Here is a 71,744-nt window from a genome sequence, read left to right as displayed (position 1 = left end):
CCCAGCCTGCCCATCCGGTTATACCGCCGGATATTCGGTCGCACCATGATGTGGCAAACTTTGTGAAAAACAGGGGGGACCAGCGAGAAGGTGTTGCCACGGATGCAGTAATGTAGGAGAGGGCATTGCAGTAACCATCTGCCAGGCATAGCCAGACAGTGACCACACGGCGTTCACTACACCGGGAAAGGAGAGGCGATGTATTGCGCATACACTTTCCCTGGGGGGGGCAGGACACCCGAAGGGAGCCCACCCCTCCCACCCACAAATACTGCCACAAAAAAGGAGGAGTGGGCTGAGCCCTAAAACTGCTTGCAAGTACAAACAATGAGGATGACCCCACACACGCATGAAAATAGTCATTGTAATATCACTTTGAAAGCCCCTGAAAACAGAGAATCGTAGAGTTGGAAGTGACCTCCAGGGTCATATAGTACAATCCCGTGCACAATGCAAGGAACTCACAAACACCTCCCCCTCAATCCACAGGATCCTCATTGCTGTCAGAGGCCCATGCAGCCTCTGTTGAAGAACCTCCCAGGAAGGAGAGCCCAGTTAAAGCATAGATCCTAGAGTTGGAAGGGACTTCCAGGGTCATCTAGTCCAACCCTCTGCACAAGGCAGGGAACTCAGAAACCCCGCCCGTTCAATCCATAGGATCCTAATTGCTGTTAGAGGGCCACCCAGCCTCTGTTGAAAAATCTCCCAGGAAGGAGAGCCCAGTTAAAGCATAGAAGCCTAGAGTTTGAAGGGACTTCCAGGGTCATCTAGTCCAACCCCCTGCACAATGCAGGGAACTCACAAGCCCTTCCCCCTCAATCCACAGGACCCTCATTGCTGTCAGTGGGCCACCCAGCCTCTGTTGAAAAACCTCCCAGGAAGGAGAGCCCAGTTAAAGCATAGAATCCTAGAGTTGGAAGGGACATCCAGGGTCATCTAGTCCACCCCTGCACAATGCAGGGAACTCACAAACCCCTCCCCCTCATATGAACATATGAAGCTGCCTTATATTGAATCAGACCTTTGGTCCATCAAAGTCAGTATTGTCTTCTCAGACTGGCAGCGGCTCTCCAGGGTCTCAAGCTGAGGCTTTTCACACCTATTTGCCTGGACCCTTTTTTGGAGATGCCAGGGATTGAACCTGGGACCTTCTGCTTCCCAAGCAGATGCTCTACCACTGAGCCACTGTCCCTCCAATCCACAGGATCCTCATTGCTGTCAGAGGGCCATCCAGCCTCTGTTTAGAAACCTCCAAGGAAGGAGTGCCCAGTTAAAGAATAGAATCCTAGAGTTCGAAGGAACCTCCAGGGTCATCTAGTCCAACCCTCATACAATGCAGGGAACTCACAAGCCCCTCCCCATCAATGCACAGGACCATCATTGCTGTCAGAGGGCCATGCAGGCTCTGTTGAAAAACCTCCCAGGAAGGAGAGCCCAGTTAAAGCATAGAATCCTAGAGTTGGAAGGGACCTCCAGGGTCCTCTAGTCCAAACCCCTGCACAATGAAGGAAACTCAGAAATACGTCCCCCTAAATTCACAGGATTTTCATTGCTGTCAGATGGCCATCAAGCCATCTGCCTTATTTTCTTTCATTTTAATGGTTTTAACTGTTTAATTTTAAGTCTTATTGTGTGATTTAATTATTTTATGATGTTGTAATCCGCCCTGAATCCGACTTGGGAAAGGGCGGACTAGAAAAACGCAAAATAACTAAATAAAATAAATAAACCTCCAAGGAAGGAGAGCCCACCACCTCCCAAGGAAGCCTGTTCCATACCGCACAGACATCGCACACTGGAAGGGAGGAATCTGGGGCGGAACAGGATATACGGCTTGGCATGGGGAAAGGGAGCTGCATTTAGATCCTCTCTCATCCGGACCATTGTAGAAACCGGGAGCAAAAGCCCCCGCTCCCCGAGAAAGGGGGACCCAGGCTGTCTCCCGCTCATCTTCCCTACCTGGACTGGAGGTAAAGCAGCCGTTTCCACACCTGCAGAAAGACAGCAGCTCAACAGCATCTCTCCACTGCCTGTTAGTGAGAGAAACGAGGAAGGGTGTTTGACTTCTTATTCCGTTTGCTTTGTTGCACCCTGCTTCACACCCCCTTCCCAGGTGTCCGAGACGTTGCCCTGCGTACACTCAATACATTCTTTCACACTTTTTACTAAATCCTGGGAGAAGCAGAAGAGAAGTACCCATGAGCCTCGAGGTCAAAATCTCTGCCAACATATTTCAGGCTACAAACGTGCCCTGGGAACTCTGGAACTCCTGGGCATTCAATGAAATTGATGAGCAGTCGGGTTAAAATGGATAAAAGGAAGTACTTCTTCACCCAAAGGGTGATTAACATGTGGAACTCACTGCCACAGGAGGTGGTGATGGCTAAAGCATAGCCAACTTCAAGAGGGAGTTAGATAAAAATATGGAGCAGAGGTCCATCAGTGGCTATTAGCCACTGTGTGTGTGTGTGTGTGTGTGTGTGGCCACTGTGTGACACAGAGTGTTGGACTGGATGGGCCATTGGCCTGATCCAACATGGCTTCTCTTATGCTCTTAGGTAAGGAAGGTGAAATATGAATAATGAGTGAGAGGACTTGCCCTCCACGAATCGGTCTGATCCCCTTGGACTGACGGTTAGTGGATATTGAGTGCTGTGTGTTCTGTGGAGACGTATTTAATTCTTTTCCTGGCCTTAATGCTCTCCCCATCACATTCACGGGGTGCCCCAATCGCCTCCAGGCACAAAGAGTCCTTACCAGAGGAGAGGGCATCTTGGGCACCCTCCTGGGCCTGTGCCCTCTGCCCTTGCTCCAAGGAAGCTCCGTCTGCCCCAGAGAATGCAGCTTCTGCCTTCACCGATGGTCCCCACATCTGAAAGGGATAAGAGATGGGATGGAAGAGACCAGGCACTGGATCCTGCCCCACTCCCAGACTCTGCACCCTTCCATCAGCAGACCTGGTCAGTTATCTGGAGGGAGCAGAAATTATCTACTAGAAGAGGCTGCTGAAGGAGGGATTTAAATCTCCCATTTGGAGGATTAACACTTGGACAAATTTCCCTCAGGGAAACCTTAGATAATGTCAGATATGGAATTGGATGTAGCTGGAGGAAACCCCCTCACCTGCTGCTCTGGCTGCTTCTTCTCCTCTGCCTGACTCAGGAGGAAACCTTCAGCCAAGGCCACCGCCTGGGAACTGGCCTCCGGCCCACATCCTCTGACCCAGCACTGCATTTCCTGGGGCAGGAGGGCCAAGAACCGCTCCAGAACCACCACATCCAGGACCTGCTTCTTGGTGAGCCTCTCCGGCTTCAGCCAGTGGTTGCAAAGGCGATGGAGCTGGTTGCAAACCTCTCGGGGCCCATCAGCCTCATGATAGCAGAACTGTGCGAAGCGTTGGAAACGTGCGTCTGAGGTCACGATGTCCTTAGGCAGGATCTCTGGCACAGGGCTTTCCCAGAATTCAACGTTGCTCCCAGCAAGGGTCGGACGGGGGCCTCTGCTTGCCATCTTCGAAGCTCCAGGTCCTTCTGGGTCCTGCTCTTCTATCTCCTTCACTTTCTCTTGGGCCACCTCCGACTGTGTCAATGTCCCTTTAGTGACTTGGCTATGAAGAGAGGCTTCTTTCTGGGGAGGGGGAGGGAGAGACAGAGAGAATTACATGTCACAAGGAAAGCAAATGAGAACCGCCCCGGTGGATCAGAAGAAAAGTGCTTCTTGTGGTTTGTAGATCAGGTTTTGTTTCATTTTGCTATGTAATTAAATCCAAGCAGTCAGCCATGTTGGACTGAAGTAGCAGAACAAAATAGGAGTCAAGTGGCACCTTTAAGACCAACTTAGTTTTATTCGGAATGTAAGCTTTCGTGTGCTCTCTAAGCACAGTTCATCAGACAAGGAATCCGGTACAGGGAGCAAAGCCACACATAGCTGGTAGTCACTGGCTCAGAATGAAAACTGGTACAAATTTAAGATCCAATCACAGTATAGTAAAATTGTCTGGTAGGGAGTGGTTTAGAATGGAAATTTAAGATTCAATGACAGAATACTAAGATTAACAGATGGAGCAAACCTTTGATCTGAGAAGCATGAGTATGCAAAAGCAATAAAATAGCAATATGTCAAAATATGAGAATGTCTGTTAATGACTATATTGTATTAATCTGAGATATAAATACCTTCCTTTTGACCCAGGCTTAATACCACATAGTCGTTGACATCCTCACATTTTGTCATATTACTGTTTTATTGCTTTTGCGTGCTCATGCTACTCTGATCAAATGTTTGCTCAATTTGTTAATTTTATTATCACTCAAAAGTCTTTATCGGCATATATCAGATTATAAACAAACAGAGCACCTCTTCCAAGCACCAACGAGGGCCCCCCCCTTTGATCTGTGGGGCTCACTTGGTCAGCTCCTGGTCAGGTCTCCAGCAAAGAGGAGATCTTTGGGGGAGGCTGAAAACCAGCTCCTCCTGGCTCTCCTCTCAACTAGAAGGAAACTCTCAGTGCAGTTGCAGGGCTAAAGAGCATGAAAACAGTTAATGACTCTCAGCATTCCACAAGTAAAAAGGGTACATTTGCACATCAGTCTCCAATTTCCATTTACTGATTTGATTCCCTATGTTTCCCCCCAGAATTAGATCCAAACACATGCAGTCTCTACAATGGCCTGGGTGAGAAAGGCTCTGAACTCCACTCCCTTTACCCGTGCCAAGCCAGACATCCTGTACCATCCCATCCTGTACCGTACGGGGACCATATAAATTCAGCTTGTTATCCCTGTTGGGTCCTCACCTCTCTTACACATCTTCACTGTGTTGTGTGCTAATCCGCTGCTCACCCTCTTCCTACAGATATGGACTGCTAGCCTCCATTTCGGTGTATCTGAAGAAATGTGCTCAGCTCAAACGTGACCCTCTATAACTGGCATTTCCTGCCACAAAATTGTGCTCGATACCTAAAAAGTTCCCCTAAAAACAGTGCTGCTTGTTGTTTAATGTGCCTGTATTCAAATAGAAAGCTTCACTACTTTCCAATTCCACTCTCAGGACTTGGCAGAACTCCCACCAACAGGTGTCCTTTCTCAGTACCCAGAAATACTGCCACGAAAAAAGGGGGGGCAAGAGCCCTCAAACTGCTTGCAAGTCCAAACAATGAGGTAAGGAGGATGACCCCCCGCACACATGAAAATAGTCATTGTAATATCATCCAAGCCCCTGAAAGTAGAGAATCCCAGAGTTGGAAGGGACCTCCAGGGTCATCTAGTCCAACCCCCTGCACAATGCAGGAAACTGACAAACCCCGCCCCCTCAATCCACAGGACCCTCATTGCTGTCAGAGGGGTCCGCAGCCTCTCTTGAAACCCCTCCCATGAAGGAGAGCCCAGTTAAAGCACTGAATCGTAGAGTTGGAAGGGAACTCCAGGGTCATGTAGTCCAACCCCTGCCCAATGCAGATACTCACAAGCCCCTCCCCTCAATCCACAGGACCCTCATTGCTGTCAGAGGGGTCCGCAGCCTCTCTTGAAACCCCTCCCATGAAGGAGAGCCCAGTTAAAGCATTGAATCCTAGAGTTGGAAGGGACCTCCAGGGTCATCTAGTCCAACCCCTGCACAATGCAGGGACCTCACAAGCCCCTCCCCCTCAATCCCTCATTGCTGTCAGGGGGCCACCCAGCCTGTGTTGAAACACCTCCCAGGAAGGAGAGCCCAGTTAAAGCATAGAATCCTAGAGTTGGAAGGGACCTCCAGGGTCATCTAGTCCAACCCCTGCACAACGCAGGGACCTCACAAGCCCCTCCCCCTCAATCCCTCATTGCTGTCAGGGGGCCACCCAGCCTGTGTTGAAACACCTCCCAGGAAGGAGAGCCCAGTTAAAGCATAGAATCCTAGAGTTGGAAGGGACCTCCAGGGACATCTAGTCCAACCCCTGCACAATGCAGGGAACTCACAAGCCCCTCCCCCTCAATGTACAGGACCCTCATTGCTGTCAGAGGGCCATCCAGCCTCTCTTGAAACCCCTCCCAGGAAGGAGAGCCCAGTTAAAGCATAGAATCCTAGAGATGGAAGGGATCTCCAGGGTCATCTAGTCCAATCCCTGCACAATGGAGGAAACTCACAAGCCCCTCCCCTCAATGCACAGGACCCTCATTGCTGTCAGGGGGCCCCGCAGCCTCTCTTGAAACACCTCCAAGGAAGGAGAGCCCAGTTAAAGCATAGAATCCTAGAGTTGGAAGGGACCTCCAGGGTCTTCTAGTCCAACCCCCTGCACAATGAAGGAAACTCACAAATATGTCCCCCTAAATTCACAGGATCTTCATTGCTGGCAGATGGCCATCTAGCCTCTGTTTAAAACCTCCCAGGAAGGAGAGCCCAGTTAAAGCACAGAATCCTAGAGTTGGAAGGGAACTCCAGGGTCATCTAGTCCAACCCCTGCACAATGCAGGGAACTCACAAACCCCTCCACCTCAATCCCTCATTGCTGTCAGGGGGCCACCCAGCCTCTGTTGAAACACCTCCCAGGAAGGAGAGCCCAGTTAAAGCATAGAATCCTAGAGCTGGAAGGGACCACCAGGGTCATCTAGTCCAACCCATGCACAATGCAGGGAACTCACAAGCCCCTCCCCCTCAATGTACAGGACCCTCATTGCTGTCAGGGGGCCCCGCAACCTCTCTTGAAACACCTCCAAGGAAGGAGAGCCCAGTTAAAGCATAGAATCCTAGAGTTGGAAGGGACCTCCAGGGTCCTCTAGTCCAACCCCCTGCACAATGAAGGAAACTCACAAATATGTCCCCCTAAATTCACAGGATCTTCATTGCTGGCAGATGGCCATCTAGCCTCTGTTTAAAACCTCCCAGGAAGGAGAGCCCAGTTAAAGCATAGAATCCTAGAGTTGGAAGGGACCTCCAGGGTCCTCTAGTCCAACCCCCTGCACAATGAAGGAAACTCACAAATATGTCCCCCTAAATTCACAGGATCTTCATTGCTGGCAGATGGCCATCTAGCCTCTGTTTAAAACCTCCCAGGAAGGAGAGCCCAGTTAAAGCACAGAATCCTAGAGTTGGAAGGGAACTCCAGGGTCATCTAGTCCAACCCCTGCACAATGCAGGGAACTCACAAACCCCTCCACCTCAATCCCTCATTGCTGTCAGGGGGCCACCCAGCCTCTGTTGAAACACCTCCCAGGAAGGAGAGCCCAGTTAAAGCATAGAATCCTAGAGCTGGAAGGGACCACCAGGGTCATCTAGTCCAACCCATGCACAATGCAGGGAACTCACAAGCCCCTCCCCCTCAATGTACAGGACCCTCATTGCTGTCAGGGGGCCCCGCAACCTCTCTTGAAACACCTCCAAGGAAGGAGAGCCCAGTTAAAGCATAGAATCCTAGAGTTGGAAGGGACCTCCAGGGTCCTCTAGTCCAACCCCCTGCACAATGAAGGAAACTCACAAATATGTCCCCCTAAATTCACAGGATCTTCATTGCTGACAGATGGCCATCTAGCCTCTGTTTAAAACCTCCCAGGAACGAGAGCCCAGTTAAAGCATAGAATCCTAGAGTTGGAAGAGACCTCAAGGGTCATCTACTCCAACCCCGTGCCCAATACAGGGATCTCACAAGCCCCTCCCCTCCATCCACAGGACCCTCCTTGCTGTCAGGGGGCCCCGCAGCCTCTCTTGAAACCCCTCCCAGGAAGGAGAGCCCAGTTAAAGCATAGAATCCTAGAGCTGGAAGGGACCTCCAGGGTCATCTAGTCCAACCCCTGCACATTGCAGGATACTCACAAGCCCCTCCCCTCAATGCACAGGACCCTCCTTGCTGTCAGGGGGCCCCGCAGCCTCTCTTGAAACCCCTCCCAGGAAGGAGAGCCCAGTTAAAGCATAGAATCCTAGAGCTGGAAGGGACCTCCAGGGTCATCTACTCCAACCCCGTGCCCAATACAGGGATCTCACAAGCCCCTCCCCTCCATCCACAGGACCCTCCTTGCTGTCAGGGGGCCCCGCAGCCTCTCTTGAAACCCCTCCCAGGAAGGAGAGCCCAGTTAAAGCATAGAATCCTAGAGCTGGAAGGGACCTCCAGGGTCATCTAGTCCAACCCCTGCACATTGCAGGATACTCACAAGCCCCTCCCCTCAATGCACAGGACCCTCCTTGCTGTCAGGGGGCCCCGCAGCCTCTCTTGAAACCCCTCCCAGGAAGGAGAGCCCAGTTAAAGCATAGAATCCTAGAGCTGGAAGGGACCTCCAGGGTCATCTAGTCCAACCCCTGCACATTGCAGGATACTCACAAGCCCCTCCCCTCAATCCACAGGACCCTCCTTGCTGTCAGGGGCCCCGCAGCCTCTCTTGAAACCCCTCCCAGGAAGGAGAGCCCAGTTAAAGCATAGAATCCTAGAGCTGGAAGGGACCTCCAGGGTCATCTAGTCCAACCCCTGCACATTGCAGGGAACTCACAAGCCCCTCTCCTCCATCCACAGGACCCTCCTTGCTGTCAGGGGCCCCGCAGCCTCTCTTGAAGCCCCTCCCAGGAAGGAGAGGCGGGTCCTTCCCTGCAGGCTCCCGGAGCCCTCTCTGCTTGCCAAGCCCTCCCGCCTCCTTTCGCTGGGCTCCGTGCATTGAGCGAGCGGGGCTGCCTTCGGCGTGCAGCAGCAGCAGGAGGGGGCTGCAAGACTCACCAGTCCGCCGGCTCCGTTCCCCCAGGGCCTCCGGGTGCAGCAGCCACAGCGCGCCGCCCTCCCTCCGGGGACTCCCTTCCTCCTCCCTCCTCTCTTCCTTCCTGCCTGTCAGTCCGTTGCTCCACAGCACGCTGGGAAACCCTCCCCGGCCCCTGGGTTCCGCGCCCCAAGAGATCCGGGCTCCTCCAAGAGTTCTGGCCCGGCGGCACCGGCCTTCTCCCTCCCTCCCTCCCACCGTCTCGGGGACTCCCTTCCTTCCTTCTTTCCCTCCCTCTTCCTTGCTCCTTCCTCCCTCTTTCCTTCCTTACTTCCCTCCCTTCCGGGGGCTTCGGTCCTTCCCTCCCTCCTTCCTTCCTCCCCCCCTCCCTCCTTCCTTCCTTCCTTCCTTGCAGGTGGGGGGGGGGCGGGGTCCTTTCCATTCGCCGTCTTTTAGCCCCGGCCGGAAAACGCAACGGGACCTTTTCCTGTTCCCGTTTCCTTGCAGAGATCCCGCGCTTGGCCTTGCATCCCGCGTTTCTGCCTTGCATCAGGGCAGGCAGAAACTCAGCGGGTGAAGTTCGGCGCCTGGCATTAGGGTTGCCAAGGCCAATGCAAGAAATATCTGGGGGCTTTGGGGGTGGAGCCAGGAGCAAGGCTGTGACAAGCACGATTGAATTCCAAAGTGACTGCACACCTTTTAAATCTCTCCCCTCCTTTGGAAACAATGAAGGATAGGGGCACCTTCTTTGGGGGCTCATAGAATTGGACCTCCTGGTGCAATCTTTTTGAAACTTGGAGGGTGTTTTGAAGAGAGGCACCAGACACTATGCTGCAAATTTGGTGCCTCTATCTCAAAAAACAGCCGCCCTCCCCCCTAAGCCCCAGAAAACCACAAGATCGATTCTCCTTTCTACCCTATGGCAGGGGTGGCCAACGGTAGCTCTACAGAAGTTCTTTGCCTACAACTCCTGTGACGGAACCGGCCCAATTGTGCCTTAAGACCCGGTCCCTTTTTAGTTGCCAACTCCTGAAGGGAGCTTATCTTCTCCCCCCGCCCCCCACTAGGGCTGAAGCAGTTGAACAAAGCAGGAGTCAAGGGGGCACTTTTAAGACCAACCAAGTTTTATTGAGAACGTCGTTTTATTGAGAACGTAGTTGTATTGAAGTCTGCAGACTGACAGTACAGTAAACTCTGCATACTTAATCAACAAACTGCTTGTATTTCAGCCCACAATACCTGATCGCCTCCTCTGGTGAAGTGTGCTTAGAGAGCACATGAAAGCTGACGTTCTCAGTAAAACTTGGTTGGCATTAAAGTTGTGAGCTCCTGCAGAAATTAGTTTGTTCTGGGGCCATTTTTCCTGGGCTGAGACAAAAATGAGTGAGCTGGAGGCTAAAAAACTGTGAGCTAACTCGCACTAACTCAGCTTAGAGGGAACTCTGGATCTACCCCTGCTCCCCTTTCCTTGCAGAGCTCCTGCGCTTTTCTGCGTTGCAGCAGGGCAGGCAGAAACTCAGCGGGTGAAGTTCAGCGCCTGGCATTAGGGTTGCCAAGTCCAATTCAAGAAACATCTAGGAACTTCGGGGGTGGAGCCAGGAGACTCTAGGGATGGAGCCGGGAGACTTTGGGGGTGGAGCCAGGAGCAAGGTTGTGACAAGCACGATTGAACTCCAAAGGGAGTTCTGGCCATCACATTTAAAGGGACTGCACACTTTTTAAAATGCCTTCCCTCCTTTGGAAACAATGAAGAATAGGGGCACCTTCTTTGAGGGCTCACAGAATTGGACCCCCTGGTCCAATCTTTTTAAAACTTGGAGGGTGTTTTGGAAAGAGGCACCAGACACTATGCTGCAAATTTGGTGCCTCTATCTCAAAAAACAGCCACTCCCCCCCGAACCCCAGATACCCACAAGATCGAGTCTCCTTTATACCCTATGGAAATCGGTCTCCATAGGGAATAATGGCACACTCAAAGGCATTCCCCCCCCCTCGTGTTCTGATGACCCTGAAGCGGGGGGAGGGCCTCCAAACTGGGGGATCCCCTGCCCCCACCTGGGGATTGGAGCAACCCAAAAAGAGTAGCGTGGAAAATGGAGCAGGTAGAAAGCACTAAAGCATCCATGATAAACCAGCCTCAAGAATAAACAATTTCTATTCACATACAAAACATAGAAACCTTGTGCAATAATTATTACAAAGGTGCAATGATATCACATCCGAGTCCCATAAGTTCACGATGAGAGTTCTTGTTTTTGTAGAAAAAGGTCCAGAATGCGATAAGACAAGCCATGAAAACAGAGTCTAAAGCTCCAATTCTCCTCTAGATGTAACCGGTGTAGATCATGTCAACAGCAAGGAACATTGATGCAACAGGGATGCACAGATGGCCATGTGGCTTCTACAAGCTTCAGTATCTTTTATAACATTATACATGGCAATAGCTCAATCCTTTCTGCAGAGTAACAACGGTGAAACTTGGAGGGTGTTTTGGAGAGAGGCACCGGATACTATGCTGCAAATTTGGTGCCTCTCTCTCAAAAAACAGCCACACCCGCCCCCCCCAGCCCCAGATACCCACAAGATCGATTCTCCTTTCTACCCTATGGCAGGGGTGGCCAACAGTAGCTCTCCAGATGTTTTTTCTACAACTCCTGTGACGGAACTGGCCCGATTCTGCCTTCAGACCCGGTCCCTTTTTAGTTGCCAACTCCTGAAGGAAGCTTATCTTCTTCCCCCCACTAGGGCACGCTGCCACCACCTGCTCAGTTTAGGGGTTCCTGACTCAGAGGAACAGGACTCCCAATTCCCCCTTCCTGCCAGTTCTGTGGCCTCAAGCTCCTCAGCCAACCCAGCACCTGGTTAACCCAGAGACCAAAGTCCTCCTCTGGGAGACCCCTGGAGGATTGGCACCCTTGCCAACTGTATGCCTTCCCCCCTTCCCTGGACTCCCCTCTTGTTAACCGGTTTTGGGGCCACGGCCCTTTAAACCCCAAGAATTTACCAGGCAGAGACTTCTTGCTCAAAAATCCAAAGGTTTATTTGTAAAAAGAAATCACATTGCAATGTGGAGAGAGATCTCAGGCTAGAGCTGTCTCTCTCCCGTTTTAGCATAAGCTGCTGTTTTTTAAAGCATTCCCGACGCAACCCCCCCTTTCTCTCTCCCCCTGTGACCAGACAGGCCAGAGACGCAGGATTCACAATCTGACTCCTCCCGAGCGCAAAACAGCACTTCACAAATCATTACCTCATTTCTCCTAAGTGAGTAAAATTCCACACTAATTGGTGAGGCTGACTTTACAATCTGTCTACTAACTAGATACGCATGCCCAAAAGCGTCTTGTCTCAGCAAACCTCCCCCTCCCTTACATAGTTACACTTTTAACCTTAACGGTTTCCAAGGCAACTCCACTCCCGTCTTTGGCTTAAAAGAATACCTACAGATAAGCAATAAGCAATTAACATACATAGGAGCAATTATGAGTAACATACACAGCGCCCTTGCATTTAGGCTTTCTTCTGCGTGAGCCAGACTCTTGGTTTAATTATTTTTCAACACTCTTTCAGTGGCATGTAGGGTTGCCAAGTCCAATTCAAGAAACATCTGGGGACTTTGGGAGTGGAGCCAGGAGACTTTGGGGGTGGAGCCAGGAGACATTGGAGGCGGAGCCAGGAGCAAGGGTGTGACAAGCACAATTGAACTCCAAAGGGAGTCCTGGCCATCATATTTAAAGGGACAGCACCTTTTTAAATGCCTTCCTTCCAAAGGAAATAATGAAGGATAGGGGCACCTTCTTTTGGGGCTCATAGAATTGGACCCCCTGGTCCAATCGTTTTGAAACTTGGGAGGTATTTTGGGAAGAGGCACTAGATGCTATACTGAAAATTTGGTGCCTCTATCTCAAAAAACAGCCCCCCCCAGAGCCCCCGATACCTCCAGATCAATTCCCCATTATACTCTATGACAGGCCTCTCTGGAGCCTGTAGGCCTAGGATCATGACACCATGTCTGGAGAGTCGTAGAAAGCTGAGAGAATAGGGCTGCCAAGTCCTCCCAGGCCACTGGCTGGGTGGGGGGGCATGGGGTTGCCAACTCCAGGCCATGAAACTCCTGGAGATTTAGGGAGGGAACCTGGGCAGGACAGCAACCTCCAGGCAGGGTTCAAGGTCTTCAGAACTTCCAGTTTCTTCAGGGGGACTGACAAATATACTGGCAGAGCTGAGAAGGGGTGGGAGCCAGAGGGACGCCACATCGAAGGTTCAGAGGGAGCATTCCTGCACCCCAAGATCCCTTAGCCCAAACCCATCTGTCTTTCTCTCCCGAGTTAGACAAACCTGGGCAGAGCTATTCAACCTGGTGAATACAAGGAGCTTCCACCTTCTTGGGCAGCAGAGTGCTGAACCAGTGCTTAAGGTTCAGCTTCTGTGCCCATGCTTATAGGGGCATCTGGAGGGTTCTTGTGGGAAATAGGATAGCAGAGTAGGGAAGGCTCACTGTGGCCTGGCACCCCCTGCTTGCTTTGGGGATGGTTTGGGGTCAGATGTGATGTCATCTCCACATTGCATCTGGGTGAAAACCTGGTTGGGAGGACAAGAGATGCTCCAAAAACTCACTGACATCACCCTAGAACAGGGGTGTCAAACTCATTGGTTACAGGGCTGGATCTGACATAAATGAGACCTTGTTGGGCTGGGCCAAGTATGTCATAAAATGTAATGCCAGGGAGCAGAGATATAAACTTTATAAGGATACAAACACAATTTAAACATTTTTTTAAAATTAAATAAAACATGCTTAACTGTATTAGAACTCTTGCAATATTGTGGTCAGTATAAAAGCAAGCTCTCCCTCTCCTCCCATTTCCCCAAGAGAGGAGCCTCAGCCAATGGGGAAAATAGAGGCTTTCCTCTGTAGCTTTTGGGCAGTTGAGAAATCCTGGCAAAGAGACTTGTGATGCAGAAAACAAGAAAAGAAAGGGAGAAAGTAGTGGAAGCTGAAGAAGAAGGATACCTTTAAGAGGTGCAAAGCTAGTCCAAGTGAGGTAATTAAAAGGGAACACAGGCTGTGGCAAATCAAATGTAAGTCTGTGATCAGGCAGGCAGAAAGGGACTATGAGGAGTTTACAAAAAAAAACATAAAGACCAACAATAAAAATTTCTTCAAATACATTAGAAGCAGGAAACCAGCCAGGGAGGCAGTGGGGCCCTTGGATGACCAAGGGATAAAAGGATTACTGAAGGATAGGGAAATGGCTGAGAAACTGTGTTTTAACAATTTATTAATAACATATGGTTACAGTAATTAATTGTCTCTTTTCTATGCTAACCCATATGATATTTCAACCCCCCCTCCCTCCAATATTTGACTTCCCCGAAGTTATAAATTTAAATTCAATTATAAAGGTACTGCTAACCAATTAAAGTTCAATATTTTTCTTCTCTCATTAATACTAAAAAATTGTCCAATGACTTTTTATATTCCATTCTTTCTCCATATATCCTTTACATTTCTTCCACTCCTTTTTGAATATATCTAAATCATAGTCTCTTAAAGTTTTAGTTAATTTGTCCATCTCACTCCACGATAAAACTTTCACAATCCAGTCCCATTTCTCTGGTATTTTTCCCTGTTTCCACAGCTGCGCATACAATGTCCTAGCAGCTGAGAGCAAGTACCAAATTAAAGTCCTGTCTTCCTTTGGAAATTTTTCTAATTGTAATCCAAGCAAAAAAGTCTCTGCAGTTTTCTTAAAGTCATAACCCAAAATTTTGGAGATTTCTTGTTGTATCATCTTCCAAAATTCTTTCGCTTTTTCACAAGTCCACCACATGTGAAAGAAAGAACCTTCGTGTTTTCTACATTTCCAACATCTATCCAACATCTTTTTACTCATCCTAGCCAGCTTTTTCGGAGTCATATACTACCTGTACATCATCTTAAAACAGTTCTCTTTAATACTCTGACAGGTTGAGATCTTCATCGAGTTCTTCCAAAGGTGCTCCCACGTATCCATTTGTATTTCTCTATTCACATTGATTGCCCATTTGACCATTTGAGACTTTACTACTTCTTCTTCTGTAGACCATTTCAATAATAATTTATATACTTTTGATATTAATTTTTCATTATCTCCAAGCAGGACCCTTTCCAGTTCTGTTTGCTCACGTCTAATTCCATCCAATTTAATATCATTTTCCATCAAGCCTTTGATTTGTTGCATTTGAAACCAGTCGTACTTATTATTTAACTCTTCTGCAGATTTTAATTCAATTTTGCCTCCTTGAATCTTGAGCAGTTGATTATATGACATCGCTCTTTCTTCATCAGATTCAGCTGTTATTTTTATTACTTCTGCTGGCACTATCCAGAGTGGTTTTCTCTCATCACCATATTTCTTATATTTTATCCAAGTGTTCAATAAACTATTTCTGATATAATGGTGAGAGAAAAAAAGTCCATCTTATTCTTCCCATAACACAAATACGCGTGCCAGCCAAATTTATTCCCATGAGCTTCTAACCATAAAGGTTTTTTATCTAACAGCATTATCCAGTCTTTGATCCATGTCAAACAAACCGCATCATGATACAATCTTAAATCTGGGAGCTGAAAACCACCTCTCTCTTTGGCATCTATTAAAATCTTCATCTTAATCCTTGGTTTCTTTCCGGCCCATACAAAATCAAAAATCTTCCTTTGCCATTTATTAAATTGTTTGGTATCCTTCACAATCGGGATAGTTTGGAACAGATACATTATTCTTGGCAAAATATTCATCTTAATTGCAGCTATCCTGCCCAATAAGGATAACTTAAGTCTATTCCATTTCATCAAATCTTTGTCCATCTTACACCATAATTTTTCATAATTATTTTTGAAGAAGTCAATATTCTTCATGGTTATCTCTAATCCAAGATATTTAACTTTAGTGGTGACTTCACAGCCCATCACAATTTGCAATTCATTAATTCTGTTTGGTTGCATATTTTTGCATAAAAATTTCGGTTTCTCTTTATTTATATATAGTCCTGCTAACTCTCCATATTCTTTTATCTTAGCTAACAGCAATGGTGACACTTGGATTGGATTCTCTATTATGAACACAATATAATCTGCGAAGGCTTTATATTTATAAGAGAATCCTCTGATTTTTAGTCCTTCTAAAATTTCTTCAAATACATTAGAAGCAGGAAACCAGCCAGGGAGGCAGTGGGGCCCTTGGATGACCAAGATGTGAAAGGATTACTGAAGAATAGGGAAATGGCTGAAAACTGAATGCATTTTTTGCCTCCGTCTTCACTATGGAAGAAGAGAAGTGTTTGCCCACTCAAAAACCTCTGATTTCCGGAGGGGTGTTGAAAGACCTGAGTCAGATTGAGGTGACTAGACAGGAGGTCCTACAACTGATAGACAAATTAGAAACTGAGAAGTCACCAGGCCTTGATGGCATACATACAAGAATTCTGAAAGAATTAAAATGTGAGATTGTGGCTCTCCTGGCAAAAATATGTAATCTTTCATTAAAATCTGCCTCCGTTCCTGAGGACTGGAAGGTAGCCAACATCACCCCCATCTTTAAAAAGGGTTCCAGAGGAGATCTGGGAAATTATAGGCCAGTCAGTCTGACTTCAATACCAGGAAAGTTAGTGGAGATTGCTATTAAAGAGAGAACCAGTAGGCACATTGATGAACGAAGATTACTGAGGAAGACTCAACATGGGTTCTGTAAGGGAAGATCTTGTCTCACTAACCTGTTAGAGTTCTTTGAGGGGGTGAACAAACATGTGGACAAAGGGGACCCAATAGATGCTATTTACTTTGACTTTTGAGAAAATTCTTCATCAAAGGCTCTTAAGTAAGCTCAAGAATTTAGTAAAATGTTTGAAAGAATGTGTTGAGTGTTTACAGGGCAAGGTTTCAGACTTCTGGGAAGGGGGCGTGTGAAGCAGGGAACAACAAAGCAAGTGGAATAGGAAGTCAACACAAACACCCTTCTGTCCACTTATCTGATGGGGATTTTCTGTTTGAAACTCAATTCTCTGTATCTCAAACAGTTCGATGGATCGCTGGATCAAATCATCTTTGAGAGGCATTTAACATGAAAGCAAAAATGTATTTATTACTACAAGGGGATTGGGTACTGGGAGGTAAAACAACAAAGCACTAAGTGCTACATCCTAACAGATTGAAGAACACATGCTTAATGGAGGATACTTCCCCCTTCTCCTTGACCTCTCTGCCTGAACAAAGGAAGTCTAACTGGCCAACTAACTGGCCAAACAAACATACAAGCTTTCCCGCTTTATCTCTTGATTGACAGTAACCAGGATCCTCTTCCTAGGTCATGCAAACAAAAGGGAATCAGGTACAGTATTAACCCTTTGACGACTGGGACTTTAGAACATTGCAAAAGACATGCAGAACAGATACATAATTCCAACACTATGTCCAGGAGCACCTTAAAGACTAAAAATTGGTGGCAGGGCATGAACTTTTGCAAGTGTGTATAAATCGGTGGTGCCGTCTCATTTGGAGTACTGTGTGCAGTTCTGGTCACCGCACCTCAAACAGGATATTATAGCATTGGAAAAAGTCCAGAAAAGGGCAACTAGAATGATTAAAGGTTTGGAACATTTCCCCTATGAAGAAAGGTTACAACACTTGGGGCTCTTTAGCTTGGAGAAACGTCGACTGCGGGGTGACATGATAGAGGTTTACAAGATAATGCATGGGATGGAGAAAGCAGAGAAAGAAGTCCTTTTCTCCCTTTCTCACAATACAAGAACTCGTAGGCATTCAATGAAATTGCTGAGCAGTCAGGTTAAAACGGATAAAAGGAAGTACTTCTTCACCCAAAGGGTGATTAACATGTGGAACTCACTGCCACAGGAGGTGGTGGCTGCTACCAGCATAGCCAGCTACAACAGGGGATTGGATAAAAATATGGAGCAGAGGTCCATCAGTGGCTATTAGCCACAGTGTGTGTGTGTGTGTATTTTGGCCACTGTGTGATACAGAGTCTTGGACTGGATGGGCCATTGGCCTGATCCAACATGGCTTCTCTTGTGTTCTTATGAGTCACTGCTCACCTCTTCAGATAACAGTCATTAGTAGGAGAACATTTTTTATAAAAAAAACAAGACTAAGAAAAAATGCCTATGATGGAAATACCCATTTATGAAACGGCATAAAAGACCATGGGAGCTTTTACATGCCAAGCACATGCTGTAGGCGGTTTCAGACATTTAAAATAGCGCAGTTTCAATCCACTCCAGTGACCGTTTGCAAGTGGATTTTGGCCTTTCACACAGTAAAATCCAGTTGCAAAGCACATTGACAGGGCGTTATTTAGTGTGCATGAAACAGCCCCGCACCACTGAGTCACTGCCCGTCAGCCCAATTCCAGCCTTTGGAACACCGTTTTTCAATCCAAGTAGCCTAACAATTATGTGTAAGTAGTTAATAACGTGTGGACCAGGAGCTTCTCTTCTCCCGCCCCCCCCTCCCCCCCGGCTCTGTGTGTCAAAAGTTACAGGGGCTACAGGCCTTGAGTTGGCAAGAAGTGGTTTGTTGGATTAACAAGAATTAAAACACTCCCCCCTTTAAAGCATCACCTCTTCAGTCTCCGGTCGGCTCTGGGATGGAAGTAGGGTGGCCATAATAGCTGGAGGCCAGCCAGGGACACCTTGAGGGGGGAACGATGTGAATGCGCGCGCGCAAAGCGCACGCCTCCGGAAACAGGAAGTGACGTCACTTCCGGTAACAGCATGCCACCGCCAGAAACAGGAAGTGACATCACTTCCTGTGACATCATTTCCCCCAAATGACATCATTTCCCTCCGCCGGCTGTTTCTGATAGCCCTGCGCCCCCTCTTTCATTTGATATGTGTCCTGTGCGGGTGCCACCCTCCCGCCGGGAGATGCCGCAAAATGAGCCCCCTTGAGGCTTATGGCGGCAGGGCTCGGGGGAAGCGAGCTAGACTGCTGTTCTTTTGAGGGGTTATAGAGTGTTTCGAGCCCGTCCCTGTGGCATCGGTCCCATCGTTGTGGGGCCCAGGGGGCCGGCGCAGCGGCCCGCCGAAGCAGCCTGTCACTAATAACACAGGTCGAGATGCAGGACAGGAACCCGGAGATGCAGGACAGGAACTGGGCTATCCTTCCTTGGAGGTTTTTCAACAGAGGCTGGATGGCCATCTTACAGCAATGAGGAACCTGTGAATTTATGGGGGAGGTGTTTGTGAGTTTCCTGCATTGTGCAGGGGGTTGGACTAGAGGACCCTAATTTCAAAGGACCAGATAGCTATGTATAAGGAGTATAAGTCTGATGTACCTGATACACATAATAATCTCTTAAACAACCTATGAACATTCCTTAGTTCAGCTTTGTTTTCTCAGATTAATAAACAATCTAGGGTTGCCAACTGCCTGGAAGAAGAGTCTGGTGTCCTTCAAAGCTCATATGGGGTAGTGGGATGTATTTGAAGGCTTCAAACACGGCCAAAGTTTCTTCCATATTTAGAGCATTTTTAAGTATTTCTTCCTGGTTACAATAACATTTCTGTGTAGATTCAAACTTTCTACAATAGTTTATATAGTGCCACCTCTTTATACGGATTGTGGCTCTTTTTTAGTTATAAAATAAGATAAAAGCTGCTTTAACAGGCTAAGCAATTGCATGGTTTCTATTCTTTGGGTTCTTTGGTGTCGCTGAAGAATGTCACTCCGACTAAATCTGTTTCCACGCTCTGAGCATTGAAAATGTCTCTCCGTTGGGTGGGTTTTCTAATGACTTTGAAGACTGCCACTCCGACTGAATCTCTTTCCACACTCTGAGCATTCAAAAGGTTTCTCCCCTGTGTGGGTTCTCTGATGACTTTGAAGACTGCCACTCCGACTGAATCTCTTTCCACACTCTGAGCATTCAAAAGGTCTCTCCCCTGTGTGGATTCTCTGATGGGCCGGTCTCAAAAAGCGGTTGATGATGATGATGATATTGGATTTATATCCCAGCCTCCATTTTGAATCTCAAGAGTCCCAGAGCAGCCTAATATCTCCTTTTCTTTTACCTCCCCACAACAGACACCATGTGCGGTGGGTGGGGCTGAGAGAGCTTTCACAGAAGCTGCTCTTTCAAGGATAACTCCTAAGAGAGCTATGGTTGACCCAAGGCCATTCCAGCAGCTGCAAGTGGAGGAGTGGGGAATCAAGCCCGGTTCTCCCAGATAAGAGAGCTCTGGCTGACCCAAGGTCATTCCAGCAGCTGCAAGTGGAGGAGTGGGGAATCAAACCCGGTTCTTTCAGATTAGAGAGCTCTGGCTGACCCAAGGCCATTCCAGCAGCTGCAAGTGGAGGAGTGGGGAATCAAGCCCGGTTCTCCCAGATAAGAGAGCTCTGGCTGACCCAAGGCCATTCCAGCAGCTGCAAGTGGAGGAGTGGGGAATCAAACCCGGTTCTCCCAGATAAGAGAGCTATGGCTAACCCAAGGCCATTCCAGCAGCTGCAAGTGGAGGAGTGGGGAATCAAGCCCGGTTCTCCCACATAAGAGAGCTATGGCTGACCCAAGGCCATTCCAGCAGCTGCAAGTGGCTCTATGATTTTATGATTCTATGATTTTAGAATGACCTACATTTGGTGTTGTTCAGTCATCTGAGGGTTCCTGTGACAAAGGTTATGAGTTACCCTGGTCACCTAGACTAGCCCTTGTATATCGTTTCTTATTGTCTCTCTCTCTCTCTCGGCTTGGCTTCGCGAACGAAGATCTAAGAAGGGTGCAATAGTCCATGTCTACTGCAGGCTCGCTTATTGTAATTTGTTTTTAAACCACCTACGTGGTTGCAAGATATGCTACTCTTGGACAGGCATCTCAGTCTCAGGACAAGGCAATCTACGCCAAAGTACCCCCAGGAACCAGATATTAGGACATAGGGCAGTTCTCTGTTGCCCCTTGCAGGGAGCTGGTCCTTTAAGCCCAATGCAAAGCTCCCAGCCTTTTCCTTTTGCTACTTAGACTCACTTAGGCTTCACCCTCGCCAAAGAATTCCAGATCTATGGGCTCCCCCAGAGAGAAGTTCTCCAGAAGCAAGCCCCCTGCCTCTGGCCAGCTTGCCCCCTCAGAAGAAATCCCCCCTCAGAAAGGTTCAGGAGCTGACTTCCGGTTACAGCGAGACGAGGCGGTCGCGTTTCAAGCCATCAGGGCAGGAACGGATCGAACCGTGTGGGCTGGGGGGTCGTAGGACCCAGCAAGCTCCCGTCGGAGGAGCACTGCTAGCAGAAGGGGTCTTGGGGAAAGGCACGGGGGAACTTCTAGGTTCCTGGCTTTTCTACCCTCCCTTTGCCCCAACCGCATCGCGCGCCATTAGGTGAGAGAGTCTCAGCTACCGGAGACAGAGGTGAAGGTGGAGGGCGTTTGGCGAAAGTAAATGAAACTAACCCAAAAACAGAAGACCAAGAGGAGACGAAAAGGAAAAAAAAGGACAGTATATACCTGAAGGCAGGCGCTTTTTGTTATGGCTGCAAATTGGGCTTGGCTCGGTCGCGTATGTGGGTGTGGCTGAGAGAACTACTTTGAGACAACTACTTTGTGGCTGGCAAGAGGAGCAGAGGAACAAAGTCGGAGGAAGGAGGAAAGGAGGTGGGCGGTGGCAGCAGCAGCGGATTTGGCACCGAAGGAACAAACTGATTTTTTCTTTCCCTGTCCCACCTCCTCTCTGTGGCTAGCAAACACCATAATTGGTATTTTTTCTTTCTTTTTGAAGTATTCCACTTTTTTCTTGTTAAAGAACACTGAAATGTGATTTAAAACACTGTATCTCTAGCTGAAGGGTGTGGAAAAGAGAGGAGGAGGAAAGTGACAACCCTGTGCTACAAGAGTAGAAAGAACTCGTTAGAAAGTAAATTTCTTGAAACTTGCCTAAAACTAAAGACTCATTTAAGACATTGTGTGTGAAGATTGCTACGTGTTGTGGAGATTGGATGGGAGAAAATATATAATGTTATAGAAGATCTGATTTATATTAAGGATTAGGTGGACTATTTTTTTTGGACTGAGAGCTGTAGAAAAGTGAATCGTTCATTAAAAGACTGTGTTCGATCAATATAATATAAGTAACTTGGAAGAAGAAATTTAAAGACTAGAAAGACCAGAAAGACAAAAAGGGGGAAAAACGGACAAAGAAGAAGAGGAAGAAAGGGGAAACAGAAGGACTGAAGGAAGAAAGAAGAAAGAGAGGGAAAGCAAGGAACTGAATGTTGTTAGTCCATAACTGTATAATTTACAAAAGTGTGTGAATGTGTGTGGGTTTAAGTAAAAGTGTATGGTTAATGAGAAAGGATTAGGATGGTGAATGAATGAAGAAGTGAGTGTATGGAGTCTGCAAGAGGTAGTGAGTGGAGTGTTTGAAAGGGATAAGTGGTGCAAGAGGAAGGCAAATAATGAATAATTATTGAAATCAGTTGAACATGAACCATTATTGCTTGGGGAAGAAATTGATCTAGACTAGTTGGTAAAGGGATACTAAATCTCTGTATTGGTGTCTTCATTCTATATTAGTATATGATAATTTGAATTTCTCCTGCTTAACTCAATGATAGAGGGAATCATGTTGTTGCAGGATGCTCTCAAAGTATTTCAGTCATTTTTTGAAGATTCTTTAATGGGGGCATTAAATCAGATGCAGAACAATTTAATGGAACAGATAGGGGGATTAAAATTTAAACTTGATGGATTAGAAAATGGATTGAAGGACATAAAAACAGATATGACAAAGTTGACGCAAACCAAAAATTCTATTGATACAAAACAAATACTAAAGGAGCAAGGTACAGGTGACTTGGAAATTAAACAGGAAGAATCAGAGAACAGGATTACTAGATCAGACATGTATAAGGTAAAATATACTTCAAGATTTTTAAGCATATCAGAAGAAATAAATGAGGATTTATTTTGTTCAGTAGCTAAAACATTGACCCCCATGCTGGAAAAAGAACAAAAAAAAGCCGAGAGGGAAATTGAATATATATATAGGTTAAACTCTCTAAAGCTAAAAAAGAATGGTTCATTTAGAGAAACACATTTAAGAGACATAAGGAAAAAGATCAAAGATGCAGTTTGGAGAAGGGAAACGGAGCAACTTTTTTCTAGAGGTCAGAAAAATAAAAAAATGAAAGAGATATTATGGATAATTAGGCATTTAATTCCAAAACCTAGAGAGGTTTTAAATAACCAAGAGAGAAATTGGCGTAAACGGAATACCAAAAATGGAGGATTCATTAGGAAAGTATGGAATTTATCAAAATTACATAATTGGATGGTGCTGCTGAATGGAATGCCAAAGCAATAAGTTAGATTAGTGGGGCAGGTCATACAGACGGTTAAAGGTGTATGGAAGTAAGGTATTATATAAGGTGTTGAGCGTCATCGATAAAATATCTTTAATGATTGATTGTAAGTGAAAAGGATAAATGGGTTTAATTTGTAATGCAATAGTGAAGGTGAATGCATTAAATGGTGAATAGAGATAATGGAATTTGAATGTATATATAATCAGTGAAAACACTGCCTTCGACTTCTGTTTTAATAATACTTTTTTCTTTTGTATGGTAACGGGCTTGTACACAATATATTAATTTAATAAACTATAAAAATATTAAAAAAAGAAGAAGAAATCCTCGTCAGCCATGTGATGCCCCTCTGGCAATTCATTTTCCTCAGACTGTCCTCAAGTGGGATGCCAACAGGGAGGCTCCCATCTGCCTATTGAGCCAATACCGGCAGGCTCTACCAGCAGGCATGAAGGAGGCAGCCATGAAACCCATTAATACGCGTGAGGTAGCAGTAATCCTCCAGAAGCCAGATGCCTTTTTGGAGCGCCTATGTGAAGCCCACCGAATTTATTTGCCCACCAACCACGAAGTCGCAAGTGCTCAGCCTTTGCAGCTCAGTCGGCTCCAGATATCAGGTGAAGGCAGCAGGAGGCTGAGTTGAGCCTGAAGGAGATTAGAGAGTTGCTGTTCAGCCAGTGAGATGGAAGGCTATGGGCATCAAGCCAAACAGCTGGCCCAAGAAATGGAAGGCCTGCAGAGGAAGCTGTGGGCTGAAGTGCTTCCCTCAATGGCATTTTCCTGTGCAGTTGCTGCAAAAGATAAGAGAGAATACCTTAGCAGAGGTGCAGGTCCAGATGGAGAACTGAAGGGTCATCTGAAGGTCCCGATGTATGAGGTGTCTGAGCTCCTGGGTGTCTACGGGAAGGCCAAGCAGTTGGCAGAAGGAACGCTGCCCAGCAGCAAGCAGATCGAGCAGATCCGCAAAGGGGAACTGGCTGGCATCAATAAAGTCTCGTGCCTGAAGGCTGAAGCCAAAATTGCACCAGAGAGAGAAGGCTAAGGAAGCAGTAGAGGCACAGAAGAAGCAGCTGGCCCAGTGCCAGAACATGGTGCGTGCCTACAGGAGCCTCCCCAAGGAAAAGAAAGCCCCAATTGCCAAACCCTTGTGTGAAGTTACAAAGGGGGGGGGGGGTGAGTGAGCACCCTTTGAAGTGAGACACTAAGTAACGTCAGACCTTGAAGAAGTTAAAGGCTGTTGTTAAAACTCCGGTCCTAGGGCTACCGTTGTCAGCGAGGCTGCCATCCTCCTCATTTCTGAAAATATGGGACTGCCGTTGGGGTTCTGTACCAGGTGAAGTGCGCCAGGCAGGATTTGCTGTGGTCACCCTGCGAAGGCAGAGCCAATAGCCCTGGCCAGAACACTTGAATTAGCAGCTGAAGCCAGAGCAAGCATCTGCATCAATTCAACATATATGTTTTGACCCTCTATGCCTAAGAAGCCCTGTCTAATGAGAAGGAATTAATTCACACAGCAGAAGAGATTATTGAGTATGGCCCCAAGATCCCGAGACTTTTGGACTTTTAGTACAGCACAACAAAGCCATTCAGCAGCAGCAGAAAACTTATCTGCCCAGTGTTTCAAGTCAAGCTATCTGAGTGGTTTCACCATTATACCCAGAAGAAGGAAGGAAAGTCCAGGGAGCATCTACCAAAGACAGCTATCTGATAACATGCTTATTTGTCCCCATAAGCTGTAGCTTGGCCCTAGTGCAGCAAACTTATACGAGAACACATTATAAGAGATTCTGCCATAGCGAGGCTATTAGACAGACAGGTGTTGTGGACTGTGTGCTACGACTGCAACCAGATGTGTGTCCTGTGCCAGAAATAACCCAAGATAGGGCCTAAGTTGGCCCCAGGGGTGCAGCATGTAGAAACTACCCCATTTAAGTTTATGATAATGATTTTCACTGAGCTGCCCAGATTACTGAGTGCTCACTAGTCTTTGCGGGCTTACTAAAATTGGAATATGGTCTTTCCCATCAGAACCAAGAAAGCCTCTAAGGTATCGGCCCCAGAAGAAGGAGAGAGAGCATATTGGTCCATTGGAAGAATTAAGTAGCTAAAATGTGTCAGAGGACTAGCTTTAAGTAGCCTGACACATTGCCCATTGCCTCGTTCATACCGAGATGCTTACCCAGGAAAGGGCAGATAAAGCATCTGCCATAGCTGTGCTTCTGTTATATAGCCAAAAGTATCCCCGATACAGATACCAGAAGCAAGTGGAAATTCTGGTGAGTTTTAAGGCAAAGAGAGGTTGCCCCGCCCAGATGTGGATATGTGTGGAAGGCCCCCTCAATGGAATAACTTGTGCTGGAGGTGTAGAATTAACTAATAGATGTCTGCTGTAGCTAGTATTGTGTATGTGGCTGGCTGGAGGAGCAAGTAGTTGTTTGATATTTGCTATACTACTCTGTGTGGGAGACTGTATGAGAGAGACTGTAGATTCCAGATGAGTCTGGTCAGCTTTTAACTGAAGTAAAATGTTGAGAAGCCTGGTGAAGAGAGATGACAGAGTTTAACTCTGGTGGAAATATGACTTTTTGGAACCCCCATGATAGCTTTTGAGTAAAAGATGCAAATGGGGTAGTGTTCGATTTGCACCCAATTGTGGCAAAGCACCAAAAACGGTACCCTTGGTGTATGATAGGTGATGGCACAGGTCCGAATGTAGGATATTTAAAGGCTGAGGATTGTGGATATATCCTCCACCTGGACCCAGACAAGGCTGGATGGCAAACCAATGGCTCCAGATCTTTTGCATATTTACACACCAGGTGCAAACACAGCGATTCATGGGATGATTGTACTAGGGAGAATCTTGGGAAAGTTAAATGGAATAGTGCACAGATTTGCCTTAATTGCTCAGTGACAGGGGAGCGTAACTATACCTTACAACTCAATACTCGGGGTATGATGTTGTTGACTAGTGAAAATCCACCCACATGCCTCTATTTGGTTTGGGGGTCTCGCATACCTACAGGTTTGCAAAACATCAGCTCACCCTAAAACAATGGCCCTGTTTCATAATTGGTGTAATGCCTCTTATGCCCTTGTTGAGGGTATTTATATCGACCTGCCAGGTGTCTATTGGGTGTGTGGAGATACGGGGTTCAAGTATTTGCCTCTATTTTGGAAAGGAATGTGTTCAGTGGCGCACTTAACAGTTGCAGGGTACCACCGTAAAGATATCATGGTATATGAGGTGTTGGATCTTGGGAACCCAGCTGCCCCTAAAGGCCCTAGGCCCAGGAAGCGTTGGAGTGCGTCAGGAAGGGGCTCAGGGATTTTGGATTTCCTACGGTCCATAATACCGGGATGGGGAGTCCATGATTTGCAAATCTATACGAGAAACCTATCTAGAATTTTACAAGAAGGACTCGAGAGGACCGCATCGTCTCTCTTCACTTTGCAAAAGGAGGTAGACAGTATAGCAAATGTAGTACTCCAAAATCGAAGGGTCTTGGATCAATTGCTTTCAGAACAGGGTGGAAGCTGTGCTTATCTGGGAGAGGTTTGTTGTTTCTATGTTAATGAGTCTGGCCAACTCCTCACAGGAATAAAAACCCTGAGGGGCTTGGTTAAAGAAGCACAAGGTGCAGATAGAGCTTTTAATTCAGGAGCAGAGTTATTCAACTGGTTGGTCAGCTGGCTCCCAGATCTCAGCTGGTTGCGCGAAGGGTTTATTATTTATATTTCTATAATTGTAATGTGTGTGGTCTTTTGTGGGTGTGCCTGGTGTATGCCTGGATGCATGAAGATTCTGGGGATGGGTTGCCTAGCTTCAACCACTCCTCACACAACAGTACCTGTGGATGCAGTATATGAAATGATGAGGTCAACTCGGGAAAGGTGTGTAAGGGATCAGGCAATACCGTGATAAATCAGGTTAGCCTGAAAGGGGGGAATGAAGCAGGGCTGAAATAAAGATATATTAAATAAGGTAAATTGAAGGCCATTAATTAGGCACAAGGGCAAGAGAGCAAAAGGGCAAAGAAATTTTAAAGTGCTTGCTAGCTGTCTCTGAAATAATCCTTCAAGATTGCGAAAGTAGGGAAAGAGAAGCGTAAGACAGCAAAAGAGGAAGTTAATCTTTTACCCACTGGCTCATCGCAACTGCTGAAAAGAGGAGCTAGAAGCTTGCTGGAATAAGCATTGAGTCATATACCTTGGACAATCTTGGGATCAGGTCAAAGGGGCAAATGTGTTTTTTGTGAAGGATATTGCTGCAAGAGTGTTAGCAACATCAATGCCATGTATGGAAAGACCCTCCCTGTCTCCTCCTTGTTCCTTTAGTAATATGACGCTTGTAATGATGTATAGGATGTGGGGTTGTCCTTTCCTGTAATTGGGCGAGTGTTTACTGGAAATGATTGTCTGTGACTATAAAACTGTAGACCTTCCTGCAATCGGGGCTCCCAGACGTGTTCAGACATAAGTCTGGTCTGGGGCCCATGTACACGTTAAATAAACCACTGTTTCTTCCTGATTCTGCCTGTGGCCTTATTTCTGCCTGACCACCAGCAGCTAAGGTTGCTGCTACAATACGTATAATAATCTCTTAAACAACCTATGAGCATTCCTTAGTTCAGCTTTTTTTTTCTCAGATTCATAAAGAAACAATCTAGGGTTGCCAACTGACTGAAGGGAAAACATCTGGTGTCCTTGTAATACCAAATGGGGTAGTGAGAGATATCTGAGGGCTTCAAACATGGCTAAAGCTTCTTCCACATTTAGAGCATTTTTAACGCTTCTTTCTACTTACGGTAACATTTCTATGTAAATTCAAGCTTTCTACAACAGTTTACATTGTGACAGGGCTTTATACGGCTTGTGGTTGTTCTTTAGATATAAAATAAGAGGCTAAGCAATTACATGGTTTTTTTCTGTGGGTTTTTTGCTGCCTTGAAGATGGCCATTCTTACTGCATCTCTTTCTACACTCTGATCATTCAAAAGGTCTCTCGCCTATGTGCCTTCTCTGATGTCTCTGAAGATGGCCAATCCGACTGAATCTCTTCCCACACTCTGAGCATTCCAAAGGTCTCTCCCCTGTGTGGGTTCTCTGATGACTTTGAAGATTCGTACTATGACTGAACCTCTTTCCACACTGAGCATTCAAAAAGTCGCTCCCCCGTGTGGCTTCTCTGATGCGTTTGAAGATTGCCATGCTGACTGAATCGCTTTCCATACTCTAAGCATGCAAAACGTCTCTCCCCTGTGTGGGTTCTCTGATGGCTTTTAAGGCTGCCACTCTGACTAAATCTCTTCCCACACTCTGAGCATTCAAAAGGTCTCTCCCCTGTGTGGATTCTCTTATGCAACTGAAGATTCTGTCTCTCATTGAACCTCTTTCCACATTCTGAGCATTCAAAAGGTCTCTCCCCTGTGTGGGTTCTCTGATGACTTTGAAGAGTGCCACTCAGACTGAATTTCTTCCCACACTCTGAGCATTCAAAAGGTCACTCCCCTGTGTGGGTTCTCTGATGACTTTGAAGACTGCCAATCTGACTGAACCTCTTCCCACACTCTGAGCATTCAAAAGTTCTCTCCCCCTATGTGGGTTCTCTGATGCCTTTGAAGGCCGTCACTCTGACTGAATCTCTTTCCACACTCTGAGAATTCAAAAGGTTTCTCCCCTGTGTGGGTTCTCTGATGTTTTTTAAGGTTCCAACTCTGACTGAATTTCTTTCCACACTCTGAACATTCAAAAGGTCTCTCCCCTGTGTGGGTTCTGTGATGCTTTTCAAGGTTGCAACTCTGACTGAATCTCTTCCCACACTCTGAGCATTCAAAAGGTCTCTCCCCTGTGTGGGTTCTCTGATGATGCTGAAGATTCTGTCTCTCACTGAACCTCTTTCCACACTCTGAGCATTCAAAAGGTCTCTCCCCTGTGTGGGTTCTCTGATGATGCTGAAGATTCTGTCTCACACTGAATCTCTTTCCACACTCTGAGCATTCAAAAGGTCTCTCCCCTGTGTGGGTTCTCTGATGACTTTGAAGACTGCTACTGTGACTGAATCTCTTTCCACACTCTGAGCATTCAAAAGGTCTCTCCCCTGTGTGGGTTCTCTGATGACTTTGAAGAATGTCACTCCGACTGAATCTCTTTCCACACTCTGAGCATTCAAAAGATCTCTCCCCTGTGTGGGTTCTCTGATGACTTTGAAGATTGCCACTCTGACTGAACCTCTTCCCACACTCTGAGCATTCAAAAGGTTTCTCCCCTGTGTGGGTTCTCTGATGCTTGTGAAGATGGCTACTTTCAGTGAATCTCTTTCCACACTCTGAGCATTCAAAAGGTCTCTCCCCTGTGTGGGTTCTCTGATGACATTGAAGATGACCACTCCGACTGAATCTCTTTCCACACTCTGAGCATTCAAAAAAATCTGAGCATTCAAAAGGTCTCTCCTGTGTGTGGGTTCTCTGATGACTTTGAAGACTGCCACTCCTACTGAATCTCTTTCCACACTCTGAGCATTCAAAAGGTCTCTCCCCTGTGTGGGTTCTCTGATGATTTTGAAGATGGCCACTCCTACTGAATCTCTTTCCACACTCTGAGCATTCAAAAGGTCTCTCCCCTGTGTGGGTTCTCTGATGACTTTGAAGATGGCCACTCGTACTGAATCTCTTTCCACACTCTGAGCATTCATAAGGTCTCTCCCCTGTGTGGGTTCTCTGATGACTTTGAAGACTGCCACTCTGACTGAATCTCTTTCCACACTCTGAGCATTCATAAGGTCTCTCCCCTGTGTGGGTTCTCTGATGCCTTTGAAGACTGCAACTGTGACTGAATCTCTTTCCACACTCTGAGCATTCAAAAGGTCTCTCCCCTGTGTGGCTTCTCTGATGCCTGTGAAGATGGCTACTTTCAGTGAATCTCTTTCCACACTCTGAGCATTCATAAGGTCTCTCCCCTGTGTGGGTTCTCTGATGCCCTTGAAGACTGCCACTGTGACTGAATCTCTTTCCACACTCTGAGCATTCAAAAGGTCTCTCCCCTGTGTGGCTTCTCTGATGCCTGTGAAGATGGCTACTTTCAGTGAATCTCTTTCCACACTCTGAGCATTCATAAGGTCTCTCCCCTGTGTGGGTTCTCTGATGCCCTTGAAGACTGCCACTGTGACTGAATCTCTTTCCACACTCTGAGCATTCATAAGGTCTCTCCCCTGTGTGGGTTCTCTGATGGTTTTTAAGGGTGCAACTCTGACTGAATCTCTTCCCACACTCTGAGCATTCAAAAGGTCTCTCCCCTGTGTGGCTTCTCTGATGACTTCGAAGATTCCCTCTCTCACTGAATCTCCTTCCACACACTGTGCATTCGAACGGTTTCTCCCCTTTTTGTTGTCTTTGGTGCAGAGGGAGATGTGATCTGGTTTTGAAGTGCTTTACACACTGAACGGATGTACTTGCCCTCATTATCCTATGCTTTGGAAAACGTGCATTATGTCGTCTTCCATCCCTCTTCTCAACTGTATGGCTGCCTTTCTTTCTCTTAGGTCTGCCTGGATTCCTGATGTTTTCTTTCAAGTCCACATTTTTACCTCGATTTGGCAATTGCTGATCCAGTTCCTCACCCTCCTCATTGCTCTGATCATCCTGGGCTGGAATAAGAAGAGAGATCCCATTAACACCTGGAGGGCAGGTAAGTTCTAAAGGCATTGGTGTGACTGCAGGAGGTAAGGACTGAGGGCCCTTCGGCCTCCTTTGGCTTGCCTGTCTTAACCTCTCTCCCACCCTCCCCAGATATCTAGTCTTTCAGGATACCTCATCCCTACGAGAGCCACACCTGAACTCTTGCTCAGAGGGACCTCCTGACCCTACAAGTCCCAGTCCCCAGAAGGCCTCCTGTCCCTGCAGTGGGCTGTGTGATTGTACCAACCAAATGTTGCTCCGAACTCAATCCAAAATCCCCCATGGCTACTCCTTGCCTCTTCCAGAGCCAGTTTGGTGTAGTCGTGAAGTGTGCGGACTCTTATCTGGGAGAACAGGGTTTGATTCCCCACTCTTCCACTTGTAGCTGCTGAGATTGGCCTTGGATCAGCCATAGCTCTCGCAAAGCTGTCATTGAAAAGGCAGCTTTTGAGGAGAGCTCTCTCAGAGCCACCCACCTCACAGGGTGTCTGTTGTAAAGGTAAAGGAGAATGTGACCGCTCTGAGACTCTTGAGATTCAGTGTCAAGTCTGCTTCAACTCTGGTCAAGTCTGTATTCCATCTTTGGTTCAGGGAGAAGCATTCTGGGTAAAAGCCACACTGTATACCAATGCTGCTAGGTCGAGCTCTCCTTTCCCCCCTCCCTTCCTTTGTTATGTTGTTTTGCTTTGAAATGGGAATATGTGAAAGAGATTATGGTGCCTTCTCAGGCTGGACACCGGGGGAGGTTTTTCGCCCAAGGCCAACAGGCCTGAGAACGAATTTGTAACATCAATGTGTTAATGTGCCCTGCATAGTACCCCTCCCTAAAGAATCCCTTTGAAGTATACCTTATATGATTACACTTTACTGTATGGTCTTCAGTCCTTCAATCTCTCTGAGTAGTCTTGAACAATGATATCAATAAACTAGAAACTTTTTATCAAAAAGGTCTCGTTATTGAATCAGCCGACTTGACATTTTGAAGGACTCCCCTTCGAAGTTCAACCTTTCCGGCAACTTTAAAGCCTTATGGCTGAGCAGATTCCAGACAACGGAGAACTTCCCATCAACGTGGATATGGAAGGGGCCGAGATGCCGTGGCACATCCTCAACTCCAGGTGAGCCGCGGAGTCCCCCCCCCCCCAGTTCCAGCTGGTGATTACACCCCGGCAGTATCAACCACGGACCTCTACCACCATCATGGAGCAGGCCTCGATCCGCCAGGAAGCCATCCTGACTCGCCACACCAAGCAAGTCCGGATCACCGGAGCAGAAGCCAGGTCCCATCGAGTCGGGGGAAGCGGACAGCATCATCGTCGTCCAAGTCCCAGAGGACGAGAACGCGGGTGCTGAGTGCAGAGGGGCCGAGTGCGGAGAACCGAGGCCCAAAGACATTCACGATGAGGACTACCAGATGTTCTGCTCGATGGTCCGACGGGAGGTCGACGGAGCGATCCGGGCCTGAAGGATGAGATGCACACCCTGATGGCTCAACTGGGGAGGGCGCTGGGGGTGACCGGGTCCCGGCGGCAGCAACCCGCTCAGCCGGTAACCCGAGGCCACCCAAGCCAACCGGCCCAGGTGGCAGCCCCTGCGAGAGGCGCAGCTCCCCAGATACCGGCGGCCCCCCAGGCGCCGGTGGCTCCCCGCGACGCAGGCAGAGGGCGAGAGCTGGATGCGACCTTCGACGGGGATCTGGACGAGGTGAACTACTCCGCCATTCAAGCTAACAGCTTCATGTATTACTGGGGGAACTCCTTCCCAGATTAGTTCAGCGGGGTGGACTACCTGAGCTCGAAACTGAGAGGGGCGGCGAAGCACTGGTATGTGAGCTTGTGCGAAACTATGAGCCCTGATCTGGACTACGTGCACACCTTCCTTCAAGCCCTACTGACCCAGTACGAAGAACCCCTGCAGGAGACCCGCGCGTTGGCGGCTCTCCGCAACATGCAAGAAGGGTCCCGCTCCATCCGCGAGTACGCGGCGGATTTCCAGGCGAATGCAGCCAGAGTCCGGGGCTAGAGCGAACTGATGAAGATCGAGCACTTCTCTAATGGGTTGAATGCTAGCAATCTGGATCGGGCCCTCACCCAAGCGAGCCCAGACACCCTGGTGGGGTGGATCCAGCTGGCGGGCGAAGTGGAGACTAACCTGAAAAGAGTGGCGATGCTACGCCAACATCAGTCGGGGAAGAGCAAGAGCCAGGCGAGGGGCGTCCCGGGAAAGATCGAGCCCCCAAAAGCCAAGAGACCACCTGCAGCGGTGCCCGTGGGGCCCCGCCGATGCTTCCAGTGCGGGGACCCGAACCACCTAGCCTCCAGTTGCCTGCAGCCGGCCGCCACCCGGGCTCCCCTGCCACCAGCGAAACGCAGCATCCCGGGACCGAAGAAGGCAACCGGCCGCCCTAAGGATGCGGCGAAAAGTAGCGCGGTGGTGCCGGAAGAACCACTGGACGAGGAGGTGCTGCTCTCCGCGGAACTGGCCGACCTAGCCTGGGCCAAGGAACCGGCGGGAAACGAGCCCGGCCTGCTCTGAACGGTGCCAACCAGCAGGTCGAGCGGGAAGAGGCACCACTGACGGTGAGAGTAACAGGACGCTTATATTTGGTCACAGTAAAACTTTTAAACCGCAAACTGAGAAGTTTCCTGCAAATTCGGGCCCTAATAAGACTCAGGGTGCAACCGGGAATTGATTTCCCCCAAGGTAGTAGAAGCCCTGGGGCTGGAGAGCTCACAGCTACTTCACCCCATGCTGTTTGAGCAAATGGACGGGTCCGTGATGTGCGGGGAGCCATGCACACGGGAAACGCAGGCCTGCCCCTTGGGAATTGAGGAACACTGGGACCATGAGATCCTTGTTATTGCCCCCTTGTGTTCCTACCCGGTGGTATTGGGGGTGGGCTGGCTGGAAAAGCACGAGCCCCTAATCCGGTGTAGAGCCCAGACAATCAGATTTCTGGACCCCGTGTAAGAACCACCTATGGGACACTGCGTGGGTCCCGCGGGCTCCCGTGGCTAAGGAGAGGGCGTGCGTGTCGGTGGAGGAGGCGCACCCCATTCCAAGTGCCTACCGTGACCTGATGGGGGTGTTTAGCGAGCAGGAAGCCAACCAGCTGCCCCCCCATCGGAGCACGGACTGTGCCATAGAACTAATTCCTGGGGAGAGCTTGCCGAAAGCCAAACTCTACCAGATGGGGTGGGCCGAGAAGAAAGAACTGCGCAAGTTCTTAGACCAAAACCTGGAGCGGGGATTCATTAGGCCAGCCACGGCCCCCCACGCCGCCCCCGTGCTGTTCCGCAAGAAAAAGGACGGCTCGCTTAGACTTTGTACAGATTTTCACGGGATAAACGCGATCTCGATGTCCAACGCCTACCCCATCCCCCTCATCCGGGACTTGTTGAACACAGTGTCCGGGGGGGAAATTTTCACCAAGTTGGACTTGTGGGACATGTACTTCCGAGTGCGCATCAAGGAGGGGGATGAGTGGAAGACGGCGTTTAAGTGGAAGACGGCGTCTTCCACTCATCCCCCTCCTTGATGCGCACTCGGAAGTACATGTCCCTCAAGTCCAACTTGGTGAAATGTATTTAATGGTTTAAATGGTTTTAATGGTTTTATGAATGTTTAATGGTTTTATGAATGTTTATTTAATGGTTTAAATGGTTTTAATGGTTTTATGAATGTTTATCCGTTTTAGATGTATTTAAATGGTTTTAATGGTTTAATGGTTTCAGATGTATTTAAATGGTTTATGAATATGTGTGTTTGATGTGTTGGTATGTTTGTGGAAGAGCACCTCATTTCGTTGCTCTCTTTTTGTTGAGAACAATGACAATAAATTCATCTATCTATCTATCTATCTTAATACCCCGATGGGCCAGTTCGAGTACTTGGTCATGCCGTTTGGGTTACAGGGGGCGCCGGGGGTGTTCATGAATTTCATAAATGATGTGCTCTGAAAATTTCTGTACAAGGGGGTGGTGGTGTATCTGGATGGCATCATTATTTACTCCCAAGACAAACAGTCCCATGTGAAACTGGTGAGGGAGGTGCTTAGTACCTTGCTAGAGCACCAACTGTATGCTAAACTATCTAAGTGTAAGTTCCACCGGACAGAGCTGGACTATTTGGGCTTCCGGGTGTCTGGTCAGGGGTTGGTCATGGATCCCTCTAAGGTGCAGGCAGTGTTCAAGTGGGCCCCCCCGAGAACACGTAGACAGCTCCAATCTTTTCTCGGGTTCGCAAATTTCTATAGGGCGTTCATAGAGGGGTTCGTCCAGATCGCCCTGCCCCTGACTGAGCTCCTAAAGACGAAGGGGAAAGGGCCGGAAGCCAAGCGGCCGGGAGCCCGGTTAAACTGGACTCCTAAGTGTCAGGCGGCCTTTGACCAACTAAAGCGCCTGTTTACTAGCGAACCGGTCCTAAGCCACCCTGACGAGCAGAGGGCCTTCGTGGTTCAATGCAACGCCTCCGACGTGGCCGTAGGAACAATTCTCATGCAGAGGGATGGGGAGGGGAAACTATGGCCATGCGCGTACATCTCCCGAAAATTCTCAGATAACCAAAGGAACTGGTCAGTCTGGGACAAGGAGGCGTTCGCAGTCATGTTTGCTCTGAAAACCTGGAGATCATGGTTAGAGGGGGCCAAGGTGCTGTTCGAAGTGTGGACGGACCACAAAAATCTAGAGGCTCTGACGGGGAAGAGAAGGCTGAGCAAGAAGCAGATCTGGTGGGCGGGCTTCTTTTCTAAGTTCGATTTCACCCTGAGGCACATCCCGGGGACGAGAAACTTCTTAGCCGATGCCCTCTCCTGCCTCCCACAGCACGAGAGTCAGCGGGAAGAGGTAGTAGATTCTCTAATCTCACCCTCCCAGGTGGCGGCCATGGTCACCACCCGGTCTCAGAAAAGGAGGGAGCTGGAGGGAATCAGTCGTGAGCGGATCGCCTCGGAAACCGAGCGGGAGAGAAAAGACCGGCCGGAGGGGGTGCTAAAGGGAAAAGACGGGCTCTGGTATAAGGGGGAGAAACTGTACATCCCAGAGGGACTCCGGAGGGAGATATTGCAACTCTGCCACTCCTCAAAGTTAGCTGGGCACTTTGGCTATGTGAAAACCCTGCACTTGGTCAACCGGCAGTTCTGGTGGCCGTCCCTGCGGAAGGACGTGTCCGAATTTGTGACTGGCTGCCCTGTGTGCATCATGGCCAAACGGAGGGGGGGAAAACCGCTGGGGCTCCTACACCCAATAGAGACGGCCAAGCGGCCATGGTCGGTAGTGTCAATGGATTTCATAGTGGAGCTCCCCCCCTCCCGGAGGAAAACGGTCATTTTGGTGGTAGTAGACACATTCTCAAAACAAGCCCACTTCATCCCGTGTGCTCAATTGCCCACAGCTAAAAAGCTGGCGGCCCTCTTCTTTGATCACGTGGTAAAACTACACTCATTCCCAAATAAGGTCATTAGCGACCGTGGGCCGCAGTTCGTTGCCACCTTCTGGCGGGAGTTTTGCAAATTGGTGGGCATGGAGCAGGGTTTAAGTTCAGCCTACCACCCACAAACGGACGGACAGACGGAGGGTAAACGGGGTCCTAGAGCAATACCTAAGGTGTTTCATAAATCAACGCCAGTCCGATTGGGTGGACCTCCTTCCCTTTGCAGAATACTGCTACAATAACAGTGCGCACAGCTCCACCAAAGCCTCCCCATTCGCCACAGACTTTGGGTACGAGGGAAAAACAATCCCCCTCCTACCGGGGGGGGGGAAGTCAGGGGGTCCCTTCAGCCTTTGAGCAGTGGTGGCAAGGTCCGAGTCAGAGCTGGCCAGCCATCCAAGAGAACCTAGAGGCTGCCAAAGAGACTTATAAAAAGCAGTATGACAAATCTCATGTCCCCGCCTGGAATTTTAAAGCTGGGGACTCTGTGTATCTATCAACCAAGAACCTACCTCTCTCTCAACCCTCCAAGAAACTGGCGTATAAGTTCGTGGGACCCTTTAGAATCAAAAGGGTCATTAACCCAGTGACTGTAGAACTAGATCTGCCTCCTGCCCTTGGTAAAATACACCCTGTATTTCATTGCAGCCTGCTGTGTCGAGATCCTGGTTCTTCGGATTGGCATCCTCCAACACCAGGACCCCCTCCCATTCGGAAGGGGGAGCAGGGCCTTTCGGGCCACGAGGTCCAGGACTCTAAAAACCATTTGCCTCTCCCGCGGCCACAAGCGGTGGCGGGGGCTTTGAAATGGGAATATGTGAAAGAGATTATAGTGCCTTCTCAGGCTGGACACCGGGGGAGGTTTTTCGCCCAAGGCCAATAGGCCTGAGAACGAATTTGTAACATCAATGTGTGAATGTGCCCTGCATAGTACCCCTCCCTAAAGAATCCCTTTGAAGTATACCTTATATGATTACACTTTACTGTATGGTCTTCAGTCCTTCAATCTCTCTGAGTAGTCGAGAACAATGATATCAATAAACTAGAAACTTTTTATCAAAAAGGTCTCGTTATTGAATCAGCAGACTTGACATTCAGAGTATAGGGCGAGATATAGATCCAGTATCTTATTCTTCTTGACTTCCCCGGAAGGACACCTCCCCCCACAGTGGGTTGTATGATTGTACCAACCTGCGCTGGAGACGCTGTACTGATCGCCTGTAGTGTTCTCAGCCTGGTTCAAAGTGCTGGTTTTGACCTTTAAAGCCCTATATGGCTTGGGACCTGTCTACTTTCTGGACTACCTTTCCCCACACGAGCCCCAGAGAGCACTACGATGAAGCTCGTTAAATCTGTTAAAGATCCCCGCGCTAAAGGATGACCGTTTGACCACTACAAGGGCAAGAGCCTTTTCCGTGGCTGCGCCTGCCCTCTGGAAGGCCCTCCCTGAGGAGACCAGGGCCCTGCGGGATTTATCACAATTCCGCAGGGCCTGTAAGACATACCTGCTCAGGCAGGCTTTTAATAACAAAGTGGAGGCACTTTTAACATCTATGGGGGTGTATACTATCTACCCCACAAGAGCATCAGAAATTAATTCAAAACAGGCAGAGAGCGCCATCTGAACTGTATTTGTTTTAATATTTTAATGTTTTAATAATGTTTTCTTGTTATAATGTGAATCTGTCACCGAATTGTGACCGTTGTTAGCCGCCCTGAGCCCGTTTGGGGAGGGCGGGATACAAGTGCAAGAAATAAAAATAAAATAAATAACTAAATGTTCTTCCGGAGTCAATCCAAACTCCCCCATGGGTCTTTCTTGGCCTAACTGAATGACACTTACCCTCATCCAGCTCCTTTGGGAAGGAAATATGCTCTTGAGATCCTCTTGAGAAACTACCCAGCTTTTCTTTGGGTGCAAGGCGATTGTCTTTCTCCACCAAAGTTTCTCTTATACTTCTGGCTTCATTTGCAGAGAGAGAGAAAGAAAAAGTAATCATTCTTCTATCGAGAACTGTCTCAGTAACAACTGTGTCCTGTTGTTATCGCCATGGTTTATCCCAGGATGAGAAAACTTAAAAACAAAAACAGATGTTGCAGAAGAGGATTTACATAAATTCAGAAGTAAAAACTCTTGTGGAATCATGGTCAGGAGCTTAGCCCGCAATCCCAGCCAGTGTAAGAGGGACAGATCTGTGAGGCAAAGCAGCCTAGTTCCCCTCAAGGGTTACTGTGAGTATTAAATGGTCCGTCTGACTTGCAGGTGTTGATGATTTCACCCCGTCCCCCCACCTTCTCTTTCTCAAGGCTGCCGTTGGTGAATCCTGAGAACCTGTATCCAGGTGTGTAACCAGGAGTTAGGGGGGACTGGGTGGGTGCTGACAGCTTCTGGAAGATTCCATCAGGGAGGACCCTCGATTGGGTCATTCGGACCACCTGACACTACAGAGGTAGAAGTATAATACCAGGGGGACCCAGGCTTGGGTTCTTGACAGGATCTTTTTCAGGTCACAGTCAAAGGGGATGTTTGTATTCCCATCCAGACGGGAGGGGGTGTTGTAAATGTAAGCAGCAGAGAAATGAGGATCTGGCCCCTTCCAGATTCTTTCTCAGGTTCTCTTTCATCTCCACCTTTGCCTCCAGCCGGGACACCTTCTCAGTAACACCAACAAAACGGGATCACACTTCACATTACACACAACAAGAGAAACAAACCCTGTGATGTACTGGCTAACAATGTTTCATAAAACCTTTTTAGAAAAACCATATGATTTTTTTGTACATTACAACACAATTAAGGTCCATTCTCACATTACAATATTACAAGAAAGGTCCAATGTGCACCCAGAAACTTGCCATTCAATCCTTTTGGAGCTTGCTTTCTGCCATCAAAAGGAAGGGCTTGCTCCTAATAAAATTATTGTAGACAGCAATTTGCCAGCAAGCTTCAGAAGGCTTTTGCATCTGCTTAAAGAAGTGGTTCAGGACTGGCTTAAGCTCCTAATAAATATATATATACACTTAAGTGGGATTGAGTTGCAAGTTTTTAACAAGAATTAACAATATCTTAAAATTTAAAAATTATCTATTTCCACTCAGCTTTGTGGTGTGTCCTGTTGTTATCGCCATGGTTTATCCCAGGATGAGAGAACTTGAAGAAAAAGATGTTGCAGAAGAGCATTTACATTCAATTGTTACAAGAGGCTGACAACCCTGAAAGAAATAAGGACTACTCTTGAGGAAGAAGTTCATTGACAAAATGAGCCTATATCTCATCTAAATCTGAGAGGCTCACTGGATCTCTCTCCAGGCCCGTAGCCAGAAAAGTTCTGGTGGAGGGGACCAGAAGAAAAAAATTTGGGGGGGGGGGGGCCCACAGAGCAGCAGTGGGAATTCAGGTGGGGGCCACAAGAGTGGTGATGAGAGTGGGGGCCACCAGAAAAGCGGCGGTGAGTTTGGGCAGGGGCCGCAAGAGCAGTGGCAGGGAGATCAGACGGAGGCAGCCAGACAAGCAGTGCGGAGATCAGGCGAGGGCAGCAAGAACAGCAGCGCAGAGATCAGGGGCCGTAAGAGCGACGGGGAAAAAAGGGGCCATACATGTTGAGGAGGAGTTGGGTAGAGGGGCCGTGCCTCCCTGGGGCCCCCCTTAGCTACGGGCTTGCCTCTCTCGTAATATTGTAATGTGAGAATGGACCTTTCTTGTGCTGTTGTAATGTACAAAAAGATTATATGGTTTCTCCAAAACGGTTTTACCAAACATTGTTATCCGGGACACCTTCTCAGGCTTCGGTGACGGCCACAACACTGGTCTCAGTCGCCCCTCACCAAAGCTGGAAAGGCCTCAACATGATGTATTGCTGTTCAACAGTTTGATTCCTGCATCATTGCAGGTGTACCAACTCACACCTTTGGCCCCTGTGAAAGCTCCTTACCCAGAGAGATGACGCTTCCATAGTTCTCCTGCATGACTTCCCTGTAGAGAGTCCGCTGGCCCGGATCCAGCAGGGCCCACTCTCCTGGGGTGAAGCAGACAGAAACCTCCTCAAAGGAAACGGGGCACTGAAAGAAAAAGCAGATTCCCTCGTCAGCGATCACAAGATCCTAGAGTTGGAAGAGACCTCCAGGGTCCTCTAGTCCAACCCCCTGCACAATGCAGGAAACTCACAAACCCCTCCCCCTACATTCACAAGATCTGCCTTGCTGTCAGACGGCCATCTAGCCATCTTTCTTGTTTTCTTTCTTTTTAATGGTTTTAACTAACTGTTTAATTTATTGTGGGATTTAATTATTTTATTATATTGTAATCAGCCCTGAATCCGACTTGGGAAAGGGCGCACTAGAAATCCGCAAAATAACAAAATAAAATAAATAAACCTTCAAGGAAGGAGAGCCCACCACCTCCCAAGGAAGCCTGTTCCATGCCGGACAGACATTGCACACTGGAAGGGAGAAGTCTGGGGCGGAACAGGATATACGGCTTGGCATGGGGAAAGGGAGCTGCATTTTGATCTTCTCTCATCTGGACCGTAGTAGAAACTGTGGGAGCAAAAGCCCTCCTCCCGGAGAAAGAAGGGGGACCCAGGCTGTCTCCTGCTCATCTCCCCTACCTGGACTGGAGGTAAAGCAGCCGTTTCCACACCTCCAGCAAGACAGCGGCTCAACAGCATCTCCCTACTGCCTGTTCATAACAGAAAGGAAGAAGGGTGTTTAACTTCTTATTCCATTTGCTTTGTCACTCCCTGCTTCACGCACCCCCATCCCAGGCGTCCGAGAGGACGCCCTGTGTACACTCAACACATTCTTTCACACTTTTTACTAAATCCTGGGAGAAGCAGAAGAGAAATACCCATGAGCCTCGGGGTGAAAATCTCTGCCAACATATTTCAGACTTCAAACGTGCCCTGGGAACTCTGGAGTTCCTAAAGTTACAGCATCCCTGCTGGATCAGAGCACAAACTCAGGAATCCCATTCTTCTGCTGGCTGGGCCCTTGAGTCTGGGCTGGGGGTGGATATAGACAGGGGTGGAAATGACGTTGCATGAAAGGTCACCATCGCATTCAGCCCAAATCCCAGATGTCACTGGAGCATTACTGGAGAATCCAGGGAAGGGGTATCAAACACTCGGCCCGCGTGCCAGAAGCAGCCCACCCAGGGCTTTGATCAGGCCCACGGAGCTCTTTTCTACCCCGTCTTGTCCTTACCCTTTGAACCTCGAAGACTACCTCCCTTTCAGTTTTCAGGCTCTTTGAAGCTCTGAGGCAGAGTCTCCTTCAGCTGGTAGCTTCAAAAGCTCTTTGAAGCCCCCCTTGAAGCTCCCAGGCTGAGTCTCAGTTCCCGGCTCTTCCTGCCTTTCTTTGCTGCTGCTGCTGCAAGGAGAACGTGGGGTGGATTTTAAGGTCCGTTCCATGTTTTCCTTGCAGCTTTGTCTTTGCTCTACAATGGTTTCAAATAGATTGGAGAGGGTTACATTTTCAGAGTTCCTATAGGCAGCTCAAACTCCCGCTTCTTGGAGTTATGTCCTTGCAAACAAAAGGTTGATGCTTTCAGCCAGCTTATCTGTTGAATGGCCCCAATCTAGTGAGTACTCTAATGTGGGAACCCACAGCCAAAGGGGGATATTGTACTGGAAAGCCATTGCCAACCTGAGTAGATTTGGGGGTGGGGGAGAAGCTTACAATGCCATTTCACTGTTTCCACAGAGTGAGACCCTTTGTGCTTTTTTTATTTCAAAATTGCACTGCCAAATTCCACTGATCCTCAACCTTTCAAACTTTAAAAAAATTGGAAAAGTTTCAAGCATGTTTGTATTAAGTTTAAAAATATCTTTTAACTGTGTTTGTCTGTGTCCGTTAAAAAGTTTATATCTCCACCAATGTTCCCCCTAAGCTGAGTTAGTGTGAGCTATCTCACAGCTTTTTAGCCTCCAGCTCACACATTTTTGTCTTAGCTCAGGAAAAATGGCCACAGAAAAAGCTAATTCATGCAGTACCTCATAACTTTAATACCAGTAGCTCACAAAGTAGAATTTTTCCTCACAAGCCCCCACAGCATAGAGGGAACATTGATCTCCACTACCTGGCAATATATTTTATGAGATACACGGCCTGGCCCCACAAAGTCCCATTTGTTTCAGCTCCAGCCCTCCTAACGAAGGAGTTTGACACCCCTGATCTAGGGTACTCTCAGTGCCAAGCTTCACACTAAGGCCTCCCCAAATCTCCTGGGGTTCCGGCCACACCCTGTCATCCCAATTGCACAATCCTGTTTCCCACAGTGGCCCCTCAGATGCCCCTATAAGCACAGGCACAGAAGTCACATTTCCCCCTTGATTATTGGCCTCTAGGAACTGGTCTCCAGCGCTCTGCTGCCCCAGAAGGCTGAAGCTCCCTGTAGTCACCAAGCTGAATAGCTCTGCCCCAGTTTGTCTGCCTTTCTTTTTGGAGCCACCTTGACCTCCTCTGATGGAAGGAAGGTGGAAGATGAATAATGAGTGAGAGGACTTGCCCTCTACGATCCCCTTGGAGAAGAATGAGGGTTAGTGGATATTGAGTGCTGTGTGTTCTGTGGAGACCTATTTAATTCTTTTCCTGACCTTAATGCTCTCCCCATCACATTCACGGGGTGCCCCAATCGCCTCCAGGCACAAAGAGTCCTTACCAGAGGAGAGGGCATCTTGGGCACCCTCCTGGGCCTGAGCCCTCTGCCCTTGCTCCAAGGAAGCTCCGTCTGCCCCAGAGAATGCAGCTTCTGCCTTCACCGATGGTCCCCACATCTGAAACGGCAGTGAGGGAAAGGGGTAAGAGACGGGATGGAAAAGAGACCATGCACTGGATACTGCCCCACTCCCAGACTCTGCACCCTTCCATCAGCAGACCTGCTCAGTTATCTGGAGGGAGTAGAAATTCTCTAGAAGAAGCTTCTAAAGGAGGCAGAGAAATCTCCCATTTGGAGGATTAACACTTGGACAAATATCTCTCAGGAAAAGTTTAGGAGAAGCTCAGATATTGAATGGAACGTAGCTGGAAGAAACCCCCTAACCTGCTGCTCTGGCTGCCTCTTCTCCTCTGCCTGACTCAGGAGGAAACCTTCGGCCAAGGCCACCGCCTGGTAACTGGCCTCCGGCCCACATCCTCTGACCCAGCACTGCATTTCCTGGGGCAGGAGGGCCAAGAACCGCTCCAGAACCACCACGTCCAGGACCTGCTTCTTGGTGCGGTTCTCTGGCTCCAGCCAGTGGTTGCAAAGGCGATGGAGCTGGCTGCAAACCTCTCGGGGCCCATCAGTCTCATGGTAGCGGAACTGCCGGAAGTGTTGGAAATGTGCGTCTGAGGTCACGGTGTCCTTAGGCAGAACCTCTGGCACAGGGCTTTCCCAGAATTCAGCGCTGCTTCCAGCTAGGGTGGGACGGGGGCCTCTGCTTGCCATCTTTCCGGCTCCACGTCCTTCTGGGTCCTGCTCTTCCATCCCCTTCCCCTTCTCTTGGGCCACCTCCGACTGTGTCAATGTCCCTTTAGTGACTTGACTATAAAGAGAGGCTTCTTTCTGCAGTGGGGGAAAGAGAGACAGAGAGAATTACATGTCACAAGGAAAGCAAATGAGAATTGCCCCAGTGGAGCAGAAGAAAAGTGCTTCTTGTGGTTTGTAGATCAGTTTTAGTTTCATTTTGCTATGTAATGCAATGAATGTAACGTACCAAACTATGTTAGATATGCCTCCTTGGTTCTTTGGGAAAGTGAATTGACTCTGCTTTGCTCTTGAAGGATGTTACGAGCTTAGCCTCTCCAGCAAAGAGGAGATCTTTGGGGGAGGCTGAAAACCAGCTCCTCAGGACTCTCCTCTCAACTAGAAAGAACTCTCAGTGCTGAGTGCACTTGCAGGGCTGAAGAGCATGACAACAGTTAATGACCCTCAGCATTCCACAATCAAAAAGGGTACATTTGCACATCCGTCTCCAATTTCCATATATTTATTTGCTTCCCCGTGTTTCCCCCCGAATTAGATCCAATCAAATGCAATCTCTACAATGGTCCGGGTGAGAAAGGCTCTGATCTCCGCTCCCTTTACCTGTGCCAAGCCAGACATCCTGTACCGTCTCATCCTGTACCATACGGGGACCATATAAACTAAGCTTGTTATCCCTGTTGGGTCCTCACATCTCTTAAACATAAGATTTGTCATAGTTAAGTGTTTGGTTGAAAACAGGATAACAACATTGATAAATATATATGCCCCAAATACAGGACAGAAGACTTATTTATTAAAAGTTCTAAAAAAAGCTAGCAGATTTATCGAAGAAGAGGTGATATTAACAGGAGACTTTAATGAGGATGTTAATAAAGATAAAAAAATAAATTGGAGACAATGGAACTTAATTGAAGTATATAAAGCCCTTAATTTGGTGCCTGAACCCACATACCTCTCAGGGAGATACAAAACGACTTCATGTCTAGACTATGTATTAATTAATAGAACATGCAACTGGGAAATTAAAAATGTCACTACCCACCCAATATGGATATCAGATCATGCCCCGATAAGTGTAGAACTTAAAATAACACACAAGCAAACCAAAAGAACATGGAGATACAATAATATGGTTATGCTTAAGGATAAGGATAAAAGACAAATTATGGAACAAACAAAGTTATACTTTCAAGAGAATAGGGGTACAGTGGGAATAAATGTCTTATGGGACGCAGCTAAAGCAGTGATCAGAGGACAATGTATCATGAAAGAGAAGGAGATAAAAAATGGTACGTAGACAGAGAAGAGACTTCAAGAATTAGGTAAACTGCAAAAAGATGAAGCACAGAAGTTTTGTCCCATCAGACACAAGGTAATCAGGGACTTACAGAAAAAGCTAGACGATCTGGATTCTATGGCGTTATGGAGGAAACAGCTCATGGTAAAAAACGAATATCAGAGAAATACTCTCAACTCAGCTAAGAGACTGGCAAATTTTCTAAAAAATAAGAAACAAAGGCAAAGAGTGAGAAGTATTAGGGTAAATAAAAAGGTAACACAAAACTTAGAGGAAATAAAAGGAGCATTTGAGGGCTTGTATAAATAATTATATGGCAAAAAGGGGGGGGGGGGTATCCTGCCCCCTCAGGGAAAGTGTAGGCGCAATACATCACCTCTCCTTTCCCGGTGTAGTGAACGTCGCGTGGTCACTGTCTGGTAATGCCTAGCAGATGGGCACTGCAATGGCCTCTCCTACATTACTGCATCCGTGGCAACACCTTCTCGCTGGTCCACCCCATTTTTCACAGTTTGTCATGTCATGGTGCAACCGAATGTCCAGCGGTATAACCGGATGGGCAGGCCGGGTTCACTAACCTCACCAGCCAAGAGAAGGTAACTCTAACATCAAACCCGGGCAGACAGAGCTCGTTAATGTAACACCTACCATCTGGAGGACTCGCTGCCGGCGTCCCGGCTTACTGGGCCATGGCAGATGACCCCAAGGTGAAAGGGTGGAGCCAGTACCGCGCACACTGCGCTTCACCTAAAAATTCCTCTGCGCAGGCCTGAAGGGCATGTCCACACCCACAACCCACAACGCACCAAGTCCTGCAGCGATGGGCAAGGGGCAAAACGGCAGGTGGAAGATGCCACTGGAAGCCACAGTTCCGATCCTGCATGTAGGCGGTTCAGGGTATTGGTCGCCTGATGCTGACCCGGAGACAAAAGCATTTTTCGGCAGCACCCTGAACGACCAAGCAGCCTTATCTAGGGACAGCACTGCTTGCTCCGCATGGAGAGGGGCCTTAAAAAGGTGGCCTAAACAAAGCTCGTCTCCATCTCCCCCCAGTTGGCAAGCTGCGGTCAACGGGCATCCTTACTTGCGGTCAAAAAATAACAATAAGGAAAAGGCATGCACCTGCCTCACAAAGTGTGCAAAGACTAAAGCTTGCGTGCTGGAACATCAGAACCTTGCTTGACACAGTAGACAGTGGTCGCCTGAACGACGCTTTGCTCTAGTTGCCCACGAACTTCTTAGGTGGAATATCGATATAGCAGCCCTCAGTGAGGTCCGTTTTCCTGAGGAAGGTAGTCTTCAAGAACACGGTGCTGGCTATACCCTCTACTGGTCGGGTAAGCCAAAGGCTGAGAGCCACCTTTCTGGCGTCGGCTTCATGGTCAGGAACTCCATTGCCTCCAAACTCGAAAATTTGCCAACAGGTCACTCAGATCCACGCGCCTCCCACTTCAAAACAAGCAGCATGCAACACTCTTTAGTGTGTATGCCCCAACCCTTCAAGCAGATCCTGCTGAAAAGAACAAGTTCTATGCTGATCTATGCAACCTCGTACATAAGACCCCTACAGAGGACAAGGTGATCATCCTTGGGGACTTCAATGCCAGAGTAGGTAAAGACTCGGAAGCCTGGAAAGGAGTACTTGGCAAACACGGCATTGGCAACTGCAATGATAACGGGCGCCTCCTGCTAGAATTCTGCACGGAGCACCAGCTCTCCATCACCAACACTATCTTCCAGCAGAAGAATAGTCTGAAGACAACCTGGATGCACCCACGGTCCAAGCACTGGCACCTTATCGACTACATTCTGGTGCGCCACAGAGACCTTCGAGATGTCTTACACACCCGAGTAATGCCCAGTGCAGAATGTCATACAGATCATCGTCTAGTACGCTGCAATCTCCGTCTTCACTTTAAACCCACACCCAGGAGAGAAGGCATCCCTCGGAGGAAGTTTCAGGTTGGCAGCCTTCAGTCAGCTGAAGTTAAAGCTGCCTTCCAGGCAAAACTCCAGACTAGAACTGAGGACCCCAATTGCCCCACAGACCCTTCTCCAGAAGCACTCTGGGAACACCTAAAAACTACCATCCTGTCGATCTCTGAAGAAGTCCTTGGGTTCTCCACAAGGAAGAACAAGGACTAGCTTGACGAGAACAATCAAGAGATCCAAGAATTACTGGCGAAAAAGAGATCTGCCTACCAAGTACATCTTGCTCAGCCCTCCCGTCCTGGGAAAAAAGCAACCTTTCGCGCTGCATGTAGCAACCTCCAGCGCAAGCTTCAAGACATTCAGAATGAGTGGTGGACCAAGACTGCAGAGAGAACCCAGCTGTGTGCAGACACTGGTGATTTAAGAGGGTTCTACGAAGCCCTGAAGGCCGTATATGGTCCATCATATCAGGCTCAGAGTCCCTTGCGTAGTGCAGATGGCCAAGTGCTCCTAACAGACAAGGCATCCATACTGAACTGGTCAGAGTATTTTCAGGTTCTCGTCAGTGCCAACCGCGTAGTTCAAGATTCAGCAATCCACCTCACTCCACTTCAACCAGTGAAAACAGAGTTGGACGAGATCCCCACCCTAGAAGAGACTGTTAATGCCATCAAGCAACTGAAAAGTGGCAAGGTAGCGGGAGTTGATGGAATTCCACCAGAGATCTGGAAGCATGGGGGCACAGTGCTACATAGCACACTTCATAAAGTACTTGTCACCTGCTGGGAACAAGGCAAACTACCACAGGACTTTCGCGATGCAATCATCATCACTCTACACAAGAACAAAGGGGAAAAGTCAGACTGCTCCAACTACCGGGGGATAACCCTGCTTTCCGTCGCAGGCAAAATCCTTGCCAGAATACTCCTGAATAGACTGGTGCCCACCATTGCAGAAGAACTCCTCCCCGAGAGCCAGTGTGGCTTCAGAGCTAACAGGAGCACCACCGATATGGTATTTGTTCTCAGGCAGCTCCAAGAGAAATGCAGGGAACAGAACAAGGGTCTATATGTGACTTTTGTCGACCTTACCAAAGCTTTCGACACCGTTAGCAGGAAAGGCCTGTGGCAAATCTTGGAACGTTTAGGATGTCCCCCAAGGTTCCTCAGTATGATTATCCAGCTACATGAAGTTCAGCGAGGCCAAGTCAGACACTGCAACGATCTCTCGGAGACCTTCCCAACAGGCACAGGTGTAAAGCAAGGCTGCGTTCTCGCACCAACTCTCTTTACGATCTTCTTTAGCATGGTGCTTCAAAGAGCCGCAGTAGATCTAGATGATGACGATGGTGTCTACATCCGCTATCGTACCGATGGCAGCCCAACCTGAGGCGACTAAAGGCCCACTCCAAGACAATGGAAAAACCTATCCGAGAGCTACTGTTTGCTGATGATGCTGCACTCGTCTCCCACTCGGTATCAGCTCTGCAGCATATGACGTCCTGCTTTGCAGAGGCTGCCAAGCTATTCGGCCTAGAAGTTAGTCTGAAGAAGACAGAAGTTCTCCACCAGCCTGCACCCCAGGAAGATTATCACCCTCCCTGCATCACTGTGGGTGAATCAATTCTGAAGACAGTCCAGCAGTTCAGCTACCTGGGGTGCATCATCTCCTCAGATGCCAAGATCGACAAGGAGATTGACAACAGGCTGGCAAAGGCAAACCGTGCATTTGGCCGACTGTACAAAAGAGTGTGGAGCAACAAGCATCTGAAAAAAGGCACAAAGATCAATGTTTACAAAGCGGTTGTGATGACAACCCTCATCTACGGCTCCGAATCGTGGGTTTTATACCGTCATCAGCTGCGACTCCTTGAGCGCTTTCATCAGTGCTGCCTTCGCACCATCCTTAACATCCACTGGAGTGACTTTGTGACCAACACTGAAGTCCTCAAGAGGGCGGAGGTTACGAGCATCGAGGCACTGCTGTTGAAGACGCAGCTGCGCTGGGCAGGGCATATTTCTAGGATGGAAAACCACCATCTTCCCAAGATTGCTCTGTATGGCGAACTTTCCACCAGACATCGAAATAGAGGGGCACCAAAGAAGAGGTACAAGGACTCCTTGAAGAAATCCTTTGGCACTTGTCGCATCAACCATCACCAGTGGTATGACCTAGCCTCAGATCGCAAAAAGCATGGAGGCACACCATCCACCAGGCTGTCTCTTCCTTTGAGAATGCACGCATAGCTGGTCTTGAGGACAAAAGGAGATTGAGGAAGAATCGCACTGCTACAGCACCAACACCAAATCAGACTTTTCCCTGCAGCCATTGTGGCCGGACCTGCCTGTCCCGCATTGGTCTTGTCAGCCACCAGCGAGCCTGCAGAAGACGTGGACTACTGTACCTTTCTTAAATCTTCGTTCACGAAGTCAAGCCGAGAGATATGGCGAAAAAGGAGTGAGAGACTTTGAAGAAGAGACAGGAATAAGGTTGACAGATATAGAACAATTTATTTACACCTCCACTCTCCAATCCGACAGAGTGCTCCGCTGCACCTCCACCACACATATCCCACACACAGTAAAGTGTCTTTGTACATTTATACATCAGGTCCAGCCAGGTAACCAATCAGCTTCCTGCTGAGTCATGCTGACATTGCTCAGGCTGATGCAATCTGGCAACCAGCCACCTTCTGTCACTTAGATGATCTACGTGGCAGTTCAGTGACTTTCACTTTCCCAGCATGTGCTAGAAACTGTTTGACTTTTGCATACAACTGACAAAGCAACCCTTCCCCGAGAAAGAAGGGGGACCCAGGCTGTCTCCCGCTCATCTCCCCTACCTGGACTGGAGGTAAAGCAGCCGTTTCCACACCTCCAGCAAGACAGCGGCTCAACAGCGTCTCTCCACTGCCTGTTCATAACAGAAAGTAAGAAGGGAGGGGTTTGACTTCTTATTCCATTTGCTTTGTCAGTCCCTTCTTCACGCACCCCCTTCCCAGGCGTCTGAGACAAGCCCTGTGTACACTCAACAAATTCTTTTACACTTTTTACTAAATCCTGGGAGAGGCAGAAGAGAAGTACCCATGAGCCTCAGGGTGAAAATCTCTGCTGACATATTTCAGACTTCAAACGTGCCCTGGGAACTCTGGAGTTCCTAAAGTTACAGCATCCCTGCTGGATCAGAGCCCAAACCCAGGAATCCCATTCTTCTGCCAGCTCAACCCTTGAGTCTGGGCTGGGGGTGGATATAGACAGGGGTGGAAATGACGTTGCATGAAATGTCACCATCACATTCAGCCCAAATCCCAGATGTCACTGGAGCATTTCCGGACAATCTGGAGAATCTAGGGCAGGGGTGTCAAACACTTGGCCCATGTGACAGAAGCGAACCGCCCAGGGTTTTGATCAGGCCCACGGAGCTCTTTTCTGCCCCCTCTTGGCTTTACCCTTTGAACCTCGAAGACTTCCTCCCTTTCAGTTCTCAGGCTCTTTGAAGCTCTGAGGCAGAGTCTCCTTCAGTTGGGAGCTTCAAAAGCTCTTTGAATCCCCCTTTGAAGCTCCCAGGTTGAGTCTCAGTTCCCAGCTCTTCTTGCCTTTCTTTGCTGGCTGCTGCAAGGAAAACATGGTGTGGATTTTAAGGTCCGTTCCATGTTTTCCTTGTAGCTTTCTCTTTGCTCTGCAATGGTTTTAAATGGAGTGGAGAGGGTTACATTTTCAGAGTTCCTATAGGCAGCTCAAACTCATGTGTCCCTGCAAACAAAATGTTGATGCTTTCAACCAGCTTATCTGTTGAATGGCTCTAATTTAGTGAGTACTCTAATGTGGGAACCCACAGCCAAACAGGGATATTTTACTGGAAAGCCATTGCCAACCTGAGTAGACTTGGGGGTGGGGGAGAAGCTTACAATGCCATTTCATTGTTTCCACAGAGTCATACCCTTTGTGCCTTTTCTTGATGTTTTATTTTAAAAAATTTCACTGCCAAATTTCACTGTTCCCCCACCTTTCCAACAAACAAAATACTGGAAGAGTTTTAAGCAAGTTTGTATTTTAAGTTTAAAAATAATATCTTTAACTGTGTTTGGTTGCGTCTGTTATAAAGTTTATATCTCCACTACCTGGCAATATATTTTATGACAGACACGGCCTGCCCTCACAAAGTCCCATTTCTGTCAGCTCCAGCCCTCCTAACGAAGGAGTTTGACACCCCTGATCTAGGCTACTCTCCGTGCGAAGCTTCACAACAAGGCCTCCCCAAATCTCCTGGGCTTCCGGCCACACCCTGTCATCCCAATTGCACAATCCTGTTTCCCACAGTGGCCCCTCAGATGCCCCTATAAGAACAGGCACAGAAGCCACATTTCCCCCTTGATTACTGGCCTCTAGGAACTGGTTTCCAGCGCTCTGCTGCCCCAGAAGGCTGAATCGGTCTGATCCCGTTGGAGAAGAATGAGGGTTAGTGGATATTGAGTGCTGTGTGTTCTGTGGAGACCTATTTCATTCTTTTCCTTGCCTTAATGCCTTAATCACATTCACGGGGTGCCCCAATCGCCTCCAGGCACAAAGAGTCCTTACCAGAGGAGAGGGCATCTTGGGCACCCTCCTGGGCCTGCGCCCTCTGCCCTTCCTCCAAGGAAGCTCCGTCAGCCCCAGAGAATGCAGCTTCTGCCTTCACCGATGGTCCCCACATCTGAAAGGGATAAGAGATAGGATGGAAGAGACCCGGCACTGGACCCTGCCCCACTCCCAGACTCTGCACCCTTCCATCAGCAGACCTGGTCAGTTATCTGGAGGGAGCAGAAATTATCTACTAGAAGAGGCTGCTGAAGGAGGGATTTAAATCTCCCATTTGGAGGATGAACACTTGGACAAATTTCCCTCAGGGAAACCTTAGATAAGGTCAGATATGGAATTGGATGTAGCTGGAGGAAACCCCCTCACCTGCTGCTCTGGCTGCCTCTTCTCCTCTGCCTGACTCAGGAGGAAACCTTCGGCCAAGGCCACCGCCTGGGAACTGGCCTCCGGCCCACATCCTCTGACCCAGCACTGCATTTCCTGGGGCAGGAGGGCCAAGAACCGCTCCAGAACCACCACGTCCAAGACCTGCTTCTTGGTGAGCCTCTCTGGCTTCAGCCAGTGGTTGCAAAGCCGATGGAGCTGGTTGCAAACCTCTCGGGGCCCATCAGCCTCATGGTAGCGGAACTGCGTGAAGCGTTGGAAATGTGTGTCTGAGGTCACGGTGTCCTTAGGCAGGTTCTCTGGCACAGGGCTTTCCCAGAATTCAACGTTGCTCCCAGCTAGGGTTGGACGGGGGCCTTTGCTTGCCATCTTCGAAACTCCAGGTCCTTCTGGGTCCTGCTCTTCCATCTCCTTCCTCTTCTCTTGGGCCACCTCTGACTGTGTCAATGTCCCTTTAGTGACTTGACTATGAAGAGAGGCTTCTTTCTGGGGAGGGGGAAGGAGAGACAGAGAGAATTACATGTCACAAGGAAAGCAAATGAGAACCGCCCCGGTGGATCAGAAGAAAAGTGCTTCTTGTGGTTTGTAGATCAGGTTTTGTTTCGTTTTGCTATGTAATTAGATCCAAGTAGTCAGCCATGTTGGTCTGAAGTAGTAGAACAAAATAGGAGTCAAGGGGCATCTTTAAGACCAACTTAGTTGTATTCAGAACGTAAGCTTTCGGGTGCTCTCTAAGCACACTTCATCAGATGAGGAATCCGGTACAGGGAGCAAAGCCACACACAGCTGGTAGTCAGTGGCTCAGAATGCAAACTGGTACAAATTTAAGATCCAATCACAGTATAGTAAAATTGTCTGGTAGGGAGTGGTTTAGAATGCTAATTTAAGATTCAATGACAGAATAGTAATATTAACAGATGGAGCAAACCTTTGATCTGAGAAGTATGAGCATGCAAAAGCAATAAAACAGTAATATGTCAAAATGTGAGAATGTCTGTTAATGACTATATTGTATAGTCTGAGATATAAATACCTTCCTTTTGAGCCAGGCTTAATACCATATAGTCGCACCTCAAAAAGTATATTATAGCATTGGAGAAAGTTCAGAAAAGGGCAACTAGAATGATTAAAGGGCTGGAACACCTTCCCTATGAAGAAAGGTTGAAATGCTTGGGGCTCTTTAGCTTGGAGAAACGTCGACTGAGGGGTGACATGATAGAGGTTTACAAGATAATGCATGGGATGGAGAAAGTAGAGAAAGAAGTACTTTTCTCCCTTTCTCACAATACAAGAACTCGTGGGCATTTGATGAAATTGCTGAGCAGACAGGTTAAAACGGATAAAAGGAAGTCCTTCTTCACCCAAAGGGTGATTAACATGTGGAATTCACTGCCACAGGAGGTGGTGGCGGCCACAAGCATGGCCACCTTCAAGAGGGGGTTAGATAAAAATATGGAGCAGAGGTCCATCAGTGGCTACTAGCCACAGTGTGTGTGTGTGTGTGTGTATATATATATATATAGTTGGCCGCTGTGTGACACAGAATGTTGGACTGGATGGGCCATTGGCCTGATCTAACATGGCTTCTCTTATGTTCTTATGTTCATTGACATTCTCACATTTTGACATACTGTTTTATTGCTTTTGTATGCTCATACTTCTCAGATCAAAGGTTTGCTCCATTTGTTAATTTTACTATCAACTAAAAGCCTTTATTGGCATATATCAGATTATAAACAAACAGATAAACAGCTACAGAAATAATAAAACAGTCTTATGCAGCTATAGATTGGATTAATTTTACTATTCTGTCATTGAATCTTAAATTTGCCTTCTAAACCACTCCCTACCAGACAATTTTACTATACTGCGATTGGATCTTAAATTTGTACCAGTTTCTATTCTGAGCCACTGACTACCAGCTATGTGTGGCTTTGTTCCCTGTACCGGATTCTTCGTCTGATGAAGTGTGCTTAGAGACCACATGAAAGCTTAATGTTCTGAATAAAACTAAGTTGGTCTTAAAGGTACCACTTGACTCCTATTTTGTTTTGCTATGTAATGTAATGTACCAGACTATTTTAGATATGCCTCCTTGGTTCTTTGGGAAAGTCCACTGTCTCTGCTTGGCTCTTGAAGGATGTTACAAGCTTAGCCTCTCATTACTCTGGGTCAGTCTGTCTGATGGGGCTAATTTTTAAGGCAAACTGGGGCCCCAAAAGGGCCAGGGGGACTAGTGACCCCTTCATCCTTTTTTCTATCCTTTCAATAGATGTGAAGTACTAGGAAGAGCACCTCTTCCAAGCACCAAGGAGGGGTCCCCCCTTTGATCTGTGGGGCTCACTTGGTCAGATCCTGGTCAGGTCTCCAGCAAAGAGGAGATCTTTGGGGGAGGCTGAAAACCAGCTCCTCAGGGCTCTCCTCTCAACTAGAAGGAAACTCTCAGGGCACTTGCAGGGCTGAAGACCATGACAACAGTTAATGACCCTCAGCATTCCACTATGAAAAAGGGTACATTTGCACATCCGTCTCCAATTTCTATATATTTATTTGCTTCCCCATCTTTCCCCCCAGAATTAGATAAAAACAAATGCAGTCTCTACAATCGTCCGGGTGAGAAAGGCTCTGAACTCCGCTCCCTTTACCCGTGACAAGGCAGACATCCTGTAACATATGGGGACCATATAAACTCAACTTGTTATCCCTGTTGGGTCCTCACATCTCATACACATTTTCACTGAGTTGTGTGCTAATCCGCTGCTCACCCTCTTCCTATAGATACAGACTGCTAGCCTCCATTTCAATGAATCTGAAGAAGTGTGCTCAGCTCGAACGTGACCCTCTATAACTGGCATTTCCTGTCACCAAACTACACAAAATTGTGCTTGATGCCTAAAAGGAGCCCCTAAAACCAGTGCTTCTTCTTGTTTGAAGTGCCTTTATTGAAATAGAAAACTTCAATACTTTCCACCAATTCCTCTCTCAGGACTTGGCAGAACTCCCACCAACAGGTGCTGGTTTTCAGTACCCACAGATACTGCCGCAAAAAAAGGGGGGCAGAAGCCCTAAAGCTGCTTGCAAGTACAAACAATGAAGTAAGGAGGATGACCCCACACACAAATGAAAATAGTCATTGTAATATCACCCAAGCCCCTGAAAGCAGAGAATCCTAGGGTCATCTAGTCCAACCCCTGCACAATGCAGGGAACTCACAAGCCCCTCCCCTCAATGCACAGGACCCTCCTTGCTGTCAGGGGGCCCCGCAGCCTCTCTTGAAGCCCCTCCCAGGAAGGAGAGCCCAGTTAAAGCATAGAATCCTAGAGCTGGAAGGGACCTTCAGGGTCATCTAGTCCAACCGCTGCACAATGCAGGGAACTCACAAGCCCCTCCCCCACAATGCACATGACCCTCATTGCTTTCAGAGGGCCATCCAGGCTCTGTTGAAACACCTCCCAGGAAGGAGAGCCCAGTTAAAGCACAGAATCCTAGAGCTGGAAGGGATCTCCAGGGTCATCTAGCCCAAATCCCTGCACATTGCAGGATACTCACAAGCCCCTCCCCTCAATGCACAGGACCCTCCTTGCTGTCAGGGGGCCCCGCAGCCTCTCTTGAAACCCCTCCCAGGAAGGAGAGGCGGGTCCTTCCCTGCAGGCTCCCGGAGCCCGCCCTGCTTGCCAAGCCCTCCCGCCTCCTTTCGCTGGGCTCCGTGCATTGAGCGAGCGGGGCTGCCTTCGGGGAGCCAGAGCAGCAGGAGGGGGCTGCAAGACTCACCAGTCCGCCGGCTCCGTTCCCCCAGGGCCTCCGGGTGCAGCAGCCACAGCGCGCCGGCCTCGCCGGGAGACCCTCCCCGGCCCCTGGGTTCCGTCCCCAAGAGTTCCGGCCTCCTCCAAGAGTTCTCGCCCGGCGGCACCGGCCTCCCTCCCTCCCTCTTTCTTCCTTCCTTCCTCCCTCCTTCCTGCCTGTCCGCCGGCTCGGTTCCCCCAGGGCTTCCGGGCGCAGCAGCCACAGTGCACCGGCCTCGCCGGGAAACCGCTCTCCAGCTCCTGGGTTCCGCGCCTTAAGAGTTCCGGCCTCCCCGCCCCTGCCTGGCCCAGCGGCACCGGCCTCCCTCCCTCCTCCCTTCCTTGCAGGTGGGCGGGGCTCCTTGCCATCCGCAGTCTCTTAGCCCCGCCCGGCCTTCTCCCGCTCCCGTTTCCTTGCAGAGCTCGGGCGCTTGTCTGCCTTGCAGCAGGGCAGGCAGAAACTCAGCGGGTGAAGTTCGGCGCCTGGTTAGGGTTGCTAAGTCCCATGCAAGAAAAATCCGGGGACTTTGGGGGTGGAGCCAGGAGACTTTGGGGGTGGAGCCAGGAACAAGTGTGTGACAAGCACCGTTGAACTCGAAAGGGAGTTCTGGCCATTGCATTGAGAGATACCACTGCACACCTTTTAAATGCCTCCCCTCCATTAGAAACAATAAGGATATGGGCACTTTTCTTTGGGGTGTTATAGAATTGGACCCCCTGGTCCAATCTTTTTGAAACTTGGAAGGTGTTTTGGAGAGAGGCACTGGATACTATGCTGCAAATTTGGTACCCCAACCTTAAGCCCCCCCCCCCTTCAGCCCCAGATACCGGCGGATCAATTCTGTATTATACCCTATGGAAATCGTTCTCCATAGGGAATAATGGAGAACGATTAATAATAATAATTTTCCTTCCCCCTTGCTTTCTGATGACCCTGAAGCGGGGAGAGGGCCTTCAGACTGGGGGATCCCCTGCCCCCACCTGGGGATTGCAGCAAACCAAACAAATAACGAAGAAAGCATCAAATTCACGTATACAGATTTATCAGAAATTGATATCGCTATAGTTATGATAATTTTTGATAAATTTGTATAAGTGAATTTGATGGTTTCTTCCTTATTGTATCACGGTATTTGTTTGGTTTGCTATCTCCCCCTGATTCTCCCTGGTTCTCTTACCCTCCTGGGGATTGGCAACCCTACCTGGCATGTTGAAATACCTGCCAGGTTCTTATTCCAAACAATTCCAATAGTGAAAGAAGATAAACAATTTAACAAATGGCAGAGGAAACTTTCAGAATTTATATGGGCTGGCAAGAAACCAAGAATTAAAATGAAGTTCCTGACTGATGCAAAGGAAAGGGGAGGTTTTCAAGTGCCGGATTTAAAATTATATCATGATGCAGTTTGTTTGGTGTGGATAAAGAAATGGATAATGTTATTAAATAAAAAATTATTAACATTAGAAGGCCATGGAAATAGTTTTGGTTGACATGCATATTTGTGCTATGGAAAAAGTAAGATGGGTGGTTTTTTCTCACACCATTATATAAAAAGTAATTTGTTAAAAACTTGGTTGAAATGCAAGAAATATGGTGATGAGAGGAAACCGCTTTGGATTGTGCCGACAGAAGTAATAAAATTATATTCTGATATTCAGGAAGAAAAACAGATAACATACAAACAATTGCTAAAAATAGAAGGCGGCAAGGTGGAATTAAAATCAGTGGAAGAATTGGATTATAAATACAATTGGTTTCAATTGCAACAAATTAAAAGTCTGCTTGAACAAGATATTAGAAATGATGGAATAAGACAAGATCAAACTGAACTGGAAAGAATGCTGTTTGACGATAATGAAAAAATGATTTTGAAGATATATAAATTATTATTGAAATGGTCTACAGAGGATAAAGTGATTAAATCTCAAATGATAAAGTGGGCAATTAACATAAAGACATTCAGATGGAACAATGGGAATATTTATGAAAGACCTCTATGAAAATATCGACATGCAATAACATCAAAGAAAATTGGTGGACTTGTGAAAAGGCTATACCATTTCGGCAAATGATTCAGCAAGAAATTACAAAGATTTTGGGTTACAATATAAAGAAGGCACCAGAAATCTTTTTGTTGGGATTACAAATGGAAAATTTTTCGAAACAAGATAGAACATTACTTTGGTACATGCTTTCAGCTGCACGGACATTATATGCGCAGTTGTGGAAGCAAAACAAAATACCAGAAAATTATGCATTGGAGCAAAATGGACAAGCTTACTAAAGTATTAAAAGAACTTGACATAGATAAGTTTAACAAGGAATGGGAGAAATTTCAAAAGTATATTGAAAAACAGTGGAAGGTAAAAGGACACTTGGTGATTTTTAATAATGATTAATTTTTTTCTTTTAAAGTAAAGTGCTATCAAGTGTTTTAGTTAACTATAGAAATATATAATGTTTTTCATTTATAAGGTTTGGGACCAATGGACTACAATTAAGATAGGCAATGTTAAGAATTAAGTATAATAATACTATAAATGGATTATTAATGAAGGTAGTAGTAAGTAATTTTGCTCTTCTTTGTATTTTATTATAGTTATAAGTTCTTTTTTATAAACAGGTTTTTAAAAGGTTAATATTACCGTTTACTTTTTTTATATTTTAAGTAGAATGCACCGGGGAAGTCACAGAAAGGGGAGAGGGAGATGGGAAATGTAATGCAATATTCTGATATTTATTTTTGGATAGTAATTGATTAATGTTGCTAAATAATAAAAATTGTTTTACCCGAAATACCTGCCTGTCCGGAGAGTGGTCAAGAGAAGCCCCACCGGGGCGGGGGGGGGGGGGAGCCAGGGGTGTAGTCAGGATTCTAGAAGTCGGCGGGGGGGGGGCTTTTTAAAAAGTCAGGGAGCCCCTTTCCCAGCCACAATGGGGCTTACTGCTTCTCAGAAGCTTTCTGGGGTTGGAGCAAAAGCTGGAGGTTCTGAAAGTGGCCAAGTCGAGGCAGCCAATCCTAAAACTTTGGAGTCAAGACGGGACTGCAGTGTGCAAGCAGCCAGCAGCTGGATCCCTTCCTCCCCTTCCTGGTCCATTCCATTCAGCTGCCTCCACCACCTGCTCCTCCTCCTTCCCCAGCACAGCCATGGACAGAGAGAGAGAGAGGCTGTGCCCCAGAGGGCCTTCTGGAAGTCAGGAGGCCCAGCCCGGAAGTCAGGGGGCAGTGCCCTCATGGGCCCCCTGTGAGTACAGGCCCGGGGGGGGGGGAGCAGAGGGGAACGGAAGGGCCGGCCTGACTGGTGCTAAGGATAAGCAAATGCAGTCCAATGAGCGCCCAGCGCATTTTGTAGGGAGCATACGGGAAAGGGTGGGCTGGTGGAGTTGCAAACCTCTAGGTGGGGCTTGGAGATCTCTTGGAATTTCAGCTCACCCTCTCCAGGCTACAGATCCAATGGATACTTTGGGGGGGGGGGGGGCGATGGACGGACTCCATGGCATTGCACCGCAACTAGGGTTGCCAACCTCCAGTTAGGGCCTGGGGAGGGATCTCCTGGCATTGCTGCTGTTTGATAGTTGACTAGAGAGATCAGATTCCCTGCTTCAGCGGTCGAGCCCTATAGCCCTGTGCCCTGATGAGCTCTCCTCCCCAAACTCCGCCCTCACCAGGCTCCGCCTCGAAATCTCCATCTCTTTCCCAACACACAGCTGGCCACCCTGAACCCCACTGAGGTCTCCCTCCTGCACTGGCTCCACCCCCAAATCTCCAGCTCTTTCCCAACACACAGCTGGCCACCCTGCACCCCACTGAGGTCTCCCTCCTCCGCTGGCTCCGCCCCCAAATCTCCAGCTCTTTCCCAACACACAGCTGGCCACCCTGCACCCCACTGAGGTCTCCCTCCTCCGCTGGCTCCGCCCCCAAATCGCCACCTCTTTCCCAACACACAGCTGGCCACCCTGCACCCCACTGAGGTCTCCCTCCTCCGCTGGCTCCACCTCCAAATCTCCACCTCTTTCCCAACACACAGCTGGCCACCCTGCAACCCTCTGAGGTCTCTCTCCTCCCCAGGCTCCACCCCCAAATCTCCAGCTCTTTCCCAACACGCAGCTGGCCACCCTGCACCCCACTGAGGCCTCTCTCCTCCCCAGGCTCCACCCCAAAAAATCTCCAGCTCTTTCCCAACACGCAGCTGGCCACCCTGCACCCCACTGAGGCCTCTCTCCTCCGCTGGCTCCACCCCCAAATCTCCAGCTCTTTCCCAACACGCAGCTGGCCACCCTGCACCCCACTGAGGCCTCTCTCCTCCGCTGGCTCCACCCCCAAAATCTCCAGGAATGTCCCCACCTGGAGCCAGTACTGAATTAAAGGGAAGTTGTTCATGAAGAACTAAACCAAAAACCTGTCAGCAAAACAACCACAAAACACTGCAAATGTTACAAAATGTTATATCTATTCCTAAGCACTTGATATCATGAAATTTGTTTCACATATGATGACTCACTGGCACCTTCAGCTTCCAGCATCCCAAAACAGCTCATTAAAGGTGCATACACAGTTTGTCTTGAAATCAGGGTGGATTCTACATCTCTTTCAAAAAAATCCACAGGTAGTCCCCAGGTCCAGTGTGACAGCACATCGCTCGGATATCTGTTTTTCGAATGCTTCCTCAGGTGCTAGCGTGTTGTAGGGACTCAGACACCAAATCACATCACTCTACAATTCAAACAATGTCAGTCATCAATGGCTGTAATTCCTTGCCGCTCAGTAAGGCAAGGAACGCCAGCCATTGATGACTGACATTGTATGAATTGTAGAGTGATGTGATTCTAAGCATTCAGGCCAGTGGCTCATCCAGTCCAGAACTCTGTGTCATATAAGAACATAAGAGAAGCCCTGTTGGATCAGGCCAGTGGCCCCTCCAGTCCAACACTCTGTGTCACATAAGAACATAAGAGAAGCCCTGTTGGATGAGGCCAGTGGCCCATCCAGTCCAACACTCTGTGTCACATAAGAACATAAGAGAAGCCCTGTTGGATGAGGCCAGTGGCCCCTCCAGTCCAACACTCTGTGTCACATATGAACATAAGAGAAGCCCTGTTGGATCAGGCCAGTGGCCCATCCAGTCCAACACTCTGTGTCACATAAGAGCATAAGAGAAGCCCTGTTGGATGAGGCCAATGGCCCCTCCAGTCCAACACTCTGTGTCACATAAGAACAGAAGAGAAGCCCTGTTGGATCAGGCCAATGGCCCATCCAGTCCAACACTCTGTGTCACATAAGAACTTAAGAGAAGCCCTGTGGGATCAGGCCAGTGGCCCCTCCAGTCCAACACTCTGTGTCACATAAGAACATAAGAGAAGCCCTGTTGGATCAGGCCCGCGGCCCCTCCAGTCCAACACTGTGTCACATAAGAACATAAGAGAAGCCATGTTGGATCAGGCCAATGGCCCATCCAGTCCAACACTCTGTGTCACAAATGAACATAAGAGAAGCCATTTTAGATCAGGCCAATGGCCCTTCCAGTCCAACACTCTGTATCACATAAGAACATAAGAGACGCCCTGTTGGATCAGGCCAGTGGCCCCTCCAGTCCAACACTCTGTCACATAAGAATATAAGAGAAGCGCTGTTGTATTAGGCCAGTGGACCCTCCAGTCCAACACTCTGTGTCACATAAGAGAAGCCCTGTTGGATCAGACTAATGGCCCATCCAGTCCAACACTCTGTGTCACATAAGAGAAGCCTTGTTGGATCAGGCCACTGGCCCATCCAGTCCAACACTCTGTGTCACATAAGAACATAAGAGAAGCCATGTTTTATCAGGCCAATGGCCCCTCCTGTTCAACACTTTGATTCACATAAGAACACGAGAAGCCCTGTTGGATCAGGCCAATTGCCCATCCAGTCCAACACTCTGTGTCACATAAGAACATAAGAGAAGCCCTGTTAGATCAGGCCAATGCCCCTCCAGTCCTACACTCTGTGTCACATAAGAACATAAGAGAAGCCCTGTTGGATCAGGCCAATGGCCCCTCCAGTCCTACACTCTGTGTCACATAAGAACATAAGAGAAGCCCTGTTGGATCAGGCCAATGGCCCCTCCAGTCCTACACTCTGTGTCACATAAGAACATAAGAGAAGGCCTGTTGGATCAGGCCCGCGGCCCCTCCAGTCCTATACTCTGTGTCACATAAGAACATAAGAGAAGGCCTGTTGGATCAGGCCCGCGGCCCCTCCAGTCCAACACTCTGTGTCACTCAAAGGACGAAAAAAACAGGCGCCATCAGGACGACCATCTGTGGGGCCAGGACATTAGAAGCCCTCCCACTGTGCCCTTCCAAGCACCAAGAATACAGAGCATCACTGCCCCAGACAGAGAGCTCCATCTATACCCGGTGGCTTATAGGGCTCCTAGTGTTCTGCTTCCACTGATGACGCCTGATCCCACATGGCTTCTCTTATGTTCTTAACATCCAAGAGTCCAATTGGGCAGGGCTGGCTCGCTCACGAGGCGAACTAGGCGGTTGCCTAGGCCAGCAGAAGGAGGGGGAGCCATATTGAGCTCTCCCGGTGCCCACGACAGCCGCCTAGTTTGCCCCCGCACCTTCCCTACCTCCCCAGGGCTGCAATGCAGCTGTGCTCCCCCCCCAAAACCACGCCAAGCTGCGCCGAGGCTGGGCCCGACCCGCTTCAATGCCATCTACCGCTTCGAAGCCCACGTGGGAGAAGGCTTTGCTCCTCCTCACTTCTGGTTCCAGGAAGGAGGGGGGAGAAGCCTTCTCCCGCGTGGGCTTCAAAGCATAAGATGGGTTGCCGGCGCATCAAAGCTGGTAGGGTCCAGCCTCGGTAGGATCCAGCATGACTCAGCGCGCCTCTGAGGAGGAGCGACGGAGCACAGCTCCACTGAGTGCCAGGGAGCGAGGGAAGGTGGGCAGTGGTGGCAGGGGGGAGAACGGGGGAGGAAGCCGAGCCTCCTGCGCGGGGGGTGGGGGGGCGGCAGAGTGCAGCACCACATTGCGAGGGCCAGGGGGCAGCAGACAGGAAGCCTGCCTAGAGTGCCATGCGCTGTGATGCGGTGGCTAAAAAGGCAAATGCAATTTTGGGCTGTATCAACAGTACTGTCCAGATCATGTGATGTGATGGTATCGCTTTACTCTGCTCTGGTTAGACGTCATCTGGAGTTTTGTGCTCAGTTTTGGGCACCACATTTTAAGAAGGATATAGACCAGCTGGAACGGGTCCAGAGAAGGGCGACAAAGATGGTGAGGGGTCCAGAGACCACGTCCTATAAGGAAAGGCTGAAGGAGTTGGGCATGTTTAGCCTGGAGAAGAGGCAGCTGAGAGGTGATAGGAGCACCATCTTCAAGTACTTGAAGGGCTGTCCTACAAAGGATGGTGGGGAATTATATTGTGGCCCCGGAAGGTAGGACCAGAACCAACGAGTTGAAATTAAATCAAAAGAGGCTCAACATTAGGAAGAACTTCCTGACTGTTAGAGTGATTCCTCAGTGGAACAGGCTTCCTCCTTGGGAGGTGGTGGGCTCTCCTTCCTTGGAGATTTCTGAACAGAGGCTAGATGGCTATCTGACAGCAATGGAGATCCTGTGAATTTAGGGGGGAGGTGTTTGTGAGTTTCCTGCATTGTGCAGGGGGTTGGACTAGAGGACCCTGGAGGTCGCTTCCAATTCTATGCTTCTATGTTGGGCCGGCACTTCAATTGGGATCCCGGCTGTGACGTATGGGACACTAGAAGCCTTAACGACTAACAAAATTGGTGGCAGGGTGTGAGCTTTGTGGGTCACTGCCCACCTCTTCAGATACCAGGCATTAGTTGGAGAAAAAATGTTAAAAAAGGAAAAAAAACCCAAACAAAAGAGAAGAAAAAATTTCCTATGATGGAAAACCCATTTATCAAAAGGCATAAAAGACCCTGGGAACTTCTACATGCCAAGCAGGTACTGCAGGCGGTTTCAGACATTTTAAAAAACAGTGCTTCAATCCACTATACTGACCGTTCGCAAGTGAATTCTGGCCTTTCGCTAGGGTGGCCATAATATCTGCAGGCCAGCCAGGGACACCTTGAGGGGGGAAGGAATGTGTGTGCCCGTCCCTGTGCCATCGGTCCCATCGTTGTGGGACCCAGGGGGCCGGCGCAGCGGCCTGCCGAAGCAGCCTGTCACTAATAACACAGGTGGAGATGCAGGACAGGAACCCGGAAGTGACCGACAGGCTGCTTCAGCCGGCCGCTGCGCCGGCCCCCTGGGTCCCACAACCATGGGACCGATGCCACAGGGACGGGCTCGAAGCACTCTATAACCCCTCAAAAGAACAGCAGTCTAGCTCGCTTCCCCCGAGCCCTGCCGCCATAAGCCTCAAGGGGGCTCATTTTGCGGCATCTCCCGGCAGGAGGGTGGCACCCGCATGGGACACATATCAAATGAAAGAGGGGGCGCAGGGCTATCAGAAACAGCCGGCGGAGGGAGTCCGGAGACCACCCCACTGGGGGATCCACACCCCGAAAGTGATGAAGGTGGCGCAGATAGAAGCAACAGAGCAAACAGGACAAAATAAATAGGCTGCATTATGCAGCACAGTTGAGAAAGTGCCTTATCCCATATACTGATGAAGTAAATACAGGATTTGAGAACAAAATTGCACCAGAAGACACAAACACAAAGCTCCCTTACACTGAATCAGTGCTTGGGTCCACCAAAGTCAGTATTGTCTACTCCAGGGGTGGCCAGAGTTGCTTAACAAAAGAGCAACACCGAATAAAGGTCAGATGTTTGAGAGCCGCAAGACATGAACATTGGATATTTGAGAGCCACGGAAGGAAGGAAGGAAGGAAGGAAGGAAGGAAGGAGGGAGGGAGGGAGGGAGGGAGGGAGGGAGGGAGGAAGGAAGGAAGGAAGGAAGGAAGGAAGGAAGGAAGGAAGGAAGGAAGGAAGGAAGGAAGGAAGGAAGGAAGGAGGGAAGGGAGTAGGGAGGGAGGGAAGGAAGAAAGGAAGGAAGGAGGGAGGGAAGGAGGGAGCGAGGGAAGGAAGGGAGGAGGGAGGGAGGGAAGGAGGGAAGGAAGGAAGAAAGGAAGGAGGGAGGAAGGAAGGAGGGAGGGAGGAGGGAGGGAGGGAAGGAAGGAAGGAAGAAAGGAAGGAGGGAGGGAGGAAGGAGGGAGGGAAGGAAGGGAGGAGGGAGGGAGGGAAGGAGGGAAGGAAGGAAGGAGGGAGGGAGGGAGGAAGGAGGGAGGGAAGGAAGGGAGGAGGGAGGGAAGGAAGGAGGGAAACAAGGAAGGAAGGAAGGAAGGAAGGAGGGAGGGAGGGAAGGAAGGAGGGAGCGAGGGAAGGAAGGGAGGAGGGAGGGAGGGAAGGAAGGAAGAAAGGAAGGAGGGAGGAAGGAAGGAGGGAGGGAGGAGGGAGGGAGGGAAGGAAGGAAGAAAGGAAGGAGGGAGGGAGGAAGGAAGGAGGGAGGGAAGGAAGGGAGGAGGGAGGGAGGGAAGGAGGGAAGGAAGGAAGGAAGGAAGGAGGGAGGGAGGAAGGAGGGAGGGAAGGAAGGGAGGAGGGAGGGAAGGAGGGAGGGAGGGAAACAAGGAAGGAAGGAAGGAAGGAAGGAGGGAGGGAGGGAAGGAAGGAGGGAAGGAAGGAAAGCCGGCCGCCCCCTCCCGCCAGCCGCCTCCCCCCGCTTTCGGCCCCCTCCCTCCCTGCCTGCCTGCTTACCTTCTTCGCAGCGAAGGCCCGCACTGGTCCGCTGGTCGCTGGAGGCCCGCGCCGCGCTGGTCGCTGGAGGGCGGAGGCCCGTGCCGACGCTGGTCGCTGGAGGCCGGCGCTGGTCGCTGGAGGCCGGCGCTGGTCGCTGGAGGCCGGCGCTGGTCGCTGGAGGCCGGCGCTGGTCGCTGGAGGCCCGCGCGCCGCCGGGCCATGCGCGCGGGCCTCCAGCAACCAGCGCCGGCCTCTCCGCCGCCTCCCTGGCCTCCGACACGGCCGCCGGGCCCCGCGCGCGGGCGGGGAAGGCAGCGAGTGAGGGAGCCAGCGTCCCTGCGCGTGCGAACGGCATTGTGGCGGGCCCCGCACATGCGCAGAGCCCACCACACCGCCGTGCGCACGCGCAGGGACGGTGGCTCCCTCACTCGCCGCCTTCCCCGCCCGCGCGCACTGCCCGCCAGCTCCCCGCTGGCTAAACCGGGACTTCTAATGGTCCCGGTATAGCCAGCCCGGGAGCCGGGAATTGGGGGCCAGAACCGGGACTTTCCCAGGTGACCGGGACGGTCTGGCCACCCTACCTTTCGCACAGTAAACTCCAGTTGCAAAGTGCATAGAAAGTGCATTTTTCAGTGTGCGTGAAACAGCCCCGCACCACTGAGCCATGGCCCTTTGGCTCCATTTCAGTTTTTGATACACCATGTTCCAATTCAGATGACCAGATAGTTATGTGTAAGTAGTTAATAGTATAATACTTCGTGGACTTGGAGCTTCTCTTCCCCCCCAACCCCGGCTCTGCACGTCAAAAGTTGCAGGGGCGCCTGGCCTCGAGTTGGCAAGGAGTGGTTTGTTGGATTAACAAGAATTAAAGCCCTCCCTCCTTCAAAGGCCCACCTCCCCAGTCTCCGGTTCCGCTCTGGGATGGAAGACACACTGATTAACAAAACTGTTCCACACTTCAGCTTTGAAAAAACCTCACAAAGTGTATTCAGAACAAGTTGAAAGAGTAACAAATCACTGTCTGATGACAGAGAAAAAAGAATATCAATGCCAATAGCAAAGTTTCAGTCAGTCAGAAATTTATTCTGTATAGCCATTGGCCATTACAAAACAGAACACAGGCACCAATGGTCCCAGAAAACATCTTAAAAGTTCCCCAGAAGGGCCGACCTCAAGAAGTGGTTGATGGATGATATTGGATTTATACCCCACCCTTCACTCTGAATCTCAGAGACTCAGAGCATCATACAATCTCCTATATCTTCTCCTCCCACAACAGACACCCTGTGAGGAAGGTGGGGCTGAGAGAACTCTGACAGAAGCTGCCCTTTCAAGGACAACCTCTGCCAGAGCTATGGCTAACCCAAGGCCATTCCAGCAGCTGCAAGTGGAGGAGTGGGGAATCAAACCCGGTTCTCCCAGATAACAGTCCGTGCACTTAACCACTACACCAAACTGGCAATCAAAGTTACATTTGATATCACTCTTGCTCTTATCTTCTTAGCTGCAGGGGCAAACAAAGAGACTCTATAAGATACATGAGCATCATTGTCATATAACAGAGACAGAAAATTTAAAACTCTCAGACCCAGGTGACCAGGAGGGTAAAAGGCTAATCCCCCTAAAGGAAGGCCTCCAGCAGCATTAAAGACCCTGCCAGCCAATCAAGGCCAAAAGATAAAGTATCCTTTGCAGGTGTAGGATGCTTAGGGAGAACACACCAAGGCCCAGCTGGAATACTTCACAGAGGGTTAGAACACCACTCCTTTGGCAGCAGGAGCCGAAGCAACTTACAATTTGTGTTGCAGGTCAAACATCTGAGAGGGAACAAACTTCAATAACAAATTATACTTCTGTTCACCCCAGCCCCCACAATTAGATGGGAAAAATTATAGTTTACAATAATATAGTAATTTACAATAATTTCATAGCAGTATTAATCAACTTATTAAAATTAATTTCAAAGGACCAGATAGCTATGTATAAGGAGTATAAGTCTGACGTACCTGATGCACATCATAATCTCTTAAACAACCTATGAACATTCCTTAGTTCAGCTTCGCTTTCTCAGATTAGTAAACCATCTAGGGTTGCCAACTGCCTGGAAGAAAAGAGTCTGGGGTCCTTCTAACATCATATAAGGTAGTGGGATATATCTGAAGGCTTCAAACACGGCTAAAGTTTCTTCCATATTTAGAGCATTTTTAAGTATTTCTTCCTGGTTACAATAACATTTCTGTGTAGATTCAAACTTTCTACAATACTTTATATAGTGCCAATTCTTTATACGGATTGTGGCTCTTTTTTAGTTATAAAATAAGATAAAAGCTGAGCAATTAAATGGTTTCTATTCTTTGGGTTCTTTCTGGTTAAAACAATTTTATTGGTAACATATGGCAGTTATATCTAATACTAATAAAATATTAATAATCACTTAATGTCTTCCCCATACATTACCCTTTTCCCTCCCCCCCCAATCTTAATTATAAACATTGGTAACGTAAGGTAACAATTTCTATTTCTACATCCTTAATCATTTTTCACCACCATCCTCTATATTACTTTCTAATTACCCTCCCCCCTTTACTTGGCTCCCGCTGATGAAAATAATTCAAAATAATAATATTTAAAGGTACTCCAGTCTAATCAAGAACCAATATTTATACTCTATCTTCTTCTAAAACTTAATCTTAATCATTATCAGAAATTGCTAACATTTAAAGATACACTTATCTACTAAAACCAAAAATTATTCTTTTTTCTTCTAAGACTTAATCATTATCAAAAATTGTCCAATGTCCTTTTACTTTCCACTCTTTTTCTGCATATCTTCTAAATTTTTTCCACTCCATCTTAAAAACCTCCAAATCATAGTCTCTTAAAGTTCTTGTTAATTTGTCCATTTCACTCCATGTCATAACTTTAACTATCCAATCCCATTTTTCTGGTATTTTTTCTTGCTTCCACAACTACGCATACAATGTCCTAGCAGCTGAGAGCATATACCATATTATAGTTCTATCTTCTTTTGGAAACTTTTCCATTTGTAATCCCAATAGAAAAATCTCTGGCACTTTCTTGAATTCGTACCCCAAGATCCTAGAAACTTCTTGTTGAATCATCTGCCAATATTGTTTTGCTCTTTTACAAGTCCACCACATATGGTAAAAAGAACCTTCATGTTTTTTACATTTCCAACATCTATCTGACATCTTATTGTTCATCTTTGCCAATTTTTTAGGAGTCATATACCACCTGTACATCATCTTGTAACAATTTTCTTTTATACTCTGACACGTTGAAATTTTCATAGTTTTTCCATAAATACTCCCAAGTATCCATCTGTATTTCTCTATTTACATTAACTGCCCAGTTAATCATTTGAGACTTCACTACTTCTGTAGACCATTTTAACAGTAATTTATATACTTTTGAGGTTAATTTTTCATTATCTCCAAGCAAGACATTCTCCATTTCAGTTCGTTCTTGTCTAATTCCTACAGTTTTGATATCATTTTCCACCAAACTTTTTATTTGCTGTGTTTGGAACCAATCGTATTTGTTATTCAGCTCTTCAGCAGTTTTTAATTCTATTTTGCCACTTTGTATTTTTATATTCTTTGGGTTCTTTCGTGCCGCTGAAGAGTGTCACTCCGACTAAATCTCCTTCCACGCTCTGAGCATTGAAAAGATCTCTCCGTTGGGTGGGTTTTCTGATGATTTGGGGAGGGATGCTGGCTCAGTGGTAGAGCATCTGCTTGGGAAGCAGAAGGTCCCAGGTTCAATCCCTGGCATCTCCAAAAAAGGGTCCAGGCAAATAGGTGTGAAAAACCTCAGCTTGAGACCCTGGAGAGCCGCTGCCAGTCTGAGAAGACAATACTGACTTTGATGGACCAAGGGTCTGGTTCAGTATAAGGCAGCTTCATATGTTCATATGTTCATATATGTTCAATGTCACTCCCACTGAATCTCTTTCGACACTCTGAGCATTCAAAAGGTCTCTCCCCTGTGTGGGATCTCTAAGGGCTTTGAAGATGGCTACTGTGCCTGAATCTCTTTCCACACTCTGAGCATTCAAAATGTCTCTCCCGTGTGGGTTCTCTAACGACTTTGAAGATGGCCACTCTGACTGAATTTCTTTCCACACTCAGAACATTCAAAATGTCTCTCCCGTGTGGGTTCTCTGATGACTTTGAAGATGGCCACTGTGCCTGCATCTCTTTCCACACTCCGAGCATTCTAAAGGTCTCTCCCCTGTGTGGGTTCTCTGATGACTTTGAAGATTGACATTGTGCCTGAATCTCTTTCCACACTCTGAGCATTCAAAAGATCTCTCTCCTGTGTGGGTTCTCTGATGCCTTTGAAGACTGCCACTCTGATTGAATCTCTTCCCACACTCTGAGCATTCAAAAGATCTCTCTCCTGTGTGGGTTCTCTGATGCCTTTGAAGATTGCTAGTGTTAGTGAAACTCCTTCCACACTCTGTGCATTCAAAAGGTCTCTCCCCTGTGTGGGTTCTCTGATGCCTTTGAAGATGGCCACTCTCACTGAACCTCTTTGCACACTCTGAGCATTCAAAAGGTCTCTCCCCTGTGTGGGTTCTCTGATGACTTTTTAGACTGCCACTGTCAGTGAATCTCTTTCCACACTCTGAGCATTCAAAAGGTCTCTCCCCTGTGTGGGTTCTCTGATGACGATTAAGAGTGCCACTGCGACTGAATCTCTTTCCACACTCTGAGCATTCAAAAGGTCTCTCCCCTGTGTGGGTTTTCTGATGACTTTGAAGATGGCCACTGTGACTGAATCTCTTTCCACACTCTGAGCATTCAAAAGGTTTCTCCCCTATGTGGGTTCTCTGATGCCTGTGAAGATGGCTACTGACAGTGAATCTCTTTCCACACTCTGAGAATTCAAAAGGTTTCTCCCCTGTGTGGGTTCTCTGATGACTTTGAAGATTGCTACTGTCAGTGAATCTCTTTCCACACTCTGTGCATTCAAAAGGTCTCTCCCCTGTGTGGGTTCTCTGATGCCTGTGAAGACTGCTACTGTCAGTGAATCTCTTTCCACACTCTGAGCATTCAAAAGGTCTCTCTCCTGTGTGGGTTGTCTGATGACTTTGAAGATGGCCACTCTGACTGAATCTCTTTCCACACTCTGAGCATTCAAAAGGTCTCTCCCCTGTGTGGGTTCTCTGATGCCTGTGAAGATGGCCACTCTGACTGAATCTCTTTCCACACTCTGAGCATTCAAAAGGTTTCTCCACTGTGTGGGTTCTCTGATGCCTGTGAAGATGGCCACTCTGACTGAATCTCTTTCCACACTCTGAGCATTCAAAAGGTTTCTCCCCTGTGTGGGCTCTCTGATGACTTTGAAGAGAGTCACTCCGACTGAATCTCCTTCCACACTCTGAGCATTCAAAAGGTTTCTCCCCTGTGTGGGTTCTCTGATGACTTTGAAGACTGCTACTTTCAGTGAATCTCTTTCCACACTCTGAGCATTCAAAAGGTTTCTCCCCTGTGTGGGTTCTCTGATGCCTGTGAAGACTGCTACTGTCATTGAATCTCTTTCCACACTCTGAGCATTCAAAAGGTCTCTCCCCTGTGTGGGTTCTCTGATGCATCTGAAGTTTCCGTCTCTCACTGAACCTCTTTCCACATTCTGAGCATTCAAAAGGTCTCTCCCCTGTGTGGGTTCTCTGCTGACTTTGAAGATGGCCACTCTGACTGAATCTCTTTTCACTCTCTAAACAGTCCAAAGGTCTGTCTCCTTTGTGGATTCTCTGATGCTTGTGAAGATTCCCTGTCTCACTGAATCTCCGTCCACACTCTGTGCATTCAAATGGTTTCTCCCCTCTTCGTTGTCTTTGGTGCAGAGGGAGCTGTGATCTGATTTTGAAGTGCTTTACACACTGAACGGATGTACTTGCCCTCATTATCCTCTGCTTTGGAAAACATGCATTATGTCGTCTTCCATCTCTCTTCTCAGCTGTATGGCTGCCTTTCTTTCTCTTAGGTCTTTCTGGATTCCTGATGCTTTCTTTCAAGTCCACATTTTTAACTCGATCTGGCAACTGCTGATCCAGTTCCTCACCCTCCTCATTGCTCTGATCGTCCTGGGCTGGAATAAGAAGAGAGATCCCATTAACACCTGGAGGGCAGGTAAGTTCTAAAGGCATCGATGTGACTGCAGGAGGAAAGGACTGAGGGCCCTTCGGCCTCCTTTGGCTTGCCTGATCTTAACCTCTCTTCCACCCTCCCCGAGATATCTAGTCTTTCAGGATACCTCATCCCTATGAGAGCCACACCTGAGCTCTTGCTCAGAGGAAGCTCCTGACCCTACAAGTCCCAGTCCCCAGAAGGCCTCCTGTCCCTGCAGTGGGCTGTCTGATTCTACCAACCAAATGTTGCTCTGAACTCAATCCAAAATTTCCCATGGCTATTCCTTGCCTCTTCCAGAGCCAGTTTGGTGTAGTGGTGAAGTGTGCAGACTCTTATCTGGGAGAACGGGGTTTGATTCCC

At 48.3% G+C, this 71,744-nt stretch overlaps 1 protein-coding gene and 1 pseudogene across 1 annotated transcript; both read right to left on the bottom strand.

Moving 5' to 3' along the window:
* Positions 1 to 28,318: 28,318 nt before the first annotated feature.
* LOC132590286 (oocyte zinc finger protein XlCOF6-like) lies at positions 28,319 to 30,692 on the bottom strand (annotated as a pseudogene).
* A 7,623-nt stretch (positions 30,693 to 38,315) lies between these two features.
* LOC132590281 (zinc finger protein OZF-like) lies at positions 38,316 to 70,897 on the bottom strand (the record flags this gene model as incomplete). Its single annotated transcript, XM_060263303.1, has 3 exons — positions 38,316 to 38,537; positions 69,515 to 69,695; positions 69,780 to 70,897. Coding segments are annotated over 3 exons (1,521 nt in total), but the record flags the coding sequence as incomplete, so codon positions are not given.
* Positions 70,898 to 71,744: the final 847 nt, after the last annotated feature.

This window comes from Heteronotia binoei, chromosome 2, assembly GCF_032191835.1.
Source record: "Heteronotia binoei isolate CCM8104 ecotype False Entrance Well chromosome 2, APGP_CSIRO_Hbin_v1, whole genome shotgun sequence".
Taxonomy (NCBI): Eukaryota; Metazoa; Chordata; class Lepidosauria; order Squamata; family Gekkonidae; genus Heteronotia; species Heteronotia binoei.
The sequence above is the reverse complement of the archived record's forward strand: the minus strand, read 5'-3'. Positions and strand labels throughout refer to the sequence as shown.